General features: G+C 44.6%; 1 non-coding gene across 1 annotated transcript; it reads right to left on the bottom strand.

The window, feature by feature from the left end:
* Nucleotides 1-20,565: 20,565 nt before the first annotated feature.
* On the bottom strand, nucleotides 20,566-20,649 carry Trnas-gga. The gene is given in 2 exon segments: nucleotides 20,566-20,600; nucleotides 20,610-20,649. It is a non-coding gene; the product is annotated as a tRNA-Ser (tRNA).
* Nucleotides 20,650-72,089: the final 51,440 nt, after the last annotated feature.

Genomic DNA, 72,089 nt, shown 5'->3' on the forward strand with positions numbered 1-72,089 from the left:
CAGTACCCACTGCAACCTACCTCCTTCTGAATCTGCTTGGTGTATTCATCTCTTGGTCTCCCTCTACGATTTTTACTCTCCACGCTGCCCTCCAATACTAATTTGGTGATCCCTTGATGCCTCAGAACATGTCCTACCAACCGATCCCTTCTTCTAGTCGAGTTGTGCCACAAACTTCTCTTCTCCCCAATCCTATTCAACACCTCCTCATTAGTTATGTGATCTACCCATCCAATCTTCAGCATTCTTCTGTAGCACCACATTTCGAAAGCTTCTATTCTCTTCTTGTCTAAACTATTTATCGTCCATGTTTCACTTCCATACATGGCTACACTCCATACAAATACTTTCAGATACGACTTCCTGACACTTAAATCAATACTCGATGTTAACAAATTTCTCTTCTTCAGAAACGCTTTCCTTCCTACTGCCAGTCTACATTTTATATCATCTCTACTTCGACCCTCATCAGTTATTTTGCTCCCCAAATAGCAAAACTCCTTTACTACTTTAAGTGTCTCATTTCCTAATCTAATTCCCTCAGCATCGCCCGATTTTATTCGACTACATTCCATTATCCTTGTTTTGCTTTTGTTGATGTTCATCTTATATCCTTTCAAGACACTGTCCATTCCATTCAACTGCTCTTCCAAGTCCTTTGCTGTCTCTGACAGAATTACAATGTCATCGGCGAACCTCAAAGTTTTTATTTCTTCTCCATGGATTTTAATACCTACTTACAATATTTCTTTTGTTTCCTTCACTGCTTGCTCAATATACAGACTGAAAAACATCGGGGAGAGGCTACAACCCTGTCTTACTCCCTTCCCCCTTTCATGCCCCTGAACTCTTATAACTGCTATTTGGTTTCTATACAAATTGTAAATAGCCTTTCGCTCCCTATATTTTACCCCTGCCACCTTCAGAATTTGAAAGAGAGTATTCCAGTCAACATTGTCAAAAGCTTTCTCTAAGCCTACAAATGCTAGAAACGTACGTTTGCCTTTCCATAATCTATTTTCTAAGATAAGACGTAGGGTCAGTATTGCCTCCCGTGTTCCAATATTTCTACGGAATCCAAACTGATCTTCCCCTAGGTCGGTTTCTACTAGATTTTGCATTCGTCTGTAAAGAATTCGCGTTAGTATTTTGCAGCCGTGACTTATTAAGCTGATAGTTCGATAATTTTCACGTCTGTCAATACCTGCTTTCTTTGGGATTGGAATTATTATATTCTTTTTGAAGTCTGAGTGTATTTCGCCTATCTCATACATCTTGCTCACCAGCTGGTAGAGTTTTGTCAGGACTGGCTCTCCCAAGGCCGTCAGTAGTTCTAATGGAATGTTGTCTACTCCCGGGGCCTTGTTTCGACTCAGGTCTTTCAGTGATCTGTCAAACTCTTCACGCAGTATCATATCTCTCATTTCATCTTCATCTACCTCCTCTTCCATTTCCATAATACTGTCCTCAATTACATTGCCTTCAATAGACCCTCTATATACTCCTTACACCTTTCTGCTTTCTCTTCTTTGCTTAGAACTGGGTTACCATCTGAGCTCTTAATATTCATACAAGTGGTTCTCTTTTCTCCAAAGGTCTCTTTAATTTTCCTGTAGGTAGTATCTATCTTACCCCTAGTGAAATAAGCCTCTACATACTTACATTTATCCTCTAGCCATCCCTGCTTAGCCATTTTGCACTTCCTGTCGAACTCATTTTTGAGACGTTTGTATTCCTTTTTGCCTGCTTCATTTACTGCATTTTTATATTTTCTCCTTTCGTCAATTAAATTCAATATTTCTTCTGTTACCCAAGGACTTCTACTAGCCCTCGTCTTTTTACCTATTTGATCCTCTGCTTCCTTCACCATCCCTCAAAGTTACCCATTCTTCTTCTACTGTATTTCTTTCCCCCATCCCTGCCATTTGGTCCCTTACGCTCTCCCTGAAACTCTGTACGACCTCTGGCTTAGTCAGTTTATCCAGACCCCATCTCCTTAAATTCCCACCTTTTTGCAGTTTCTTCAGTTCTACAGTTCATAATCAATAGATTGTGATCAGAGTCCACATCTGCCCCTGGAAATGTCTTACAATTTAAAACCTGGTTCATAAATCTCTGTCTTACCATTATATAATCTATCTGAAATCTGTCAGTATCTCCAGGCTTCTTCCATGTATACAACCTTCTTTTATGATTCTTGAACCAAGTGTTAGCTATGATTGAATTGTGCTCTGTGCAAAATTCTACCAGGCGGCTTCCTCTTTCATTTCTTACTCCCAATCCATATTCACCTACTACGTTTCCTTCTCTCCCTTTTCCTACTACCGAATTCCAGTCACCCACGACTATTAAATTTTCGTCTCCCTTCACTATCTGAATAATTTCTTTTATTTCGTCATACAATTTCTTCGTCATCTGCAGAGCTAGATGGCATATAAACTTGTACTACTGTAGTAGGTGTGGGCTTCGTGTCTATCTTGGCCACAATAATGCGTTCACTATGCTGTTTGTAGTAGCTTACCCGCATTCCTATTTTTTTATTCATTATTAAACCTACTCCTGCATTACCCCTATTTGACTTTGTATTGATAACCCTGTATTCGCCTGACCAAAAGTCTGGTTCCTCCTGCCACCGAACTTCGCTAATTCCCACTACATCTAACTTTAACCTATCCACTTCACTTTTTAAATTTTCTAACCTACGTGCCCGATTAAAGGATCTGACATTCCACGCTCCGATCCGTAGAACGACAGTTTTCTTTCTCCTGATAACGACGTCCACTTGAGGAGTCCCCGCCGGAGCTCCGAATGGAGGACTATCTTACCTCCGGAATATTTCACCCAAGAGGACGCCATCATCATTAACCATACAGTGAAGCTGCATGCCCTCGGGAAAAATTACGGCTGTAGTTTCCCCTTGCTTTCAACCGTTCGCAGTGCCAGCACAGCAAGGCTGTTTTGGTTAGTGTTACAAGGCCAGATCAGTCAATCATCCAGACTGTTGCCCCTGCAACTACTGAATAGGCTGCTGCCCCTCTTCAGGAACCACACGTTTGTCTGGCCTCTCAACATATACCCCTCCGTTGTGGTTGCACCTACGGTACGGCTATCTGTATCGCTGGGGCACACAAGCCTCCCCACCAACGGCAAGGTCCATGGTTCATTGGGGGCATAGTTTTTAAGAAATACATTTTTAAATTTATTAACAAAATGTATCAAGCTTTTTCTGCAGAAAATATTTTTTTTTTGTGAACTTCCTAATGGAAGTATATTAATGAATGTAGTACCAGCGGTAGCTTTTTATATTATGCAGAATCTCTGAAAATTTCATTCATTTATCTATCATAGTTTCTTATATAATGGGACATATGTACTGAGAATTTTAGTTCGCGTGAAATTGACTTTAAAGAAAAAACTTTTTGAAATTTGTTACTTACAGTTAATTAAAAATGTCCTGCTGTATATAATGGCCCTTCTTTGGCCTCTAGCAGGTCTTCCAGCTTCTTTTTCACCTTCCTTGCTTTCTTGGTCACATTAGATGCAGACCTGTCTGCATCGGCTATCCTCATTTTATAGCATTGTTGCAGCCCAGTGATCATATATTCACCAGGATTAATGCCCAGCTTTTTCAGTGCCCAACACTTTCCAATATTACCACAATCGAATGTAATAACAGCATCTTGAACCCATAGTTTCATTGTATGCATGCCTACAAATACAGTTTTAGGAATGCGGTTCGAAATTATGCTGTCGAAACATTCATTTGGGTTCTGTATCTGCCCATGCAGACATTTCCATAGAAGGTCAGGACAAGCCAAGTCTCTGAAAATAGGTTTAATTGCTGTAAAAACAGCAGCAGGAAGAGAATGCTGGTGAGAATAAGATCATCCAGTTGCCTGAGCCCTATTGTATTTGCACCACGAATGTTGTTCTGATGGACACAATCCATTACATGGCTTATCATCGCCGGCCGTTGTGGCCGAGCGGTTCTAGGCGCTTCAGTGTGGTCGCAGGTTTGAATCCTGTCTCGGGTATGGATGTCTGTGATGTCGTTAGGTTAGTTAGGTTTAAGTAGTTCTAAGTTCTAGGGGATTGATGACCTCAGATGTTAAGTCCCATAGTGCTCAGAGCCATTTGCGCCATTTGGCTTATCATCAGTAGAGGACTTATGGAAGAATATGGCCGAAACATCTCTCTTCATTGCCTCCAGATTTTCTATATTTCTCCTAATTGCCTGCCCATAGTATGCCTGCAAGTTTTCTGTTTCAGTTTTAGTTAACCGATCCTGTCCTCTCAACAATTAACTATCTTCTAATTTTTTCCCTCTCATATCAACAGTTAGTTTTCTCAGCCTTGTTCCCAAAATCCCCAACGTACAGTGTAGGGGATATAAAAATGTAAAATATATGCAGAAAAGTGGGTGACAGAAAAGTGGGCGTGGCATATAAACACACGTGGTAGGAAAATGCTCTTTAAATGCTCGAAAAACTTTTTTTTTCGGCAAAATCCTTTTCAGAGTACTTAAATAAAACGTTAATCTATCGAAATATGATGAAAACCGAAAATCACTTTTTACGACCTGGACCACGGTGTGGTCCCGTTAAAATGCTTATGATGTGTGTTTTATTTAAAAAGCTGTATGAATTTTCACATAAAAATTGGGCGGTAATACTTTTCCGCTTGCGTTCGCATTGTTGGGAACCGAAAAAGTTATATGACGTGAACGTAAAATGTCTTCTGTAGCTCCATATCCACAAGCCTAGCACAGACTAACGTCAGCAATATGTGCCTATAAGTTCACCGAATGATCATAGAAGCTGTACGGAAACGGTAATGAAATGCGCTCTTTCTTTCCATTGCTTCATTTTTCCGGCAACAAGGAACTGCTGTTTAAAGATGGGGTTGAGCGTTTCAATAAGCACTCTTTGAGATACAACCCTCTCTCCTCCGTTGAGCGACATTAGTCGATTTTCTATTCGTTGAGCGTTTATAGGGTGCGTGGCCTCAATCCGGACAAATGAAACTTCTTTTAAAAATCAAATGTATTAAAACAAAATAGAAAAGAAAACGAAAATCCTGTTACATATAAGTAGTGGTATCTTTCAAGGTGTAACCCCCTTCAGGCGCAGTGGCTGCCTCCTGTCTTCTCCTGAAGCGATCGCAGGCACTCTGTAAAACAGCACTGTCCATATTCGCGAATGCTGCTTCAATAGCGGTGCGTAGAGGTGCAACATTAGGATGCCTCGTCTTATTAGTGACTCCTGCGACTACGCACCAAAAACAGTAGTCGAGGAGGTTCAAATCCAGGCAGGCTATTTGGGGACCAGAGCTCCTTTCATCAGAACATGTCGACGTTATCCGACAGTCAGTTTTGAACTAAACGGCTCGTACGAAGTCTTACTCTGCCATGCAACGCATTGTTCGCTCACTGACATTCAATACTGGCGCCAGTTTCATCATCGATTGTCCCAGGTCTTCCGAAATCAGCGCCTGAGCCTTTTCGATGACTGCCGCAGTTCGTGACACGCGTCTCCTAGAATGAGGTTTCCTCGCCGGCTTAGCGGAACCTTCCCCAGACTTCTTCGAAGCCATACTTGGCCACAATATCGTAAACATAAAGAAACTGACAGAACCTCTTTGCGCAAAGGAAACGAAACAATCACGTATTATGAATCTCGCCTATAAAGTGAAGGAGTAATACGCAGCAAGACCCCTACTAAAAACTACCTGCAGTTGGTCCAGGGAAATTGGGTTCAAAATCTTGACACAGAATGTCAATGAAACACATGGCTCAACCTTCCAGTTCTAAAATTTCAGTTAGGAAGGAACTTACATTACATAAATTATAGACTCCAACATTAAAATTGACTTAAATTAATAACTTCTATGGTAAAGGAAATTAACTCAGAAGATCAATCAATAGGATAATAGACAAAAACTCATCTGCGACGAGGATGAAGTGGACCAACAATACAAGTCTACAAAATAAAAATTAACTCTTTGAGTCATCAAATAATACCTTGCTCTTCATTTGAAAACTTGTTTTATGTTCGTATACTATCCAACCACTGTTCCTCCTCGTTATAAATCTGCACCGTACATAGTTCCAAAAATGCGTCCATGCATTACACTGTACACTCAACGAGAAATTCCCTTACTGCACACCGCAGCTGTTCACTGCTGGCTGTCAAAAGATTCTACGACTCCACAGGACTGCCATGGCAGACACAGATACTGTTGCCTAACGACTGTTTTTCTGACCACAATTCTTCAAATGTATCATTTACCTTCACAAATATTAACACCTCCAATGACATCATGAAATGATAGCCATCTTACATGGGTTCGATGGTCGGAATGACGACGACAAAAAATGTTTTATTCGAAGCGGCAGTTAATTTGCCCTTGATTATTACGACTCTCACATGAGTATTTCAGTAGACGTTTTAAGTACGGTATGCTACAAATTTGGATCTCGTACGACGATACCCGTTTTGCCGTCACTAATTGCACTTTTATATTTCACGCAGTCTTCGTATGATGCTGATTCATTTAGGCCCGTTAGTTGCGTACATCGCTGATGTCACGCACACCTACACAAAACAATTCTATTGCGTGCTGCCTCGATTACCACATGCGACTTTCAGACGGAGTTTGGTATAAACCAGAAGAGTGGACGTTTTTATAAATGAAAGTGTTTACCATTTTCACGGTAGTGAAATGTATGAGATGCCGTGTTTCCATAGCAGCTTTCATATTATCCCAATAGTTCTTTCCCGACCTCGATCATTTCCCAGTGGTGTTGTCGTTGACTACAAAGCCAACTTGGTTGGAACTGCTTAGTACTTATTCAAAAATTAATATTCTAAAAAATTGTTCAAATGGCTCTAAACACTATGGGACTTAACATCTGAGGTTATCAGTCCCCCAGACTTAGAACTACTTAAACCTAACTAACCTAAGGACATCACACACATCCATGCCCGAGGCAGGATTCGAGCCTGCGACCGTAGCAGCAGCGCGGTTCCGGACTGAAGCGCCTAGAACCGCTCGGCCACAGCGGCCGGCAGTGCGACATACATACATCCATTCATACACATAGGGCTATTCAAAAAGAAGGAAAAAATTTTAAACATTGCTTCCAAACTACAAAAGATAGAAACACAATTCCAACATTCCTGTAAGACAGAAGAAATGGCTCTGAGCACTATGGGACTTAACATCTATGATCATCAGTCCCCTAGAACTTAGAACTACTTAAACCTAACTAACCTAAGGACATCACACAACACCCAGTCATCACGAGGCAGACAGAAGAAATGTTTATGCACTCAATGTGGGCACCATGTGTTACACGACAAATATCAAAACAGTGGCTCATTTTCTGCCACACACGAAGCAGCTGGTCTCTTGTTATCGAATCTACAGCTTTAACAATGCAATGTCGCAGACTTTCAAGAGTGTCAGGCATGGGGGGGGGGGGGGGGGGGCGGGGGGGGGCTTTTAAATAAGGCCAGAGATAAAGGTCACAAGTTGTATCGTCTGGAGACCTGGAAGGCCACCGGCGATGATGCTTATCTTCTGCCCCTCCTCTTCCAATCCCAAGTCCCAGACCTCACACCTACTGACTTGCATCTGTGGGGTTACATAAAATATCACGTTTTTATCCACCTATACCTGACACTCTTGAAAGCTTGCGACTTCACATTGCTGAAGCTGTAAATTTGATAACGAGAGACCAGCTGTTTCGTGTGTGGAAAAAAATGAGCCACTGTTTTGATATTTGTCGTGTAACACATGGTGCCCACATTGAATGCATAAAATTTTGAACATTTCTCTTTCCAAGAATATTGGAACTGTGTTTCTATCTTTTGTATTTTGGAAGCAATAAATTTTTGAAATTGTTCCTTCTTTTTCGAATAACCCTGTATATACATATATCCGTTTTTATAATAATGTATAGATATCACTCGGACGACATGATACCACAGCATGGAATCTGTGGCAACAACTTGCACCTACAGCCACGAGTCGATGGAAAGGTTTCTACTGGTAGAGAGAACGCAAGGGTTGGAAAACTCACGTCCTTCTTCCGTGAAATTTCTTAAGTTTTTCATTCTTGTTTATTTCATTTATTTTCCAGTTTTTTTAGCCTCCTGTGCCTGTTTGCTTGGCCTAGGGATATCTGGCCACCACTCTGGAATGGCTTTGTACGTGAAAGGCAGTTCATTCATAGTGACTCCATTTTTGAAGTGTTTAGTGTTAATTTGCTACAACTTCAGTTCAATTTACGCGTCATCTTCTTCGTTTTGGCGCAGCGGTTTTTGTTTTGCAGGCTGCGTAGTGTGGAAGAGCGACGTGTGGCCGCCACAGGTGCGCAGTCGCCGGCTTCTGCGCATGCGCACAGGCGAGACCCCCGCGGCGGCTGCTGCCGTTCCGAACAATCGGGAGTGACGTCACAATGCACGCTGCTAGCGCCACACAAAGCCCGAATGGCGGGCGGCGACGCGCGTAATTAAAACTGAAAAGCCGGCAGCCAGCCACACGCAAAGCAGTTACTTGTCTAGCGCTGCAGTCTTTTTTATTGGCCCACGCCTTTTGTTTCTCATTCAAAGCGAGCCCATGCTACCGAGCACGGACGCGTCCCTAGTGGGTTAGTAGACCTGGCAGACCGTGTACAGAAAAAAACAAACAACAAAATAATAATGCACAGGCAAATCAGGAAGCAAATTTTTTCTCTCTTGTTGTTCGCTATAAATAAGTGCAGCTCGGAGCAGTTTAGGCTACTAGCTCATACTGGAAAACCGCTAAACAACTCCCACTACACAAGAGTGCGCTGTAGCAGGCAGGAACGGTAGAGGAGAACGCAGATTACAATATGTGTAACAAACAGTTAATGATGTTGAGTGTAATTACTACTTTAACAAGTGAGATGAAGTGGTATATTATTTACTTATTTATTTATTTATTTAGCCCATCTTATATCAAACCACTAGGTAAACGCACAGGTCACACCTGTGTACAAGAAGGGTAGTAAAAGTGGTCCACAAAACTACCGTCCAATATCCTTGACATCGATATGGTGGAGATTCTTAGAACATATTCTGATCTCAAAAATAATGAGATATCTTGAACAGAATGACCTCCTCAATGCCAACCAGCATTGTTTTCCTAAACATCGACCATGTGAAACTCAGTTCGCACTTTTCTCACATGACATACTGAAAGTTTGGATCAAGGCAACAAGTAGATGCAGTTTTTCTTGATTTTCGGAAAGCATTTTGCTCTGTACCGCACCTATGCTTATTGTCAAAAGTACGATCATATGGGGCATCAAGTAACATTTGTGACTGCATTGAGGACTTTTTGATAGGGAGGATACAGCATGTTGTCCTGGATGGACAGTTCATAGTCAAATGCAGAAGTAACTTCAGGTGTGCCGCAGTGAAGTGTGTTGGGGCCCTTGCTGTTCATGTTGTGTATTAATAACCTGGCAGTCAATGTGAATAGTAAAATTAGGATTTTTACAGATGATGCAGGTGTCCATAATGAAGAGAAGTTGCATAAATATACAATCAGATGTTGATCAGATTTCAATGTGGTGCAGAGACTGGTAGCTTCTCTAAATGTTAGAAGTGCGAAATTTTGAACTTCACAAAACGAAGAACCGTAGTATTCTATGGCTGTAGTATCAATGATGTACTGTTGGAAACGGCCAATTCTATAGATATGAAATGAAATGATCTGCAAGGTTCAGTTGTGGGTGAAGCAGGTGGCAGACTGAGGAAGTGCAATCAGCCTATAAACGACATTTCTCGCAAATTACTTGTACGACTAGTCCTAGAATACTGCTCAAGCCTGTAAGACCCGTACCAGATAAGACTAACACGGGATGCTGAACGTATACAGAGAAGGGCAGCACGAATGATCACAGATTTCTTTCATCCATAGTATAGTGTCACAGACTTACTGAAGAAACTGAAATGACAGGCTCTTGAAGATATACGTAAACTATCCCGACGAATGCAAAATTTTGTACATGGCTGCACGTTCAGAGACCGTGAATAGTTACAATTGAAAGAAAAACAGCCCTCGGTCACTATATTTAAACGAATTAACCGGGTTTCAACACTGCTAGGAGTGCCTTCCTCAGAATTTAAATCAAAGAATGGTCTATATTCTATAACGTGGCCACAGAATTATGAATAAAAATGTATGGTAGAGTATAAGTAAGGAATTATCGTATTTATATGTCATTTATAAAATAATAAATATGCCAAAAGGGCATTGCGTGATGCAGGTTGCAAAACGGAGTCTGTTTCCACCACGTAAGTAACGAGCAGCCCTTAGTGGTTTGCCATCACAGTTTTCTTTATCTTAAATATCTTTATGACTAATGCCCTTTTGGCATATTTATTATTTTATAAATGACATATAAGTACGATAATTCCTTACTTTACCGTACGATTTTAGTCATAATTCTGTGACCATGTTATAGAATACAGACCATTCTTTGATTTAAATTCTGAGGAAGACACTCCTAGCAGTGTTGAAACCCGGTTAATTCGTTTAAATATAGTGACCGGCGACTGTTTTTCTTTCGACCGTTATCCCGATGAAGCCTATTAACAAAGTTTCAAGAACCGGCTTTAAATGATTACTCCGGGTATATATTACAACTCCGTATGTATAGATCACACAGGGATCGTGAGAGTAAGATTAGAATAATTACTGCACGCACAGAGGCATTCAGACAGTCATTCTAGCCACGGTCCATACGTGAATGGAAAAGAAAGAAACCCTAATAACTGGTACAATGGGACGTACCCTCTGCGATGCACCTCACGATGGTTTTCAGAGTACAGATGTAAACCAGGGTTTCACACCTACAGCACTTTCGTTATGTCACACTTACCTCAGAAATAAAATGAGTAAGTGTATATAGTGGCAGTGTGAGAAGGTAATACTGACTACGAAGCAATGAAGTTAATACTGCCAGTCCTTGTACTACAGCTGCCAATAATTGTGATAATCGTAGGTACACAGTACATGTTGTTGTTGTTGTGGTCTTCAGTCCTGTGACTGGTTTGATGCAGCTCTCCATGCTACTCTATCCTGTGCAAGCTTCTTCATCTCCCAGTACCTACTGCAACCTACATCCTTCTGAATCTGCTTAGTGTATTCATCTCTTGGTCTCCCCCTACGATTTTTACCCTCCACGCTGCCCTCCAATACTAAATTGGTGATCCCTTGATGCCTCAGGATATGTCCTACCAACCGATCCCTTCTTCTAGTCAAGTTGTGCCACAAACTTCTCCCCAATCCTATTCAATACCTCCTCATTAGTTACGTGATCTACCCACCTTATCTTCAGCATTCTTCTGTAGCACCACATTTCGAAAGCTTCTATTCTCTTCTTGTCCAAACTAGTTATCGTCCATGTTTCACTTCCATACATGGCTACACTCCATACAAATACTTTCAGAAACGACTTCCTGACACTTAAATCTATATTCGATGTTAACAAATTTCTCCTCTTCAGAAACGATTTCCTTGCCATTGCCAGTCTACATTTTATATCCTCTCTACTTCGACCATCATCACTTATTTTACTCCCTAAATAGCAAAACTCCTTTACTACTTTAAGCGTCTCATTTCCTAATCTAATTCCCTCAGCATCACCCGATTTAATTTGACTACATTCCATTATCCTCGTTTTGCTTTTGTTGATGTTCATCTTATATCCTCCTTTCAAGACACTGTCCATTCCGTTCAACTGCTCTTCCAAGTCCTTTGCTGTCTCTGACAGAATTACAATGTCATCGGCGAACCTCAAAGTTTTTACTTCTTCTCCATGAATTTTAATACCTACTCCGAATTTTTCTTTTGCTTCCTTTACTGGTTGCTCAATATACAGATCGAATAACATCGGGGAGAGGCTACAACCCTGTCTCACTCCTTTCCCAACCACTGCTTCCCTTTCATGCCCCTCGACTTTTATAACTGCCATCTTATTTCTGTACAAATTGTAAATAGCCTTTCGTTCCCTGTATTTTTTTCCTGCCACCTTCAGAATTTGAAAGAGAGTATTCCAGTTAACATTGTCAAAAGCTTTCTCTAAGTCTACAAATGCTAGAAACGTAGGTTTGCCTTTTCTTAATCTTTCTTCTAAGATAAGTCGTAAGGTTAGTATTGCCTCACGTGTTCCAACATTTCTACGGAATCCAAACACACAGTACATAGCAAATGCAATTTCAACAGCCGGCCGGTGTGGCCGAGCGGTTCTAGGCGCTTCAGTCTAGAACCTCGAGACCGCTACGGTCGCCTGTTCGAATCCTGCCTCGAGCATCGATGTGCGTGATGTCTTTAGGTTCGTTAGGTTTAAGGGGACTGATGACCTCAGAAGTTAAGTCCCATAGTGCTCAGAGCCATTTTTTTGCAATTACAACAACTGTCCACTTCTAAGAGTTCACTAAACGACGTTCCTGTCCAGGAGGAGGAGGAAGAGATTAGTGTTTAACGTCCCGTCGACAACGAGGTCATTAGAGACGGAGCGCAAGCTCGGGTGAGGGAAGGATGGGGAAGGAAATCGGCCGTGCCCTTTCAAAGGAACCATCCCGGCTTTTGCCTGAAGCGATTTAGGGAAATCACGGAAAACCTACATCAGGATGGCCGGAGACGGGATTGAACCGTCGTCCTCCCGAATGCGAGTCCAGTGTGCTAACCACTGTGCCACCTCGCTCGGTCCTGTCCAGGACAGTGCTGATGTATAGCCCACTAAGCTAGAGCCGTTCTTGTATCTTGCGAGTAGGTTTCTGTCCGTTGTCGTCAGGTCATTGGCGGATTGTACACGGCTGGCAGCTGGCCGAGGCGAAGTCGGTATCTTCATGCTCAGCGCCGCCCGTGGCGCTGACGGAACTCGCGCAAGTGGCGAGTCTCTACGGCACCGGCACCTGCTCGCATCTTTGCGTCTTTGAAGCTTCTGCCGCGGCTGTGCCTTGTTCGGGCGACACAGCACTACGTTTCAGAAGTTCATTAGAAACTTTAACAACTCGCTGGTTCTCCACTGCGGTGTTGACTACTTCAAACTATGATTCTTGAGTTTCTCCCAGCGTATTTGATAATCAAAATATCCACGGGTGTGCTGCCGGTCTATAGTGTCCAACGGGCACAATATTTCGGCGATCATACACGTCGCCATCATCAGGTGAACTGACGGACTGAGCTCCTGTGAACGTGCCGGCACGGAGATCCGTATCTCTGACGCAGAGAGTCTACCCCAGGAATTGGAACATCTGAGAACTGTATTTCGAAAAAATGGGTACTCAGAGTGGCAGATTCAACGTGCTCTCCGCCCAACCACTGCAGCACAGCCTGTCGAGATGGATGAAGTCACGAGGGAGGAGGTAGGCACTGCATTTATTCCATACACAGGCGCACTCTCGGGGAAAATCGCCCGCATTCTGAAGAAACACCGGGTCGGAACTGTGTTTTGTCCTCCAAATAAAACTCGTGCACTGGTGGGGAGCACCAAAGATGACCTCGGTTTGAGGAACGCCGGCGTGTACCAGATTCCGTGTCAATGTGGCAAGTCGTATATTGGTCAGACGATGCGTACCGTCGAGGATCGATGCCGTGAACACCAGAGGCACACTCGCCTGATGTATCCGAGCAAGCCGGCGGTCGCTGAACATTGCTTGTCGGAAAATCACGCCATGGAGTATGACCGCACGAGGATTCTGGTACAGACGTCGAGATACTGGGACAGCGTTGTTAGAGAGGCCATCGAAATTCGCACCAATGACGACCTCATAAACCGTGACTGTGGCTATAATCTTAGCAAGGCTTGGGAACCAGCGATCGGGTTAATCAAGAGTAAATCGAGCAAACGTATAGTTGTGACGACCACGGCGGACCGAGCCATTACACCGACGTCATCTCAGACGCCGTCGCAATCTGTTCCACCGTGCGACCGTGGCGCGGGGCGCGGACGGCGGAGGGAGCGCGCCGCGGGTGGAGGGTATTTAAATCGGCCGCCGCCGCGACGGAACCCAGTTCCCTCTGAGCAGCCATAGCGTACGGATCTCCGTGCCGGCACGTTCACAGGAGCTCAGTCCGTCAGTTCACCTGATGATGGCGACATGTATGATCGCCGAAATATTGTGCCCGTTGGGCACTATATACCGGCAGCACACCCGTGGATATTTTGATTACTTCAAACTAGATCAAGAACTGGGCAACAGGTCTTGCAAATTCAGCTCTATATTGACCTCCTGGAAAGGGGGTGAGAGTAGAAGCGTGGTGTTCAGAAGAGCCTTCCATTCGTACGCGAGGACTGCAGCGAGACTTTGCTAACGTCTGTAGTATCGATAAGCGTTGCCGACTTTGATGTGGCACCACAATCTCTGAACTAAACGTCAGTAATAATAATAATAATAATAATAATAATAATAATAATAATGATAATAATCATAGTGACAAATATAAAAAGACTTTGAAACTTCCTGGCAGATTAAAACTGTGTGCCGGACCGAGACTCGAACTAGGGAGCATTGCCTTTCGCGGGCAAGTACTCTACCAACTGAGCTACCCATGCACGGCTTCCTGTAGCGTTCTCCACCAGACATCACGGCGCCTAGAGTATCAGCAACCAAACTGACAGCCTGCAACCGCGGGTTGCCCGCGGTGCAGGCACACCGAAGCACTACACAACCGACAGGCAATATTGATGAACGGCCACAGCAACAACCACAACAACAACACCGCAGCAAAGACACCAGCGGCCACCAGGGGCCACTACCGGCCCACATAAACATAAGGAAGAGGTCGCTGCAGATCCCGGAACTATTTTCACACATGAAACCACGTGATGGAAAATAGTTCCTAGGTACTCATCCGCCGAAGCGCTATAAAGGCCGGCGCTCGGCCGCACATCGGCAGTTCATCGACCGCCAGCAGACGTGGATAGCTTCCACCCCAGCAGCCCGACTTCGATCTTCTCGCTGATCTCTGGATTAGGCTTGATATATCGGAGAAGCGTCTGGCGGAGACCAGTAGGAAATTATTTCAGTTGTTTTCTATATTATTCTTTTATGTAGTTGTGATTCGAAGACGGATTGTTTCGTGTTGGTGTTATACTTGAAGAATTTGTTTTGGTTAAGCGAACAGTCCAATAAATTGTTTTCGGACTTTGATCGTTAGTTTCTTCTGCTTACGCAGACATATCACGACTGAGCTTTACTTCTGCCAGTACCTCGCCTCCTACCTTCCAAACTTTGCAGAAGCTCTCCTGCGAAACTTGGAAGGTAGGAGACGAGGTACTAGCAGAAGTAAAGCTGCGAGGACGGGGCATGAGTCGTGTTTGGGTAGCTCAGTTGGTAGAGAACTTGCCCGCGAAAGGCAAAGGTCCCGAGTTCGAGTCTCGGTCCGGCAAACAGTTTTAATCTGCCGGGAAGTTTCTCGCTGCAGAGTGAAAACTTAATTCTATAAAAAGACTTTATACGACTACAAAATAGATGTTTTCTGATATAGCCATTCCTCGGGAAAGGAAATCTAAGGAGACAGCATCAGCTAAGAAAACTGGGAAATGAGGTAGGCAGAGGAGAGGAAGTTGTTGTCGGCTGTTTTAAGCCAGGCAGAGAACTGATTAGGATAAAGTTCAGTGACACTATAGGAGTCACTACTGGATGGTAGTTTTCAAGCAAGTGATATATAATTTTTGAAATAAGGTGATCCAGTACGCATGTCAGATTAATGACCGTGTCTACTGGAGGGGGGCGTTGTAAACAAGTAACACACGAAACCGATGCAAGTAGCAGAAATATCGCTTTGTTCGTAAATATGTGAGCAATAACAGGAATAAGCCTCTCGTGACTCCACACGCAACAAGACGTGAGCGATTCACAGAACTGACGTGAGCGGTACAAACTAAAAAAGAACACAGAGGGAGTGAGTCAGCGCTGCTACGCGAGCAAATAATCGCAAACAAACTGTAGACGGCGCGGCGAAGACAGTGGCCGTGTGGTGCAGGCTCCCTACAGGCGGGCTCTAGTGGTCCGCCCGCGCTGGTACAGTTGGCGGTTCATTTAAGTACACACGCGCGGCGACACTACATTTGGCGCACTAACACTCACACGCATGGTGGCAGATCTCGTTTTCCAGTCCGAGAGTTTGGACAGCCCGCCAGAAGGCATGTACGTAGGGGGCAGCGGCTAGGTGGCACCGCAATAACCTGCGGGCGCTGCTGTGGGGCCACATCTACATCTACATTTATACTCTGCAAGCTACCCAAAGGCGTGAGGCGGAGAGCACTTTACGTGCCACTGCATTATCTCCCTTTCCTGTTCCAGTCGCGTATAGTTCGCGGGAAGAACGACTGCCGGAAAGCCTCTGTGCGCGCTCGAATCTCTCTAATTTTACATTCGTGATCTCCTCGGGAGGTATAAGTAGGGGGAGGCAATATATTAGATACCTCATCCAGAAACGTACCCTCTCGAAACCTGGACAGCAAGCTATACCGCGATGCAGAGCGCCTCTCTTGCAGAGACTGCCACTTCGCTAACCATCTCCGTAACGCTATCACACTTACCAAATAACCCTCTGACGAAACGCGCCGCTCTTCTTTGGACCTTCTGTATCTCTTCTGTCAGCCCGACCTGGTACGAAACCCACACTAATGAGCAATACTCAGGTATAGGTGGAACGAATGTTTTGTAAGCCACCTCCTTTGTTGATGGACTACATTTTCTACGGACTCTCCCAATGAATCTCAACCTGGCACGCGCCTTACCGACAGTTAATTTTACATGATCATTCCACTTCAAATCGTTCCATAGGCATACTCCCAGATATTTTACAGAAGTAATTGCTATCAGTGTTCGTTCTGCTATCATACAATCATACAATAAAGGATCCTTCTTTCTATGCATTCGCAATACATTACATTTGTCTATGGTAAGGGTCAGTTGCCACTCCCTGCACCAAGTGCCTATCCGCTGCAGATTTTCCTGAATTTTGGTGCAATTTACTAATGCTGCAACTTCTCTGTATACTACAGCATCATCTGCGAAACTCCGCATAGAACTTCCGACACTATCTACTAATTTACATGTATTCTGAAAAGCAATGGTCCCATAACACTCCCCTGTGGCACGCCAGAGGTTACTTTAACGTATGTGGACGTCTCTCCATTGAGAACAACATGCTGTGTCTTGCTTGCTGAAAACTCTTCAATCCAGCCACACAGCCGGTCTGATATTCCGTATGCTCTTACTTTGTTTATCAGGTGACAGTGCGGAACTGTATCGAACACCTTCCGGAAGTCAAGGAAAATGGCGTCTACCTGGGAGCGCTATGCGGGGGCCGACAGCGCAATGCGGGGGCTGGCAGCGCAGGGGCTCAGACCATTCACCTCCCACAGTCCTTCCTACGTCATCATTCATAACATCAATTCCTGTACATTTCACCCTACCGCAGGGCTGCGTCCTTTCCCCTCTTTTCTCCTGTACCTCCTGACCTGCCCAAACCTACCCCACCGCTCCATCTGCTTCAATATGCTGATGACACCGCACCGCCTTCCTTGCTCACTATTCCCCGTAGATAAGCAAGACAGAATGTCTGCCCCGTATGCTGTGCTGCAGGGCGGCAGAGTACCTCACATTGGGTGATTTGAAGAAAAGCAGTGGCCAACGTTTCAGCATCTCCACAGTACGATGAGGCACACCTTTCGTCATATTAAAACTATCAGACAACTATGGAGACAATGATGAAATTTCGCGACACCACGGGTGATGACTAAGGTTTCCTTTTTGCGGCTAAATGTAGTTGACTTGGGCCTTCTCCAACGTCTTTGTCATGAAAGGGATGGGGTGGTCAGATTTTCCATTTTTGTGAGGTAAAACTGCTTCTATTCCATGTGATGATACACTACTGGCCATTAAAATTGCTACACCAAGAAGAAATGCAGATGATAAACGGGTATTCATTGGACAAATATATCATACTAGAACTGACATGTGATTACATTTTCAAGCAATTTGGGTGCATAGAGCCTGAGAAATCAGTACCCAGAATAACCACCTCTGGCAGTAATAACAGCCTTGATACGCCTGGGCATTGAGTCAAACAGAGCTTGGATGGCGCGTACAGGTACAGCTGCCCATGCAGCTTCAACACAATACCACAGTTCATCAACAGTAGTGACTGGCGTATTGTGACGAGCCAGTTGCCCGGCCACCATAGACCAGACGTTTTCAATTGCTGAGAGATCTGGAGAATGTGATGGCCAGGGCAGCAGTCGAACATTTTCTGTATCCAGAAAGGCCCGTACAGGACCTGCAACATGCGGTCTTGCATTATCCTGCAGAAATGTAGGGTTTCGTAGGGATCGAATTAAGGGTAGGGCCACGGGTCGTAACACATCTGAAATGTAACGTCCACTGTTCAAAGTGCCGTCAATGCGAACAAGAGGTGACCGAGACGTGTAACATATGGCGCCCCATACCATCACGCCGGGTGATAAGCCAGTATGGCGATAACGAATACACGCTTCCAATGTGCGTTCAACGCGATGTCGCCAATCACGGATGCGACCATCATGATGATGTAAACACAACATGGATTCATCCGAAAAAATGACGTTTTGCCATTCGTGGACCCAGGTTCGTCGTTGAGTACACCACCATAGGCGCTCCTGTCTGTGATGCAGCGTCAAGGGTAACCGCAGCCATGGTCTCCGAGCTGATAGTCCATGCTGCTGCAAACGTCGTCGAACTGTTCGTGCAGATGGTTGTTGTCTTGTAAACGTCCCATCTGTTGACTCAGGGACAGAAACGTAGCTGCAACGATCCGTTACGGCCATGCGGATAAGATGCCTGTCATCTTGACTGCTAGTGATACGAGGCCGTTGGGATCCAGCACGGCGTTCCGTATTACCCTCCTGAACCCACCGATTCCATAGTCTGCTAACAGTCATTGTATCTCGAGGAACGCGAGCAGCAATGTCGCGATATGATAAACCGCAATCGCGATAGGCTGCAATCCGACCTTTATCAAAGTCGGGAACGTGCTGGTACGCATTTCTCGTCCTTACACGAGGTATCACAACAATGTTTCACCAGGCAACGCCGGTCAACTGCTGTTTGTGTATAAGAAATCGATTGGAAACTTTCCTCATGTCAGCATGTTGTAGGTGTCGCCAGCGGCGCGAACCTTGTGTGAATGCTTTGAAAAGCTAATCATTTTCATATCGCAGCACCTTCTTCCTGTCGGTTAAATTTCGCTTCTGTCTCACGTCATCTTCGTGGTGTAACAATTTTAATGGCCAGTAGTGTTCTTCAGTTGCAATCAGTAATGGTCTGTGCTAATCAAAATGAGTAAGACAAGGTGGACTAAGCAATGTATTTGTCAGCTCACATATTCCAGTCGATTTTAAAAGAATAATTTCTACCACGGAGGCGATGCGAAGGAGCAGAAATTTGGGATGTGATCGGCATAAATTAGAAACAGTTAATCAGTTTGGCCAGAACTGCCTGTAACTGCCGTACATTTTTAGGAGAAGGTAATATCCCAATTCTAAACGCTTAATTGAGGAACGAACAGTGTAGGCATGAGTGAGGTATCTGAAACATTCCATTTCAGTATTGAAAAATGAAAGCTTCTGTAATTTACACTTCATCCCTGCGTCGGTTAAAACTTGAAAAATAGGTTCCAAATTTCTGAGATGCTCTTCCAGTGCTTGCCCGGGCACAATCATGTCGTCCAAATAATTTGGACATGACTGAACTATCGACATCACTCGTTGAAGACAGCATAGAAACAAGGCAGGAGCAGCTGCGTTTCCAAAAGGAAAGCATTGGTATTGATACAAGCTGACGTGTGTACAGACCAACAAAATTTTTTTCGTTTTCTCACGCAGGGGCTGGACGTTAGCACACCTCCATACGTGGAAGCGGAAAAGAATCAAAAACCGTTTGAGCCTTAACAGCTGCTTTTAAGTCGTCCCCATGTCTGATCTACCCCATTCGATTTTTTTGCGATAACCAGAGGAGATGGCCATTCACTAGCAAAAACAGATTTCAATACATCAGCTTGCTCTAATCCTTTGAGTTCAGGAGCAATTTCATTGCCAATGGCGTAAGGTACCGGACGTTCGCGGTTAAACTTTGGTTGAGCATTATCTTCGAGTTTAAAGTGTCGTTGCAAGTTGTATGCATGTTGCAATGTGCCATCGAACAAATGTCCATATTTTTCACACACCTCATGAATGCTGTCATGGGAAACTTCCGTATCAATAGTATGGGCATTGTCCTGAACATAATCCAAACTAATCAGATGCATCCACGCCAAAAATATTGGGCCTAGGTCATGACTGAAATCTTGCGAAAAGCTCTGCTGGAGTCGTATTTCGATATCTCGCTTGCAATCTGCTCGCCCCAAGAAGAGACGTAGTGTCACTGTTATAAAAAATGGCTCTGAGCGCTATGGGACTTAAATTCTGAGATCATCAGTCTCCTAGAACTTAGAACTACTTTAACCTAACTAACCTAAGCACATCACACACATCCATGCCCGAGGCAGGATTCGAACCTGCGACCGTAGCTGTTGCGCGGTTCCAGACTGCAGCGCCTAGAACCACTCGGCCACCCAGGCCGGCGTCACTGTTATAGACTGTCGGATATAGACGTCATCTTTGGAACTGACTATGTCCCAGTTGCTTCTAAGTATGATTAATGTGACTGAAGCATCAGTATGTGACTAAAAAGTACGGACTGGTTGCAGATGTGTATGAGTATACACTGAAGAGCCAAAGAAACTGATACATGGAGATCTCTTCTGAACAGCACTTCGCAAGACATGCTCAATAATATTTATGTCCGGGAACTTGCTGGCCAGCGGAAGTGTTGAATCTCAGAAGAGTGTCCCTTGAGCCACTCTGCTAGTAATTCTCGACGTGTTGGGTGTCGCATTCTCCCGCTGGAATTGCGCAAGTCCGTCGCAATGTACAATCGACATGAACGGATGCAGCTGATCAGACAGGATGCTTACGTACGAGTCACCTATCAGAGTCGTATCTAGTCTAGACGTGTATCATTCCAGCTGCACACGGCGCACACCATTACTGAGCCTCCGCCAGCCTGAACAGTCCCCTGCTGACATCCAGCGCCCATGGATTCGTGAGATTGTCTCCACACCCGTACATGTCCAACCGCTCCATACAATTTTAACGAGGCTCGTCTGACCAGGCAACATGTTTCCAGTCATTGTCGCTGTTGACGGGCCCAGGTGAGGCGTAAAGCTTTGTGTCGTGCAGTCATCAAGGATACACGAGTGGGACTTCGCTCCGAAAGCCCATATCGATGATTTTTCGTTGAATGGTTCGCACGCTGACACTTGTTGATGGCCCAGTATTGAAATCTGCAGCAATCTGAGGAAGGGCTGCACTTCTGTCACGTTGAACGATTCTCTTCAGTGGTCTTTCGTTTTCGCAGGATCTTTTTCCGGCATCAACGATGTCGGAGATTTGATGTTTTCCCTGATTCCTGATATTCATCGTACAATCGTGCAAGGTTCCTACGGGAAAATCCCCACTTCATCACAACCTCGGAAATGCTGTATCCCACCGCTCGAGCACCGATTATAACAAAACTCACGTAAATCTTCATAACCCCCCATTGTAGCAGCAGTAACCGATCTAACAACTGCGCCAGACACCTACCTTACATAGGCGTTACCGACCGCAGCACCGTATTATGCCTGGTTACATATCTCTGTATTTGAATACACATGCCTGTACCAGTTTCTTTCGCGCTTCAGTATAGTTTGCAGTTTGTTCTCTGAATGTTTTTTGAGAAAGGCTCTGATGTAGTTCATCAAAACACTGTCTTTTTTTTTATCCATGACATTATGCTGTTCCCATGTACTGCAGATGAATTTCAACCGCCTATGGAAGGAGCGCTCACCCTGCCCCTGCTCCTTCGGGCACCAGCCAGTGAGAGGGGCAGAGTTTAACCGCTGAGGGCGCCCCAGCAGGCAAACACTAGGCCAACCGCAGGCCACGCCGCCTAATGCGAAACTAATTACCCGCACACAGGCCGTCTCAATCTGGCGCCCATCCCGCCGGAATGAGGTTCCCAACTCCTTAATTAAAACGCGGCGGGCTTAAGGCACAACACCTGCCTTCTCGTTGGCTCCTGACGGCCGCGCCAGCGGCGCCGTCTCCTGACGGCGGCTCAGTGTTTGTGACGTCACGTTTCCGGCATCCCAGGCATGAAGAGGGATTTAGTTCGGGTAGTGGACTTACTGACACTGAAGAGCCAAAACAATATGACGCTGCCGAGCTCGAGGCTGAATGACGTCTAGTGGTGTGGCAGACACGAGAGAGTAGGGGGGAGATGCATATGCAGAGCAGAGGCAAATGGGAAATCTGTGGACGATAAAACTATTTTAAACTTCCACCGGAGGCTGTTATACATGATCACCTTGACTGCATCATTGACCGGTATAACATAGCGCTTCTGGGCTGTTTTTGGCCTGTGGCCATTTTCAGATGTACCAGCTGCGTCAGTGATATGTGTGTCATAAAAGACAGAGTGTAACTAAACTTCCGTTACATACTTTCTGGCCCTGTAGTGGAGATCAAAATGGTTAAGTCTAGGTCTGTCACCTCGTGAGTGTGTGGGTTTTATTTTGTCAAGTTGCGCAATTGATTGATCCAACAAGTACCCTTTGGCTCCTGTAAGAAACAATTTCCACCTCACACTACTACAGAAGTCAGACAGACGCTCCTACTGTACCAACAAGAACTGCTTGAAAAACATTCTGCAACAGATATCTTCTGGAGTCGTCCGCTGTAAGGAAAAGACACAAAAATATTCTGTATTCTTACATAACTAGTGGAATACTTGGGTCCTGGAGTATTGCTAATTAGTGTAAGAAAAGCATTAAACGAACGAAAAATATTATTTATTCAAAACATTCTGAGAAATCAAGTGAAACTTTTTCTTATAAAATAATAAATTTCCGGTTCTTTTTTTTTTTAACAGTAGATTGCCCTTTATGGATAGGAATGCTATTATTTTACAAAGTATGGACAGGTTCTTTTCTCCCTTTTCTTTAAGAATGTTATTTACACAGCAGAATGGCTGAGCCGTGCCTACACAACTTGAATAACTTTTCTAGGTATGGTAAAGGCTGTCGCGTGAGGAATGTAATGGAGTGTACTGTTATGGAGGAAAGATGGGGCTCGCATATGCTGTAGCGCACAATACCGTGAGCTGCGATGACTGCTGCCTGCGTCGCTCGCTGCTGACAAATAACACAACTATCTCTTTCTGTCTGGATTGACCTTCGCCAATCAAACTCTCCCTATGCCTTCATCAAGTCAAGGACTCTTATCCGCCCCTAGTCTAACTATTGGCGTGGTACACCCGTCAGATAACTAGTCCACCGCGATGCCACTCAATACTCGCTCGCAGGGGTTTATTTAGTGCTCTGTCTGTGTTCACACCGCACAATAAGTGTGGTGGCCAATACAGTGAACAACACTTAAATCGCGAGCGACTCAATAACGGGTGTCACTCTGATTCGCTAACGGCAGAAGTGCTCTCCCAGTAAAGTACGGAGGAGAGACTTTGTTCCTCGCTCTTTGCATACACGTACGAGTGCACTCACTCTCGTTACATGTTCTCGCTCCAAGAGCGACAACAGAACGGCCCCTATCTCTGTAAAAATTGCAAGGGTATATCATTCGCTGTCTTCCCTCACTCTTCTGGCCTTTGTGTCAGAAATATTCCGATAATCGGCGTGGTTCTTTTAAACGAGAGAATGACGTTTCGTTTAAGTCGACCAATGCAGAAATATGTTGCATCTCCATTAGGTGTATATTGTCCTCCTGTGAGTGTAACTACGCAGTCGGTCCATCATAAAACGCGTCTTCTAGGTGCTCCCACACAGTGTAGCGGAATTTGCTTTCAAGTCGAACGCGGGGGTCGTTATCCCTTAGCTCCGGCAAAAGCTTTCCTCTCTCTGGGCGGTCACTCCAGCCGAAATAGGTGTGTGTTGACCACCACTCTGAAGGGACGGGCCTCCCAGCGGGCTGTTTGCCTCTTTAGAACGAAAATTCATGTGGCCGTCATGTTGTGTATGCCAGCTTCCACTTTTTCAACCTCGGTGTGCACTTGCAATTTACTTATTAGATTTGCTTATTGCTTGCATGAATTCATGCAAAATTGACTCTACCTTATCGAGTTTGGGTTCGAATGAAACGTCTTGATGTGCAGAATACGATTGTGAGGACACAATATGTAAGAAATGAAGGTCAGGAGACCACACGACCTTACAACCTGAGTCCAAGCGTCGGTGTACACCGCTGACATCAGTACAGATACAGTACCTCCATACAATGTTCCGGTATACACGGTCACCAAACCGTGGTTCTCCAGCATCCACTGCAGCCATACCGCACATCGGTACGTCTTCCTGGCATGCCATAGGTGTCCTGTAAATAAAGGTAGTAAGCCAAGAGAACATTCAGGTCAAGAATATGGACCACCACGACTTATCCAATGTTGCTCAAATCGTTAGTCCAAATGGCTTCAGACTGCATGTGGAAAATGAAGTGGTGCACCATCGTGCTGGAACCACATGTCTTGATGCATATCCAATGCCATATCTTCCAAGAGCCCACTCAGTACACCATCAAGGAAGCACCCATAAGATATGATGGAAGACAGAATGGCCCAGTCACAAGTCCATCAAAGAACCCTGCCCAAATTTTCAGACTCTGTCATCCCTGAAACCCACGTGGACACACAGCATGTAGGTTTTCATCAGCCTACACATGACTGTTGTGGGAATTGACAACACCTTCCCTGGTGAGCTTGGCTTCATCTATGAAAACGACACGCCACAGGAAGTTGGTCTCGACCACATATCGGTTCGAGAACCACCTGCAGAAGTGGGCTCGTGATGCAAAATCCTGTGGATGCGTTGCCTGTACTTTCTCGGCGGGTTGCAGAACACACCAGCCAGTCTACCGGCTATGTTCCTCGTTCTTGTCATCACATCCCCTTCCATTCCCACTGCAAACTCTTCAATGCAGTGTCTCCGAGGGGCACCCTGTTAGTGGTGAACGTACCTGTCTCTGAGGACCACTGGCACACTGTAAAGAAAAGGGAGTGTAAATATATCTATCAGTGTGAACAATGCTTTTCTTAAAACTGACAAGCAGCCCTGCCACCGCACAGAGCTTCGCCATACATTAAAATAAAACCATTATAGTCCGGAAATGTGGACTTCACCAAGGACAACAGGAACACACTAAAAATCAAATGTATACACAGCTTTTCTTCTCTACGCTATTGAATGCTTAGTAATGCACAGTAGTACAGACAAAAGACCAGAAACGCAACGGAGAGTACGAACCTTTCTGTGTGGCTACAGTAATCCAGTATGAACAAAGACCACAAGCACAATAGTAGGTACAAGCCTTTTTGGGCAGACCGCGAACTCTACAGCAGGTGACATGAGTTCCTATAATAAACGTAACAATCTTAGTCTGCATTACAAGTTCTCAATGTCTGTTACGGGAATTTAGTGCTAAATATCACCAACGCAACTACACTACTGGCCATTAAAATTGATACACCACGAAGATGACGTGCTACAGACGCGAAATTTAACCGACAGGAAGAAGATGCTGTGATATGCAAATGATTAGCTTTTCAGAGCATTCACACAAGGTTGGCACCGGTGGCGACACCTACAACGTGCTGACACGAGGAAAGTTTCCAGCTGATTTCTCGTACACAAACAGCAATTGACCGGCGATGCCTGGTGAAACGTTGTTGTGATGCCTCGTGTAAGGAGCAGAAATGCATACCATCACTTCCTGCCACCACCCCCATACCCCCCGGGACGAAATGCGCGTACCCCAGCTGTCTGCTTCTAGTGTAAATCGTGTGAAATTTTATGGGACTTACCTGCTAAGGTCATCAGTCCCTAAGCTTACACACTACTTAAGCTAAATTATCCTAAGGACAAACACACACACCCATGCCTAGGGAGGACTCGAACCTCCACCAGGACCAGCTGCACAGTCCTATAGCAGATGTCTGCGAGTCGTGTAACTGAGGCGGGACGTGGCGACCAGCCCGGTATTCACCTAGTAGGTTGTGGAAAACCGCCTAAAAACCACATCCAGGCTGGCTGGCACACCGGCCGTCGTAGTTAATCTGCCAGGCGGATTCGATCCGGGGCTGGCGCGCCTACCCGAGTCCAGGAAGCAGCGCGTTAGTGCTTTCGGCTATCCTGGCGGGTCCGAAAATTTTCATGTATGTTTCACATCAGATCAGCTTCTCTCCTCACATGACATCCTGAAAACCACGGATCGAGGCAGTCCGGTATAATCAGTGTATCTCGACGTCCGAAACGTATTTGAGTCAGTACAATAGCTACATCTATTATCGAAAACCGATCTTATAAGGTATCAAGCGAAATTGGTGACTGGAGTGAGAAGGATTTCTTGGATGCAGCAGGGTATCTTGCGTAGAACGTCGCCAGGTGTACAAGTACCATCAGGTGTGCCCTAGGGAAGTTTCTTGGGATTCTCGCTCATCATATTGTGTATTAATGACTTTGAGAACACTATCAATAGCAGTCTCAGATTTTCGCAGATGATGCTGTTATCTATAATGAAGTACTGCCAGAGAAAAGCTACGCATATATTCGATCGGATATTGATGAGAATTCAGTGGTGCTGAAATTTACTACTTGCTTTAAATGTTCACAAAACGAAATATTATAGTATGATTAAAATATCAGTGAGTCTCAACCTAGGATTAAAAAGCCAACCGGCTGCACAAAATCGTAACGTAAATTCACTTAGGCTTCGACACCTACTGCCCGCATCTCGTGGTCGTGCGGTAGCGTTCTCGCTTCCCACGCCCGGGTTCCCGGGTTCGATTCCCGGCGGGGTCAGGGATTTTCTCTGCCTCGTGATGGCTGGGTGTTGTGTGCTGTCCTTAGGTTAGTTAGGTTTAAGTAGTTCTAAGTTCTAGGGGACTGATGACCATAGCTGTTAAGTCCCATAGTGCTCAGAACCAACCAATCGACACCTACTAGGGGTGTCTTCATCAGCATGAGGTGTTGCTAAAGCATAAAATTACATTGATAAAAAGCTATAATCAGAATATGGAGCACCTATACTCACGACAAAAGTAAAACATTACGTTCTAGCCTTTGCCAAGTGTACCCACCTGGAATAATATCAAGTTGTTCCCAGCTGGGCACATGTGGCAAAGGTTAAAAAAATGGTTCAAATGGCTCTGAGCACTATGGGGCTTAACATATGAGGTCATCAGTCCCCTAGAACTTAGAACTACTTAAACCTAACTAACCTAAGGACATCACACACATCCATGCCCGAGGCAGGATTCGAACCTGATACCGTAGCGGTCGTGCGGTTCCAGACTGAAGCGCCTAGAACTGCTCGGCGACTCCGGCGGGCGGCAAAGGCTAAAACGTAATGTTTTACTTTTGATATGAGTGTAGTTGCTCCAGATTCCGACAATCGCTTTTTAGCAATGTAATTATATGGTTTAGCGACATCTCATTCAGATGAAGGCACCCCTATTAGGTGTCGAAACCTAGGGCAATGTACGTACCGTTTATGTGCAACTGGTTGGTTGTTTAATCCTAGATTGAAACTAGTATACGGTTGCTGAATAGCAGCCATGTTCAAAACTGTAATATCAATTAGTCTCAACAGAAACTTGGCAATTGCTACAAATAGTAAGATGTAACAGTTTATAGGCACTTGAGATGACACGATCGTATAAGCTCAGTCGTAGGTAAACTGTGTCGCAGACTTCGTCCAGTTGCCAGAATAATAGGAAAATGCAATCAGTCTACAAAGGGAATTGCTTCCAAAACGCTCATGTGACCCATCTTACAAAATCGCTCGAGTGTATGGAGCGCGTACCAGATAGACTAATGGGGATATTGAATGTATAAGAGGAAAGACATGACGAATGTTCACATGGGAGAATGTCACAGAGATGGTGTTGTGGACTGGCAAGACAGCCAATCCACAATGACGGGTAGCCGAAAGGCACGCGTTTAAGCTCACGCAGGATGGCGTGAGGTCTGGAACAGGTCAGGGATATGAGACTAGCAAAAATAGTACGTATGTGTTGGAATATTTAACTTTAATCCATAATTGGTGAACATAGGTCTGACGGTACATGCATCACAAGATAAATAGCAGTTGATAATGGCGCCTTGCTAGGTCGCAGCAAATGACGTAGCTGAAGGCTATGCTAACTATCGTCTCGGCAAATGAGAGCGTAATTTGTCAGTGAACCATCGCTAGCAAAGTCGGCTGTACAACTGGGGCGAGTGCTAGGACGTCTCTCTAGACCTGCCGTGTGGCGACGCTCGGTCTGCAATTACTGACAGTGGCGACACGCTGGTCCGACGTATACTAACGGACCGCGGCCGATTTAAAGGCTACCACCTAGCAAGTGTGGTGTCTGGCGGTGACACCACAGATGGCGCAGAAACTGAACTGGCAGATACTTGACGGTATCCGGAGAAAGCTAACTTACAAACTTTCAAGAATCAACGTTAATTGATGAGTTTGCGAATACACAAAACTAATTACAACACACTGAACAGTTGGATACCTCGTCTGCATGTGTGGCTGCGCAAGTCGACCCACGTACTATGCTTGGAGCTTCCAGGCAACAGCAGTCGAGAGTACGGCATATTGACGCTATTACGCTGCTTAAATCCACTGAAACGGCTAGCGCGCCCGGACCATCGCAGAACGGCGGCCAGAGATAACGCCGTTCCCTCGCTAGCCAAGAGTAGACTGCTCAGAATCCAACGTCATACGGCCCTCAACTCTCTGCTCACGAAAGCTGTACATAGAGTAGGTTCTGTTGCCAGCGCGACGGGAGATAATTGCTGCTAAATCCATGACAAAGCGGGAGAAAGCGTACGTATCTTTCCTGCTTTTCCATACAAAGCGAATTTTTAGAACGAACGCAACTGATTCACCCATGAGGGCAAGGTGCTACCGTGGCGTCTATTTTTGTTTTATGCCGTGCAGAAAAGGAGTGGTGCTCTCAGCAATTCCCTGGGGGACGTAGGACGGCCGTGGAGTACACTGGACCCCAGTATGCAGGTGCTAGCACAGGTTTCAGTAGCCGCAGACATGGCCGTTTTCAGGGTTATGCGAACTGCCTATTCTCCACAAAACTAATGATATCCAGCGGTGTTCTTTCTGTCGAAAAGAAGAAATGTCGTTTGGCTAGGGCCTCCCGCTCGCCGGGTGCAAGTCTTTCGGTTTGACGCCACTTGCGCATAGATGAGGATGAAATGATGATGATTAGGACAACACAACACCCATTCCATGAGCGGAGAAAATCTCCGACCCAGCCGGGAATCGAACCCGGGCCCCTAGGATTGACATTCTGTCGTGCTGACCACTCAGCTGCCGGGAGCGGACTGCCGAGAAGAGAAACATAAGGACGCTTCCGGCGGCCAACTACCCGCCATGGAGGGTGCAAGGCTGCTTTTTTTTTAAATACTGCTCAAACCCACTAAATAAGCGGGAAATAGGCACAGAAAATGAAATATCACATAGCGATATGCGAAAGTAAGGTCACAACATGTAGAGGCGTTTCAGTAATCAAATCCTAATAAACTGTTGGGGAAAGTGTCCTCTACCATGCGTTTCACAATGATTTTCAGGGTATGAATGTAGTTGCAGATGCTTGCATTGCAAAGCCCTTTTGAATTGGAAGAAGGTTTCGTGAATACACAAGTAGTTACAATGTTGAATGTTGCATAAGTATTGCTGTAAGCAATCAAAAATAGGCCACGTTTGTACAGCGAATCTCCTACAAAAGAGAGAAACAAGGCATTTTCGTAATGAATAAAGAACTGTCTACAAAATATCACATAAGGAAAGACGCGTCTTCGTAAAAGCAAATCATTGAAGCAATGTTTAATGTGTGTACGTGTGGTTTTTTTTCCCGCTACAAGACGTACCTCAAAAATCACAGTCGAGTGTTCGAAATTTTTGGATTCTCATTTCTCAAGACAAGTGCACTTCAATGCTACAGTATTCTCAGTAGTGTATTGCAGTGGCCGTCGATAGGATAGGCGAGCGGCTCTCTGCTATAGGAGGATGTTGGTGACTATGGCATACATTTTGGTGTTTATTTCCTGTCACAAACGAACGCAGAGCAGAGTGCCTGCGAGGGGCAAATGGCAAGCGGCAATTGTCGAGTCTCAGATCCAAGAGGACTGGTTCAGATGCACCTATACAAGCAACTCTCAAGGAGGTGAACGGTACCGTGCAACTTTCCCAATTCTGCCTGCACGGCTGAGTAGCTGAGTCGTCGGCGAGGCAGAACGCCATGCCAGGGGCTCGGGTTCGATTTGCGACCGGGTCGGAGGTTTTCTCAGCTCTGAGACTGGGTGTTGTCTTCATCACCATTTCACCCTCATCAACACGCAACTCGCCGAAGTGGCGAACAATGTTTCCCATGGGAGGCCCTAGCTACAGGCACATTTCGTTTCACCTCTGGATTTTGGTGGTCGGCTGCTGTGTTGTCAGCATGCCAGGGCAGCGACGCGACAATCGGTAGGTAGGATCAGGCATCCCAGACGAGCAGAAGATGGCAGAAGTTCCCAGTCTGATGGACGCGGCGGGTGGCATCAGAACCTCGTGGGACCTCACCTCGTGCCTTGGTCAGAGCACTGGCTTTCAGGAGCCTGTTCAGTCGGGCACCAGTTGGCTAAATGAGGCCATATGGCGATGGTGGTGGCTGTGTCGTCAGTTTGACGTTGACCATTACGGGCTGTACCTACAGTTTACTCGCATGGCCCAGGGGTTTAGACACTGCTGTTTGGAGCTGACCATGCAGAAGAAGTCGTGCCTCTGCGTTCCTATGTCCCGTGAAAGTTTCCCAAAGGAAGGTCTACTCCGCAGACACAGTCGTAGGATCGTGTGCGGTAGTGGCTGAGCAGCGGAGAGTGCTGCATCGGTAGGTCATCGACTGCAGCAATCAGTGGCGAATGACACCTAGTTGTCACTCTGAGTCCCTGACTAGGCTTGTGTCGCTGCAGTGTGTTTGAGTCAGAAATATAAGCGCTAAAAAACTAGTGGTGAAGCAGAGTCAAAGATGTTTGCTTTGCTCCAAGACACATGTCACTTAAAGTGATAGTTCTGCACTGCAACACCCACCACAGACAGGGTTGTGGTGACAGTTGATTCAGAAGTATTAGGTTGACCTCGTACTGGAGGGAAAAACCCCATTGTCCGCTGTGTGGAGGACAAGTGGATAAAAGAATAAAAGAGGAAGTAAGCTCTTTGGAGACACGTACTTGAAGAAAGTAAAGGCTGGTGGAAAATCGGCTCCAGCATCCGAGAATTATCTTGGCCCTGCAAGGAGCAGTAGTTAGAAAAAGTAGTTGTAATAGACAAGGTGTCGAGTATGCAAAACAGGCCTTATATCATTCTCAACGTGAAGATTAGCAGCAGATAAGAAAACAACATCAAACCAGTTCAAAGATCGCTTAAAAAGATGAAAAAAGACAGAAAGTGGAAGTTAGTTGATGACGTACAGTTACTGGCCGCAGTCTTGACGCCATTGTTCTGTGATAAATCCTATACATATCCTCAATGTCTGATAGGGTTCTGTCATGTGGCACTGATGATGAACTGTCCTTCAGACAGGCACGTTAAGTTCAGCATTTGATTTTACCCTCTCCCTTCGCCTTTATCAATGTCAAGAGCGCAAACACGATATTAAAACTGCACGTCCTATAGGCATAGTCAACACATACACTTAAGAGTCTATCCTCACTCGTTACGATGACAAGTTATTGTTGTGTACAAAGAATAAAACCTTTCCAATTAGCTACGCAAATTCATTGAGTTCTTTTGGCAACTAAGTTCACAAATGGTAGTCGTCTTCTTTCTATAACGCACATTAGTTCGTCAGTTTCTCCTGCCTCATTTGATGTGATATTTTTGTATGTCCATTCTTATGGTTGAGGGTCTGCAGACCTTTGGCCGGGGGAGGGGAAAGTAGGGCCTATGTAGACTCAAGCTCCGCCCACTAATTTGGTGGGAAATTCCTCAGATTTGCAGTACTCGGGGATACCTTGGTCGACAGGTTTGCACAAATTGGTTCATGCACCCACAACCAGGAAGCAGCCATTTGAGAGAGAGAGAGAGAGAGAGAGAGAGAGAGAGAGAGAGAGAGAGAGAGAGAGAGAGAGAGAGAGAGAGAGAGAGAGAGAGAGAGAGAGAGAGAGAGAGAGAGAGAGAGAGAGAGAGAGAGAGGTGGTTTGCCAGGTACCGGATATCAAAAAGACGCTGACATGTGCTCTAGGTTCGTTGGACTGTCCAAGTGATGACGCTCGAGTTTCTCCCTGGGTGGGTGAATAGTGAATTACTGCTCAGTATGCATTTGGCCATCTTCATGACAGCGTGGGTTAATGAGCAGCACTTGGAGGAGCGTGCTTGTGTTCTCAAATGTCTTTGCATACAAGAACCCCAATATATGGCAAGTGTTCTTGGAATTTAATTACTTGATTTGCTTTTGTCTGTCTGCACGTGAGGGGATGGACCACATCACTTTTTGTGATGTGATAACGAGTCAGTAATTCCCACTGATGTCACTTTGGGGCACTGGGATCATTCACTGTTTGTTTGCAGGTATGGACACAAGGCTTCTGGACACCATGAGAAGCAGACATGTTGTCACAATGGTCCCAGCAAAGCGTGGAAAGGGATTCATTTTCCTAGCACCATGCATGTACTCTGAGGTGTCGCATGTTTTATAGTCTCTTTGAGTATACGTGTTAGGCAGAGATTTTTTTGCAGTATGTTGCCAATCTGTAGCACTGTAATGGGAGTATGACATGAAGTCTGATGTTTGTGGCAGCAGAAAGCTAATGCTTCCTACCACCTCTTATCTGTCTGCACATCCACACAGAGAATTTCTGTCACCTGACAGTTTTCAGGGATTAACATGACTTCTAGCCTGTGCACCTGACTACCAACCTGCATGTATTGTAATATATGAGGTGACTGATGGTGTGGCAGCTGATGGCAGTCACAGGCCTGAGTGGGCGTTTGGAAGTACAAGAAATGGCCAGCACATATGCCCTGTGGTCGGCACAAATGCAGGATTGACAGATTTCTAACAATGTAATTATATGTGATGAGCTTTGTTGACATCTATTTTGCGTCAATATTCCTTGTGTGAAGAATTTTACAAGACCTGCATCTTCCCGAACAGCAGAGAATGATGAGCTTTCCTCACAAAACAGATCCAACCCCTGGAAATTGAATTTTGTAGATATACAGTACATCCTTTGCTATGTAATTCACATTGATTTGAATTTCCTGTCATGAGGTCCGTCTTCTCCAGCACAGACTGAGTCCTTTCCCACCAATTTCCAGGTGTGAGAGGGGAGTGGGAGTAGGGTGCAGTAGGAAAGGGCTGCGGAATTTCCCAGAAGGGGGAGGGCTTAATAAATTTATCGATTTAATTAATTAATCCATTAATCCGATATCAAAGGTGAACTTGTATCAGCAATAGGATTTCCCAGAGGGATCACGTAGGAGGAGGGGGAGGGGGAGTGGTAGGGGGTTCTCAGGAGGACAGATTGTCCACAGGGGTCCATAAATCAACCCCCAGAGGTCATAAATCAATTAACAGAACAATAGGTCAAGGGGAGGGGGAAGGGGTCATAAATCAATCAAGTCTGCCCCTGAACATATGTAACCCACACTAACAAATTGTCTTAGAACACAGTTTGCCCCACTACTCCCCATAACCTTCTGCTTTGTCACCAGCATTGCCTTCAGGAGACTGTCCACAGATGGCATGAAAGTTTTGGCTACATTTCTGATAAGTATCAGCCCTGCTGGTTTCTTTTAAGCAGACACAACACATGCCAGTACAAGGAGGATTTTTGGTAACAACAGAAATGGAAGGCTCTTCAATAACCATGCCTTCATTATAGTTTTGGCTTCCTCTTTCATAGATTGCACCCTCATCTTCTTCTTCTGCAGGGAGCTGTGCCTCTTGCAATGACTCTTCTCATCTTTCTTTCTGCTGTTGTGTTGTTTGCACGCTCTCTGTTATTTTTTCTAGCTTTTCCCCAGTCTCTACCTCTTGTAAAACGCCTGCACTGCAGCAGGACAGAGCTTTGTATGGTGACCTGCTATTCCCAGAGTGAATAACTGTTTTTTAATAATTTGGACAAACTGCAGTTCATCAGTACAGCAGCTAGCTTTTTCATCTTGCATCCAAGCACACAGCATACTTTCCATGTTCTGATTTGCCCTGACAAAGCTCGCCTACCTTTGTGAGTGGCGCAGCTTACAATGGACGATCTTCAACATGGTCTTGCGCTGCTTTAGGCTGCTTACAACATTATTTGAAAACTTCCTACTGTAATCAGATTGTAGAATAATTTGAGCACTAAGTAACAGAAAGTAATCGGTAGGCTAATTCTTCCCCTCTCTTTGATGTCAGAGCCCTGAGAACTACAACCTTAGTGAGATAACCTTGCTAGATCGTTATGAACTTGTACTCTCTTATCAGGATGGGACTGTAAATCAATGAGTCCAACTTCACAATGGGAACTGAATCCTCCCCCCCCCCCCCCAAAAAAAAACCATTGGCTTGACCATGACGCCTTTTTTAACGCCCTTTAGCATCTCCCGGCAACACTCACAAAAGTGATGTACAGCACAATGTCATATTCTTACACTTGGGTGAAAATTCTTTCAACATCCTGACCCACCCTCCACAAACAATAGCCAAATGGTTCTTTATGGAATATGTCAAATAAATGAGTGTATGACATAAAATTGAATAGCACTATAACCTTCTTTAAGAGGATAGGTCAACTTAGTCTTATTCTTGACCATCATTATTTTACAGTGTTTAGCAGCCGGTAGACTAGTGGTTCCTTCTTTTTGATCGTCTTAGTCTTTTTGACATTGTAGACTAATTTTGATACCTGGTTTCAGTTAGGAAACACAATTTTTAGCAGCACTGGCTGTTACATGAGATAATTCATCACAGATATGTCATTGCATGTCGGCATGGCGTGGTACCTGAATTGGCACTACACTCTCTCCCGACAAGGTGACAATGAGAATGGATGGCGTGAGGGCGTCTGTGGAACTTTGGCTGGATGCTACACACTGGATAACTATAATGGCGGTATCCATGGTGTGATAGTTCAATGTCATATAACAATATGCTGTCTTCATAATCACTAAACAATGACCCAAACACCACTGCAAACAGTGATCGTGGGGAAAAAATGGGAAGATTACACGTATTATATACTTTTCCAGCAGACAATCTAGCAAAATATAGAATGCCTAAGGAATGTATAAAATATCAGTCTTTTCATAATTTGACATTCGATTTTAGGCATTCTATACATTACATAGGAATTCTATGGAATGCCAGATTTCACATTACCTCAGTAAACATATATCAAATTAAGAACTTATATTCTCACATCAAGACCCAAATTATCATTTCATTTTTAACTAAGAACTTGTATATGTATATGTATATGTATATGTATATGTAGACTCAAAGTATCTTGGATAAGATACTCCATATAAAGCCACAGTAAGAAGAGATGTGTGCATAATGTAATCGCCTTGGTATATTGCACAGACCACAAAGCTAAATTATTCTCCAATTTTAGTTTAATTCGAAAGTTCTATGTAAAGTCTGTGCAGTTGTGACTATTGCTGATTGTATAGTCAGTGTTGCATAAGGCCATAAATAAATATAAAGCTATACATCCTCCCAGTAGCGGCCACCAGAGGCGCGGCAGTAGTGGGGACTTTCCCCACACTGCCAGGTACTTCCCCCGCGGTGTCCGGGACTTCCCCGCGCGCGGCCGGCGGCCTTTGTCCTGCGACAGCCTTTGGCGCGTCTTTCCGGCGCGCCGGCGGCGGCCATTCCGCTGATTACTTCGCCTTACACGCCTCGCCTCACATTGATTTCCTCGGAGACTGGTCGCGACCCTCGTGCCCGGCGGCTTAAACGGTGTTCCCAGAGCTCCCCAGATGTTTCTCGCACATTTATCTCGACGTATATCCCCCCAGCGTAACAAGCAACGCAGTTTGTAAATATATAGCTGTAAAGAATGTAGAATAGATCGGCGTTAAAAATGGAATGTACCGTTCCTGTAACACTGGAAATTTACACATATGAAAGTAATAATATTAAACTATATTTTACCAAACTCACTTCAAGTTGTTCTTTACTTCATAACTTACATTTTCACTTAATTCAGATATTTCCCAATGCTACCAGATGGGATGGAAATTGATACAGCTAGAATAATATGCTTCGACGAGATCACGTTAGTGGTGATGTAATATTTAGGTTAATGGGCAGGAGCTTTACATCCTCGTTGGTCCTCAGGTGAATACCGCTGGGTGCTTGAATTAGTTCTCGCTGTTCGTAGAACAAAAATACTTGTTCATTTTAAAAGAATTGTTTAAGGTAGTACAGCTACAACCCTTTCCCACATTTTGGGTAACAAATAGGTTCTGCGATAAAAAAATTCAGGTTCTTTTGAGGTGGCTACTCATAGAACCCATTTTGTAAAGCGCCAAAAGATATGAACTGAAAGGCCGTGCCGCATGGACAAAAAGAAATAGTGTCTGGTGAACGTGGCGGTTGAAATGAATAATTGCGAATCGTAGCCCTCTGTATTAACCGTTTGATATGGTTTGAGCAACTAATGGTACTCCATATTAACCAGGATGCATTTTGTTACTCACCTAAAAATCTTTACCTGTTGTTTCCTACAGAGCACGTTCTCTACACGATCCCTCTAGCACATTGCTTGAGGCGAAAACAGAAGGGTAACACTTCCCGCAAATGCCGTTTTGTAGGGACAGGTCCCGGCATGTTCAAGGCGCTAAATATTATTTTTCTTTTTACCCCTGTTAGACAATCATACACAGATCTAAAGCCTAAAGTTTCTACTGTTACACAGGTCTCTTGTTGCTGTCCACAGCGCTGCACTAGTACAATTGCTGCCCCCTCTTCATGAACAGTCAGAAATGATTCAAGTTCCCAATACCAACGTGAGTTTTCAGAGATGCAGTTGCTCTGCATTTTTCTTCATAGACGAAGCAGCCCATCTCAACTGAGCTGTCATGATGATTCATACTCATGACACGGTTGACCAACTCCTCATCTGACACCAACGTCCCTCCCAGCACTCTCCGTAGCTATTTCTCTGGAATGTCACTGAACGTCATCAGTCACTCTGGCTGCCTCCCAGATGGAATGTCAAGCATATGTGGCACATACTCAGTTGACTGTTCTGTGACGGTGGAATACCATATCCTGAATGAGATTTTCACTCTGCAGCGGAGTGTGCGCTGATATGAAACTTCCTGGCAGATTAAAACTGTGTGCCCGACCGAGACTCGAACTCGGGACCTTGGCCTTTCGCGGGCAAGTGCTCTACCAACTGAGCTACCGAAGCACGACTCACGCCCGGTACTCAGGAGAGCTTCTGTAAAGTTTGGAAGGTAGGAGACGAGGTACTGGCAGAAGTAAAGCTGTGAGTACCGGGCGTGAGTCGTGCTTCGGTAGCTCAGTTGGCAGTCGGCTTTCAGCCGTGTTACCGTGCGGACGGGCTCGGCGCGCCGGGCAGTGCTCCGCAGGTGTTGTTGTTTATCCGCTAGCGCGCGGTCGCGTCGTTGTCTTGCCGTATAGTACCTGTACCGACCCGACATGGCGTTCTCATATCGAAAAGCTACAATCAAACTAACGTTCAACGCATCGTACACGAGACCGAAGGCCCATGAAATTGAACGGTTTCTACGAGACATCATGCACATAGAACCACAAGAACTGATAGGAATTCATGTGTCTATTGTAACCAGCACAGTGTACCTCAAACTGATTGACGAAGCGGCCTGCGACAGATTACTCCAACGATCTGCAAACGGCTTTCGCTTCTGTCACGCAGACGGTAACGTGAGCGTGGTAGGAGTTGACCATGCTGGTCTGGGGGTGCGTACCGTGTGCATCTTTGAACTACCGTTCGAAGTCCCTGCCAACCTAGTCGTTGATGCGCTGCGGCCATACGGCACAGTTCTGAGCCACACAGAGGAGAAATGGAACACATTCGAAACGTACCCTGTCCTTAACGGGGTACGACAAGTGCGCATAGAACTTAAGAAGCACGTTCCATCGTATGTTTTCGTTGGTGGCTGCCGCGCAATTGTTATATATGATGGACAACCGAGGACCTGCTCGGGCTGCGGCCAGGAGGGCCATGTTAGAACTGAGTGTCTGCAGCGCCGCCTCGTTCAGGTGCCCCGCAATGAACTTCCCCAACGATCCACTATGACCTCTCTCCCGCTAACATATGTGGAGGCGGCACGACATGATGTGATGGATGATCAAAACCTGCTACCTCCTCAAGCCACTGCCAGCTCCGTTGGAGAGTCAGCGCCGTCGACGACGCCGCAGTCCAACGGTGCAGAGGTTCCTACAGCCTCCGCCCACCGCAGCGTCGTGGGCACCCAGCCACCGTCACTGTCGGGATCAGACACAGGGGTTCCTAGCGACCGAGACTGTGTCGAGCCCCGCCCTCCAGTGGATGTCGAATCTCGGACCCGAAAGCAAAAATCACCCAAGCGACACAAGAAGAGGCGATTGTCAGCTGACGAACAGGACAGGAATGTGAAGCCGGCGGAAGACATCGACTTCGTTGACTCGCCCACAATTGCAACGGACTCCAGTGGCATCATTCACCAGAAGGTGCCTGAAGACAAGGAACACTCTCCTAAATCTGGTGGCCCAGAAAACGAGGCGCACTGCGTCGACTCCCAAAATGTGGGCTCCTGTGAAAGCGTCCAGCCCCCAATGACATCACAATCGTCTCTTGGTGATTGGGCAGACGATATGGAGGCAGATGATGCACAGCAAACATCGATATCTCCACCAGAGCCCATGGCTGACAATGAGCCCGGAGGGCTCTGCCAGTCAGGGACTCCTACGGCACAGTAATGCACAGCATGCAGGTGGATGGCTGTGTGGTGTGTGGTGTGTGAAATCACTGTGGGATTGCACCGGCACACTGCCTCCGCCTCTTGATATGTCTCAGTCATACCGTGTGGGAACAGTCAACGTAAATGGTGTCCACTCCACTGTCAAGACCCGCATGTTACACGACATGATCAGAGCGGCAGACTTGGACATTGCCCTTCTCCAGGAGGTCCGTCCCGAGCTGTGTTTAGACCTATATGGCTACACCACGTACAGCCTACCCGTAGGTGATGGCGCAGGAGGAACGGCCATCCTTCTCCGAGATGGCATAGACGCGACGGACGCGACGTACTTGCCGAACGGGCGAGGCATCGCACTCACACTTGGCGCAGTGCGCCTCATTAACGTCTACGCTCCCTCCGGTAATTCGCACCGTGGTGACAGGCATGTCTTCTATTCGGAGGAGTTGGCCCCACTTTTGCAAGGAAATAAGGACCATTACATAGTGGGCGGCGATTTTAACAGTGTTCTGCGGCCCGAGGACCAGATACCGCATTACGTCCCATGCCCCGCTCTACAAGCATTGATACGTGACCTCGCGCTCCACGACACATGGCTCTTGCATCATGGGACCCAGAGTGGATATACGCACTTTACCAGCCATTCTGCCAGTCGTCTGGACCGGATATACGTCTCGCGTGCTCTCCGCACAGCAACCCGTGATGCAGAACTCTGGCCGACGGCCTTCACGGACCATCTCGCGTACATCTGCACTGTCACCTTGCCCCGACAACTCACAAGACGCAGCAGGGGCCCGTGGACGCTGAACGTCTCCCTCCTACGCGAGGAAGCGTGTCGGCGAGCAGTCACTGACACGTGGCGTCGATGTATCAGGCGCCTGCCTATGTATGCTTCCACGTTGCTGTGGTGGGTGGGATGTGTCAAACCTGCCCTCCGAAAGACCTTGATGGCCTACGGGCGTGACAGATCGAACTGGCAAAGGGCAACATCGGAATTTTACTATACAGCGTTACGTGAGCTGGCGACGCAACCGCCGTCTCCCGAACGTCAGATGTCCGTACAACGCATCAAAGCTCGTCTACTTCGCATCAGGACAGAGCAGCTAGACGGTGTCCGCATCCGCGCGCGAGTGCAAGACTGTATCCCCAACGAAACAGCGTCAGTGTATCACATTGTGCGCGAGAGACGCCACCGCAAACGTCAGCTCATTACGGCGGTAAACACGGAGGACGGCGGGCGCGCAGTGACACAAGCGGACATCGCGCACACGTTCGCCAGACACTATGGGACCTTGTACATGGAAGACCCGCGGAATGTACGTGATTATGACGGGCTGTTGCACGATTTTCCCGCCCCTCGGGACGTGGCACCCGATGATAGTCTGCTGTTGCCCATTACACCCGACGAGCTGACATCGGCCTTGGCACGTGGAGCACCGAACAAGTCGCCTGGACCGGACGGTTTACCCCCTGGAATTCTACCGCACTTATTATCACCTTATAGGTGACAAGTGGCTCCAAATGTTTCAAGACCTGATCCGCCCTGATTTCACTGTCCCCACAGAATTCACAGAAGGCATCTTGATCCCAGTTCCGAAACCGAATGGTGGTTGTAGGTGGCAGGATTTTCGCCCACTCACACTCCTCAACAACGACTACAAGATCTTCGCCCGTATCCTCCGCGCGCGTCTCCACACCGCTATCGGGAAAGCCATCCACACCGATCAGACATGTTTAGGTGGTGTCAGCAACATTCATACGGCGTTAGGAGCATACCGCGACGTAATTGCTTTGACGGCGGCCTGCAAAATACGAGGCGCCCTTGTCGCCGTAGATTTTGACCACGCATTCGACCGCGTCGATCACGGCTTCTTACGCGCAGTTTTGCATCGCATGGGCCTCTCTCCGGAGTCTGCAAAGGTGGTCCTTCGACTGGTCCACGGAGCGCGCTCCCGCGTGATGGTCAACGGTTATCAATCTGGTCATATTGTTATTGGACGGTCAGTGCGACAAGGGTGCCCCCTGTCGGGCATATTATTTGCTGCAGCACTTGAACCAGCATTACATGGTCTACGGCAGCGATTAACTGGTATCTCCTTGCGGGACGTGACCTTTTGTTGTGGTGCATTCGCCGATGACGTGGTGTTCCTGGCCAGATCAGAGGATGAAATGCATATGGCGCTACAGTGGCTACGCCAGTACGGGGCGGTCGCTGGGAGCGTCATCAACGTGAAGAAGACAAAATACATGGATGTCGGAGGGGGGATTTCCCACACAACGGCGGTGCCCTTTGACAAGGTGCCCGTACTCAAGTGTTTAGGAGTGCAATTCTATAGCAATGTCCGCCGCACGGCGGCGGCTACGTACCGCCGGCTCCTACACCAGACACGTGCTCTGCTGCAGGACAACAAACTGCGTCGCTTGGATATGTTCCTCAGAACACGTTATGTCAACACCTATCTTGTCTCAAAACTGAACTATTTTGCGCATATCCTTCCCTTGACAGCTACGATGGCCGACAGATTTCAAGCAGCATATGGACATTTCGTAAGCACCGGTCTGGTTTTTAAAGTCCGATACGCCACCCTGACACTGCCGCAGCGGGCGGGCGGCGTCGGTTTAATTCACGTATATAACCGTGCGCGATCGCTTTATCTCAACACTATGCGTCGCACGTGGACCTCTGCCCACGCCACTCTGACGGGCACCCTGATAGCGGAAGTGGCACCACACTCTCTGCATCCCCCGGTTTCTGTAGGACACATTTCACCGGCACTCACCCACATCAGAGACTTCTTTATTGACTTCAGCTACTTACGTTCAGAACTCCCGACGACACGGAAGCCCAGCACAAAAGACTATTATCGCCTCTATCAGCAGCGGCAACCTGTAAATACGGTCACCCACAGACACCCTGAAGTTGCCTGGAACACGGTGTGGCGAGCGGTACACACGCCTTTTCTACCTACGACGGTGCGTTCATTGTGGTACGTAGTTGTGAATGGGAAGTTCGCTACTCGTCAGAGGTTACATTCTATACATCTGACGGACGACCCCTTGTGTCCGACATGCTCAGTCGCTGACTCGGATGCACACCGTCTGACGTGTGCCGCGACCAGCGAGTGCTGGCTACTGACGCAGCGCATGCTGGCATTACTCTTGCGGCGATTGCCGGAGTCTATCTCCCCTGATGACGTATTGCGCCCCGACGTCGTATACTTTCCATCAACCAGAACGAACGCCGTTAACTGGCTAAAAGGCATGGCCGTTCACTACATATTTTGCGATGCTCCCAAAGGCACACTCGACTTTTGGTCCCTATTGATGACGACACATGCAGCTTTCAGCTGCCACCCGAAGTACAGAATTCGTTTCGCAAATTATTTAGGTTCATTATTTTCGGATCCTCCTGCTCACTGGGGCGTTCCGGGTATGAGACGCTGAAAATTAAGACGAATCCTGGAGCATATTGATCCTCTACGGACGGAATAGGGGGGAACCCCTCCCAACAGACGAGAAGACGACTCGGACGCTCGGCTACGGCAGTTGTAGGATCTTTCTTTGTAATGAAACAAAATAAATCTATAATACAAAAAAAAAATGTTGTAAAAATTAAAGAAATAAATAAATAAAAAGAACAACATCGACAAACCCACTCCATCCTCTTCCTGATCCTTCGATCCTCGAACTCGAACACGTTGCTTGGACGTGGCGGCGGGATGGCCAGGCTTCGGGTGTCGACCCCTGCCCTACCCGTCGTCCTGCTCCTGCAGCGGTTCATTAGGAAAAAAAAAAAAAAAAAAAAAAAAAAAAAAAAAAAAGGTTGGTAGAGCACTTGCCCGCGAAAGGCAAAGGTCCTGAGTTCGAGTCTCGGTCGGGCACACAGTTTTAATCTGCCAGGAAGTACCATATCCTGTTTTTCACTTTTTTGAAGCGGTATTTTCGGTTTCAAATTGCAACTTTTGAACAGCTTTGCTGATTAATACACACATCAAAAAAAGTTTTGCATCATCTCGGTTCCGAGAGTTCCGGAATCTATACAGAAAATTGGAATAGAGATCAACATAAACATTATTTCCGCCCGTTTTATTGCTCATGAAAACCACACATTGCACGTTGTACCACCATACAGCGAGACCTTCAGAGGTGGTGATCCATACTGCTGCAGACATGAGTACCTCTCTAATATCCAGTAGCACGTCCTCTGGCATTGATGCTTGCCTGCATTCGTTCGTTGTGGCATAGTATCCATGAGATCATCAAGGCCCTGTTGGTCCAAATTGTTCCAACTCTCAACGGTGATTCGGCATAGATCCCTCAGAGTGGTTAGTGGGTCACGTCGTTCATTAACAGCCCTTTTAGATCTATGCCATGCATTTTCGATAGGGTTCATGTCTGGAGAACATACTCGCCATTCTAGTCGAGCGATGTCGTTATCATGAAGGAAGTCATTCACAAGATGTGCACAGTGGGGGTGCGAATTGTCGCCCTTGCCAATATGCTGCCGATATGGTTGCACCATCGGTCGGAAGATGGCATTCACGTATCGTACAGCCGTTACGGCACCTTCCATGACCACTAACGGCGTACATCGGCCCCACATAACGCCATCCCAAAACAGCAGGGAACTTCCATCTTGCTGCACTGGACAGTGTGTCTAAGGCGTTCAGCCTGACCGGATTGCCTCCAAACACGCCTCCGGCGATTGTATGATTGAAAGCATATGCGACACTTATCGGTGTAGAGAACGAGATGCCAATCCTGAGCGGTCCATTCGGCATGGTTTTGGACCCATCTGTACCGTCCTGCATGGTGTCGTGGTTGCAAAGATTGACCTCGCCATGGACGTCGACAGTGAAGCTGCGTATCATGCGGCCTATTGCGCACAGTTTGAGTCCTAACACGACGTCTTGTGGCTGCACCAAGAGCATTATTCAACATGGTGGCGTTGCTGCCTGGGTTCCTCCGAGGCATAATCCGTAGGTAGCGGTTATCCACTGCAATAGTAGCCCTTGGGCGGCCTGAGCGAGGCATGTCATCGACAGTTCCTGTCTCTCTATATCTCCTCCATGTCTGAACAAGATCGCTTTAGTTCACTCGGAGACACCTGGACACTTACCTTGTTGAGAGCCCTTCCTGGCACAAAGTAACATCGCTGACACGATCGAACCGCGGTATTGACCGTCTAGGCATGGTTGAGCTACAGACAACACGAGATGTGTACCTCGTTGCTGTTGCATGGGGGAAGGCGTCGCTGACGAGTTGTATTGTGATTCAGATATATTGTATAAATTCTCCTCAGGTCATCGCGTTTTACAACCTTTGTAGCAACTTTAGCGCTTCTTAGACATAAAGAGCAAGGTGCGAAAATAAATCATGAAGATTATTAAAAGTAATGACCAGTTTTATCTACGGCAATTACATCTAAAAGCAAGTGCCGACAAAGCTGAGACTGCAAGCTCGGACACATTAACGACTCAGTTGCTGTTTCTCCAGCGTCAATAGAGCTTTTACAGACTAACTCCTTTACGCAGATCACTAATGATTGTTTAAATCTCAGTTAATTACACAGTAGAGGTGGAAAATTTTAAAGAAATATTTTTATTTGTTTAGAATATCATATTTTATAAAAATATAATGTAGCGTTTCTCTTTTCAACAGTCCAAGGAACTGAACCAAGATGTTGGTTGTTGTGATACTTACTGAACCAAAACTACAAATTAATGTCAAATACTCTCTGAACATGACTTTCTAGATTTTTTTTTTGCATTGTTGAAGTGTTACAAAAAATCTAGATATAATATTAGTATCCGCAGTTATGAGGATCAAGCGTGATTTAGAATTCCAATTTGACACGCAATGTACGTTTTTACTTGGATTTTATCCCAACTCAACAGTTTTGGCATAATCTAAAATACGTTGTGTTTACTCCATCCTCGAAGCTGTTCAACGAACATGAATTACCTCATGATAGTGGCTCATTAAAAAATTGTAAATTTTGAAACTAAGTGTTTCGCCAGTTTGTGTACGAATCTCTGGTCTGTAATAGTTTGATTAATGTTGCTTTTTTTCTTTCTTTTCGGAACAATAAGTGATCATTTTGTTAAAAATGCTAAAATTAGGCACACTTAAATTGCATCACAAGATATTACTTTTAGATGTGTGTACGTCGTAAACGTGACTGTAATTTTCCTTGAGAACACATATTCAGCAGTGTAAAATTATGTGAGTGAAGGTGCCAGGGGTAAAATACAGGGAGCGAAAGGCTATTTACAATTTGTACAGAAACCGGATGGCAGTTACCAGAGTCGAGTGGCACCAAAGGGAAGCAGTGAAACAGGGTTGTAGCCTCTCCCCAATGTTATTCAATCTGTATATTGAGCAAGCAGTAAAGGAAACAAAAGAAAGATTTGGAGTAGGAATTCAAATCCATGGACAAGAAATGAAAACTTTGAGGTTCGCCGATGACATTGTAATTCTGTCAGAGACAGCAAAGGACTTGGAAGAGCAGTTGAACTGAATGGAGAGTGTCTTGAGAGGAGGATATAAGATGAACATCAACAAAAGCAAAACAATGGAATGTAGTCGAATTAAGTCGGGTGATGCTGAGGGAATTAGATTAGGAAATGAGACACTTAAAGTAGTAAAGGAGTTTTCCTATTTGGGGAGCAAAATAACTGATGATGGTCGAAGTAGAGAGGATATAAAATGTAGCCTGGCAATGGCAAGGAAAGCGTTTCTGAAGAAGAGAAATTTATTAACATCGAGTATAGATTTCAGTGTCAGGACGTCGTTCCTGAAAGTATTTGTATGGAGTGTGGCCATGTATGGAGGTGAAACATGGACGATAAATAGTTTGGACAAGAAGAGAATATAAGCTTTCGAAATGTGGTGTTACAGAAGAATGCTGAAGATTAGATGGGTAGAAGAAGGGATCCGCTGGTAGCACGTGTTCTGAGGCATCAAGGGATCACCAATTTAGTATTGGAGGGCACCGTGGAGGGTAAAAATCGTAGAGGGAGACCAAGGGATGAATAAACAGATTCAGAAGGATGTAGGTTGCAGTAGGTACTGGGAGATGAAGAAGCTTGCACAGGATAGAGTAGCATGGAGAGCTGCATCAAACCAGTCTCAGGACTGAAGACCACAACAACAACAACAAATATCAAGAATTGTATCCTGATGTGTATTTAGTCGTCTTATTCGGTGACGTTTCGGCGCCGAAGCTTCTATTGTAATACCGGATACACGACATATTGTACTAACTGATACACGACCTGAGTATTATAGTACGCGGTACTCGGGGTAAAACATTATAAGACGCTGCGGAAGTGGAGGCTACGAGTTCTGCGCCTCGGTCGGTCTCCAGTCACGCACAGTGAATGCGCGCCCCCCCCGCGCTTCTTTGAGATCCGAGCGACGGGTCGTTAGGGCTGTGTGGAGGGCCCTTGACCCCGGGCCAGCACAGTCCGGCCCTGCCGTTACCTGTGCTTCCCTTCCCTCCACAACCTTCTACCCACCTACGCCCTCTCAGGAAAACCACTCGCGGTCAGACTCTGAAAGCACGCCGCGAGTGCCGGCGGAGAGGAAGTGGGGCAAGCGGAAAATTAAGGCGGGACTTAGTTAACAAGTGTGCCTGCTTTTCACACACACACACACACACATACACACACACACACAACGCAGTTTACGGACAATGGAAACGTTACAATATGCTATGTAACAATATGCTATTCCGTGATGAATGTGGAGCACCAAGATAAGATATATACATTTCTTTTGTTACTTCGTACATAAAGGGAGAGGAGGTAAATAAGATGAGGAATTCAGTGCTGTAAGAATTTCACATAACACTCAAAGACCTATGTCAAAAAGGCCACTGAATAGACTACATTCCCTCAGAAATACTGATCTCTTTGTTGTGTTTTTGGATGAGAAAAGAAATTTATTCTAGACACACAGCCAGTTTCACAGAATGCAGTCAACAGTTTTTACGTTATAGCACGTGTCCACGCTGCAGATTGTCTAATACCGCGGATATCAGAGCGAAATCTTCAGCGAACTACTCACGCTGGAGAGAGATTGAAAAGTTACACGTTCACGCTGGTACGGGCGCTACGTAGACTGTCCAGAGCTTTAAGGACAACACTGACAAACGCCCTGTTTTGCTTTTTGGAGTATGCCTCCTTGATATAATTATTTATTTCAAGTTTCTGCTACCAGTCACATTTTATTATATGCTTAATCTAACATAATGGAAAGCGTTTCGAACATGTTCTGTTCATCTTCAGGCGTTTATACATACATACATATAGAGAAATGTTACTTAAAAATAAACAGTCTTAAGCTAGATTAATCTAGAACTCTTTGTGCATTGTTTTTTACTGTAGCTGCTGGTGTGTCATTTGGGGGGAAGGAAGGGGACACTGTATGGCTAGAAATCGAAATCAGTCTTCTGCTGACTATCTTCCCTGTGTATGTATATCACAGCCAGTATAGGATGCAGATAGATTTCATCAGTTATGTGTTAATACAGACTGTGATATAGGCTGTGATATACATAGTCAACCACAAGGAAGAAAATCAGCAGAAGACGTCACTGATTTCGATTTCTAGCTATACACTGCCCAACTCCTTTTTAAGTAACATTTCTCTGTATGTATGAATGTGTATGTAAACGCCTGAACACCAACAGAATATGTTCGAAACGCTTTGCATTATGTTAGATTAAGCATAAAATAAAAAGTGACTGGTAGCAGAAACTTGAAATAAATAATTATCCTACACAGTCACGGTGCACAAACATAGCCATTATGGCTGAAAATAACTAGCTGACATAATTGTGAGACACGACGGCCGTTCAATAAGTAAAGTAAGACATTTTTTTTCTCTGCCAGATTCGGTTGAAAAAATGTGGAATTTGATGTGGGGTAGCGTGGAATATTCCCGCTTCAGTCCTCGCAGTTTCACGAAGTTCCGAAGGTGATGGTGCTATACGTAGCCTTCAAAATGGCGTCCGAAATGGAGGTACGTTCCGAGCAGAGCTCTCAGTGAGTTCTTCCAGCGGGAAACCAGACCGTCGCAGATAGGCGCTTGAAGAATGTCTTCGGAGACCTGGCAGTGAACAAAAGCAAGGTGAGTCGTTGGGCGAGGCGTCTCTCATCATCGCAAAAAGTCCGCGCACACCCGTCCAATCTCCCGCGTGCCGGCGGCCGCACGCAGCTGTGACTCCCGCAGTGTTGGAACTTGCGGACACTCTCATTCTAGGTGACTGACGGATGACAAACACCCTCCTCGCTGCACTACGTGACGTCTATGTTAATGCTGACTCACACACATCCATCAGTTCGGGTGCTCGAATGCGTGTGTCCGCTGAATTCCTCGCCGCCTAACAGAAGATAATAAAGAGCAACGAAATACCATTTGAGAAGAATTTCTTGCGCATTACGAGGCTGATCGCGATAGTTTTTGTCGAACATGGCGATGAAACATGGGTTCATCACTTCGGAACGGAAACAGAGAAGCAATTCATGAAATGCTGCCAAACTACAACTCCTCCGAAGAAAAAGTTCAAAGCCGAACTCTCAACCGGAAAGCTCATGGCGACGGTCTTCTGGAAGGGGTATTCCGTTCAGTGTCTGCCCTCATGGTGCAACCATCAACTCTGAAGTGTATTGTGCTATCCTCATGAAATCATTTCCGCGTTTTTCACGTTACAAAAACGTAAACGAACTTCTCTATGAGAACGAAGGCCTCACTCAGGTCTGTACACCCGAGAGGAGCTCACAGAAGTCCACTGCATTGTTCTTACGCATCCACTCTACAATCTCGAATTTCGTACGTTCCGATTTCCATCTGTTTGATCCAATGAAGGACGCAATCTGATGGAAGCTGTACGTGGATGACTGGGATGTTATTTTTGCAGCAAGACGCTGGGTCCGACGCAGTCCAGCAGAGTGGTACGTGGTCACTCCAAAAGAAATGCACACTATTTTTGTAAAAATACGGTTTTCATTCTGCATGTGTGAATGTTTTACAGTGTGTAGATACAACCTTCCCGCTTGTTTTCAAACTTAGTTCAACCTGTTCCCGTGAGTGGCGCCGCCAGAGCATGTCTTCAAGATGGCTGCTACAGTTGACGTTCGCCAGAAGCAATGTGCTGTCATAGAATTCCTGTGCTGTGAAAACAAGACAGTGGGAAACATCCACAAGAGGTTGAAAAAGGTGTATGGAGATGCTGCTGTCGATCGCATTACAGTTAGTCGGTGGGCAAGCAGGTTACGTGATGGAGACGGACACGGCAATATTGAGGATTGTCCTCGCAGCAACAGGCCTCGTACTGCACGCACTCCAGACAATGTGCAGAGAGTTGACGAATTGGTGACTGCTGACAGACGTATCACAGTGAATGAATTGTCACGCTGCGTTGGGATAGCGGAAGGAAGTGTTTGCAGAATACTGAAAGTGTTGGCGTTAAAAAAGTTTTGTGCCAGGTGGTTCCCAGGATGTTGACAGTGGCTTACACAGAAACAAGAAAAACGCTATGCAGTGAACTTTTGGAACAGTACGAGAATGGTGGAGATGAATTTCTTGGAAGAATTGTGACAGGTGATGAAACATGGCTCCATCATTTTTCACCAGAGACGAAGAGGCAATCAATGGAGTGGCATCATGCAATTCACCCAAGGACAAAAAATTCAAAACCACACCTTCTGCTGGAAAAGTTATGGCTACGGTGTTTTTCAATTCCGAAGGACTCTTGCTTGTGGACATCATGCCAAGTGGAACCACCATAAATTCTGATGCATGTGTGACGACACTGAAGAAACTTCAAGCTCGACTGAGGCGTGTTCGACCACATCGGCGGGGATGTTTTGCTGTTGCACGAAAATGCACAGCCACATGTCAGTCAAAAAACCATGGAAGCCATCACAAAACTCGGATGGACAACACTGAAACACCCGCCTTACAGTCCTCACCTGGCTCCATGTGACTATCATCTCTGTAGGAAACTGAAAGACTCTCTTCGTGGAACAAGGTTTGAAGATGATGACTCCCTTGTGCACGGTGCCAAACAGTCGCTCCAACAGGTTGGTCCAGAATTTTACGGTGCCGGTATACAGGCGCTGGTTCCAAGATGGCGTAAGGCAGTTGAGAGGGACGGAACTTATGTGGAGAAATGAAAATATTGTTCCTAAAGGATGTATCTACACACTGTAAAATCTTCAAACATGTAGAGTAAAAGATGGATTAAAAAAAAATAGTGTGCATTTCTTTTGGAGTGACCATCGTACTATGCAGGCACACAGGCCCAGCAAGGTGGCGTAAGGCCGTCACGTTGAACGGAGACTGTGTTGAAAAATAGAACTCTGTAGCCGAAACAGTGGAGAATAATATGGACTGTTGGAATCCTGAACAAAAACAGCCTGCTTTCATACAGAAAAAAGTGTTGCGTTACTCAGTGAACGCCCATCGTATACAGCTGTGTAGTACTAACTATGGTGACGCCGTCTAATACCGATTATGGTGACGTTACCCAACAGGGTCTATAAAATCACTCGTTATAGACCCACGGACAAAGGCAGCCTTAAATTATCGAAAATAATCGAGTAGCAACTTGAGTGGTTCGATCACACTAAATCGAGCAGCATATAGGCATTAGCTAATTCGTCGGGGAACATGTACTTCCACAACATTAATTAAGTTAGTTAAAGACGGGCCGGTTGGGGCTGACTGACCGCCGTGTCATCCTCTAACAGTGACGTCATTGGATGCGGTATGGTAGAGCGTGACGTCAGCACGCTGCTCTGCTTAGAACCGCTACTAATCAGTCGGGCAGCTTCCCAGTTGGCCTCAGGAAACTGCATGCGCCCAGTATTAGTTTCCCACCATAAAGAAACCCCAGGCAGTACCGGGAATCGAACCCGGATCCACCACACGGCCGCGAAGTCCTTCTTATCGGGGAGACTAGTTCTGCGCTTATGGCGCCAGACTTCTCTCATAGCGTAACGATGAATCTTTTTCAGAGTTTTAAACACAGAGGATGACCAGCTGTCCTGACTGAAGGCAGCGAACTACCACGCCGACACCATTTTCAACAGCTTCATATGGCAATCGGGTTTTGTATTATTGCAAGAGAAGTTTGATGCAACTCTCAAATTCTCCAAAAATCGACTTTGAAGTTTTGCGGTCGCCCTTAATATTCCGAAGCAAGGTCAGTTTCTCTCGACAAGTCGTGTGGTCCTGTGGTAGAATGCTCATCTACCACGTGTGTTACACGGGTTCGATTGATGTACCTGCCAATATTTCAAATAAAAATGCATGTTTCAATAACATTTCCATGAACCGTAAAATACATAAATACGAAAAATCATTTAATTTGTATATTTTTATTTCAACTATCTTTAATATAATACTAGTAATTAAAATAGATATTTGTAATGGAAACTAGACTTTTCTGTGCAATATATAATTATAAATAAGAACACGTGCATTTTTCATAAAAGTAGCAATTAGGTAGCTATGTTTGATGAATTATATCTTTAAATGACGTTGGTAATTGGATGAACGCAAAATAAACGAAAACAATACTGTGCGAAACAAAGCTCAAACCAGTCTCAAGGGCTGCTGACTTTTCCCAACATTTTCATGTATTTTAAACTCCACGGAATTGCTAGTAGGACAGGCACCTCTTTTAAAAATATGCACCACTCAGGTAACGATCCTAAATCCCCTAGACGGCAGATGAGCGTTCTACCACACAGCCAGAAGGTCTGTCGAGAAAAATCGACCTTGCTTTAGCATAATAAAGACTGTCAGGAAAATTCAAATTCTATTTTTCATCGAACAATTTTGGGGGATTGATATTAGAGTTTTGAACTTCTTATACCATAAACATAATAAAAACAAATATTTACTATCAAAAACAGTCTTGATCATAAATTATTTATTCCGGTGACAGGTTTCGACCACAACTGTGGCCATCTTCAGAGCAATGAGTAAGAATCTTCATCTGGTGGTAAATCACAACTAACCACCAGTGGTAGTGATTTAGCACCAGAAGGAGGTTCTCACTCATTGGTCTGAAGATGGCCACAGTTGTAGTGCAAACCGTTCATCGGAATAAGCAATTTGTGATCAAGACTGTTTTTCATAGTAAATATTTGTAACAACGTTGATCACTGTTCATCACCTTACATTTACATCATCCTAAAATTATTGTTCAACTTTCTAACGGCCTTCCTTTGTCACTTCGTTCTCAGTTACTTTTTTAGGCAGATTTGAAGTGCTAAACCCCACATTTGGTCTTACAAACATTGCCTCATGTGGCGACTGCTGATTTTCTTCATCAAAAGAATGGTTCTTTATGAATTGGATGAATCGAAGACTCTCAGCCCAATGTGGGTTGTCTGCATCCATGTCATTATCATATTCTGCACATCCTGGCTGGCCCATTCGATGGAACCCTGTCTTTGGCTATGTCTGGGTTTTCCATGTACCAATTCCAGTTCTGCCCACATGTTACGTAGCTCAGTTATAATTTGTTTCGAAAGCTCCTTGCCATTATCTGACTCCAGCACACTTGAAGCATCTATAGTGGTCGCAATAATATAAACTTGGTTAAGTGACCTTGTAATTGAATACGAACCCCCATTATTATAAAAGACAACATTTTGTTTTATACAATTAATCACAATCATAGACAGTATTAAAGTACGCACTAATCTTAATGTAGACTGTGATTTGAACTGATACGTGCCTATGCCCGGGATTCCCAGATCTGAAAGGAGTGCCGCACAAGTGTCAGATTTCGTTTGGTTCTCTCCGAGAGCGGCCGAATTCATGCGTGTCAGCCGAGAAGGAGTCCTGATAATCTGCCACTCACGAATGTATACTAGAGTGTTTAAAAAGAATTTGTACCAAAACGTTTGTGATATTTCCGTTAATTGACCTGCTGACAAGTAGAAACAAGCGTCCCAGAGAGACGTTAATGTTTTGCGAAAGGAAGCTAAGCTCAGGTTAACTGACAAGAATTCTCCTAGTCATCACATTAATTTAGAAATTGAGAAGGTACGTAACAATAAGGCTCGGAAGATGATACAAACAACGTTGTCTTTCATGTGAACAGTAAGGTTCATTTACATTAAGTCTAGTGGACTGATGACCTAAGATGTTAAGTCCCTTAGTGCTTCGAGACATCTCAACCATTCAGTGACATTAGCCTATTTCAGTAAAAGGTCAACGTTTTGCGATCAGTTAAAACATTTAGGTCTACTATTTTCAGAACCTTCTTGTCGGTCTGTCTGATAGTTACAGATACGAATTTTGGGGCCTGCTCAGGGTTGGTGAGTTTAAAGCAGATATTTTCAGGTCTTAAAATGTGTTTAATGTAATATGTTACTGTAGGAAACTGTATTAAAGTGTTTTTATTCAATATTAGAAACAAAAAGCTTTTCGATTTATGTGTATGTTCTAATATTTGTTAGTAGAGTGTTTTATACAGATTACAGTAGAGGAAGCACACGACTGAGTGAGGAATTACCGACGGTGGTATAGCTGCCTAATTTGTATTTACTTCCTATCCGAAACAGGAAGCTGAACTGACACTGTCTGCTGACGATACAAGCATCATTATTAATCCAGTAAAAGAAACTACAATTGAAAATGGTACAAATAAGGCCTTTGGAAAAGTCATTAATTGGTTTTCTGCAAATGGGCTCGCTCTAGACTTGGAAAAAACACAATACATCCGATTTTCTGCTGCAAAAAGTACAGTTCCTTCAATAAATATAACACATCAACAGAAGTCAGTAGACAGGGTACAGCATACAAAGTTTTTGGGTGTACATATAGAAGAGAATCTTAATTAGAAAATTCATGTTTTGGATCTTCTAAAGCGACTAGGTTCAGCAACTTTTGCAGTCAGAATAATTGCCATATTTTGAGGATATAGAAATTAGTAAGGTAACGTACTTTGCATACTTTCACTCTCTGATGTCATACGGAATAATATTTTGGGGTAACTTATCATTTAGACAAAGTATTCACTGCTCAAAAGAAAGTGGTTAGAATAATGTGTGGGGTTCATAAACGCACATCTTGTAGGCATCTTTTTAAAAGACTGGGGATTCTTACAACAGCCTTATAGTACATTTACTCATTAATTAAATTTGTTCTCAACAACATGGACCAGTTTAAAAACAACAGTGACGTTCATGATTATAAAACCAGAAAAAAGAAAGACTTACACTATCCTTTACTCAACCTATCTTTGGCACAGAAAGGGGTAAAATCTGTCGTCATACAAATTTTCTACAAATTACTAGATGAAATAAAATGTCTGACAGACAGCAGTAATAGATTCAAAAATAAATTGAAATCATATCTCCTTGACAACTCCTTCTATACCATAGATGAGTTCTTGAATAAGAATAAATAAATCTATAAATACAGTATATGGATTTTGTGTCATTTAAGGGAATGTGTTAAATAATAGAAATATTAATCTTTAACTCTGTATTATATATATTAAAAAACCTTCTTTGACATGTGCATTTCTTGTGCACTTGACACGTTCCACATCATAACGGCTACCGTACCATGTGATTGATCAATGGAACATGCAACCAACTATCTAACTAACTTATTTGAAGAAATTATTTTCAAAAAAATTGCGATCTTAGAGAGCCATTTGGCAGCTGTCAAAACAATCAATTTCATTCAAGTCGTTGTAATGAACGTCAAAATAATGTAGCCATCTTTTTCTCGTCCACTTTCACAGAATTATTGTAATACATGTAAGACAAGCTTTAAGTATGTTTAGTAAATATATTTTCTATTTAAAATGGGCACGGTAGACTTCAAGTGAGGGGGCGCGGGTCGCTACATCACATTTCACGAAACTTCACAAATGGGCGAAGTGGAAGTGAATAAAAAAAAAAAAGAAGCAGACAAACAAAAACTTGAGGCAATTAACAGACGTTCCCTTACCACATCTGAAACATGCACAAATATCCCAAACAAAATACCAGAAAACGTAACAGGACTCACAATTAATCCAATATGTCAGGGAGAAAAACAAAGGGGAGAGGCACGACCTTCTCCGAGAAGCAGCAGCTGCCACGTGCACGGCACGGTTAACACTGAAAGTGAGACGAGTGCTGCCAACCGCACACTGATGCCTCGTAACAGTGCGTAGTGTGATTTAGAAAGGAATTTCCCGACGTATGTGCAATTGTGCAATTACATAGCGTTTTGGCCAGGAACCTCCGGCCAAATCGAGAAACGACTGACAAGTCGGATATACGCCGAGTCTTTCAAGCTATCGGACTTTGGTGAATACTCTTGGCCAATGTGCCAAATGGCCGGCCAATTCCGATGTGGCCGGTCTTCGGGTTTTTGCCATAACAAATACATACTTCATTATAAAATCATTGTTTGGAATATCACTGCATAGGTCTAGTTATTCTCCCCCATCTGACCGTTTAAAAATGGTTTACCACTACGCATTACCACATTGCACCGTATGGTATCCAACAGTTTGAATATTGTTGCCTGCTTACTGTTTGTTGCCGTGCTTTCGAGAAATCTGTAACACTGTTGTCAAGACGCGAGGTAAGTGAAAATTTAAATTAGGCCAGTAATTGATTTAGAGTAGATATAAAGACAAGTTGTCTTCGGACCAGTTACAGTTCAATTGAAATTAGCTTCTGTTTACTCAAAGGATAGCATACTAGTTTAAGTTTGATAACACTTTGTAGGTACATAGTTTTGATAATACACAGATTTGATAATACACAGATTTTTGTGGAGTGAGAGGTAATTCTGGGCTAAATTTCATACATAAACGTATAGCGGGGAGAAAATTTACGTACGCGCCAATGGTGTGTATGTGTACAAAATGGGATTGATATCCGACTATGTATTCCGTGTGCTTCATTCTTTTTGTCGGGCAGTGTAAATTGCTTAAGTGAGCCTCTTTTATCTGTATCTGAGGGTTTAATTCGAAATATGTGTTTCTTCGAGTCTGTCTACGACTGTTGTTTACATAACTTTGTAGTCATTCACCTTATCATTTAATCTGCGTTAGTAGGTTGATAGTGTTCACACTGAGTAAGCTAGAGTCCAAAGTCAATGACGCCAGCAAGTACCAGAGGAAGCTGTTGCCTGGATAAGGGCGAGGATACGGAGTTGTAGGGCGGGTACCCATTTCATCAGGAGGCCGACGTTACTAAAGGAGCTTCTAAGGCTGTTCCGTTTGAAGACTGGTGTAGGTTCCACAAGCAGTTATTGCCACGAAGCATATCAGGAGGCATAAGCATGCAAACCTGAAACTGGGGACGGGTGGGAATCACCAACAAACTAAACTTTGTAGGTTGGTCAATTTGTGCGTACATCGAGAAACTACGCCACGAATTAGATCAGAGGTGAAGCCGCAGCAGTCCTGGGAAAGGCTATGGGTGGAACAAGGCAGGTTAACTGAATGGGGGGAAGCCGGCAGACGACAAACCCCTCCTCGCACTTAGGTAATCTCGCGAGTAAAGGAAAGTTTAATTCAATTACTACATTTTAATGCAGCCAGTTAGAACGAGATTTCTCTGAAAGTTGGCGAGTAATCCTCTTAGAGGGCACAAAGGGCCTTAATTTTAGCGAACGCGGAAGGAAGCTCAGAAAGGAACAGAAATTTCGAGACAGGTGCAGGCAGAACAGAGGCAGCTACAAGCGTTATTAGGGATTCCCAGTGACGTCAGCGGCACGGGGGGGGGGGGAGGGGGGGGGGTTCGTCTCGGGGCACGAGAGCAAAATGACGCCATCCAACCGTCTCCTAATGTCGCGTCTTTGGGTATTAAAATTCATATGTGATAGATACCGTGTAAGCCGTACTGCAGAATCAGAGTTTTCCCTTGTAGAAATTTTTCTCACAATTTTAAACCATTGCTGTAGACAACTCACTTATCAGAATTCTTCTAACATTTCATGCTTCAGAAATCGTGCAGTCAACCGTACTATTCGCAGCTGAGAAGAATGTGAGCGATGTGGATCTAGCAGCGAGACGCACGTGCCCCAGAGGGAATAACACTCCTTTTGATTTCCCCGTCTCTCTAAAGAGTCGGAATAGCTCCACATCAGTTGTGGCTGTGCTAGTGGCTGGGTACCCTCCCTGAGGCCTCCAATGCCTCCGTTAAGGGACTTCCCGACCTGCGTCCAGTGTATAAAAAGTGATGGGACGCCCTCTAACACCGTGTCGACCTCCTTTTGCCCTCTGTAGTGCAGCAACTCGACGTGGCATGGACTCAACAGGTCGTTGGAAGCTCTTCGCAGATATATTGAGCCGTACTACTTCTCAAGCCGTCCATAATTGAGGGTGTTGCCAGTGCCATATTCTCTATTATGTCCCATAAATGTTCGATGGGATTTATATGAGGCCCTCTGGGTGGTCAAATTATTTGTTCGATTTGTCCAGAATGTTCTTCAAACCACTCACTAAGAACTGTGCGTCCATGACACAGCGCAATGTCATCTATAAATATTCCATGTTTCTTTGGGAACATGAAGTCAATGAATGGACGCAAATGGTCTTCAAGTAGCTGAACATAACCATTTTCAGTCAATGATCGGTTCATTTGGATCACAGAACCGGTTTCATTGCATGTAAACTTATTCCACACCATTACGAAGCCGCAACCAGCTTACACAGTTGACTACTTGGATCAATGGCTTCGTGGGGTGTGCGCCACACTCGAAACCTACCATCAGCTCTTACCAGCTGAAATCGGAACCCGTCTGACCCGGTCTCGGTTTTCCGGTTCTCTAGGGGTCAATCGACACTGTGACAAGACCAGGAGAGCAGCTGCAGATGATGTCGTGCTATTAACACAGGCACTCAAGTTGGTCGTCTGCTCTCATAGCCCATTAACGCCAACTTTCGCCGCACTGACCTAACGCGTACTTTCGTCGTATGTCCCACAGTGATTAATGCGTTTGTTTCATGCAGTGTTGCTTGTCTGTTAGCACTGACAACTCTACGCAAATGTCACTATTTTAATTGTGTCGTTGTTATTGGTTTCTTTTACTCGCCAAAGATGCTAAGCAACAACCTATATTGCAATGACGTCTGCAAGTAAACGATTATTGGGATTCCTCATACCTAAAATCTCAACAAATGGTTCGTGTGATTGCTGAAATGATTTCTGTCCAAAGCGTATCGTTTAATTTTGTCGAGGGTGTAGGCTTTCGCAGAGTAATGAATGCTGCTCTTCTGAAGTATAAGTTAAAAGGTCGTGATTTTTTTACTTCCTATTTGTGCGATAGATTGTACAATAAGCTGGCAAGAAAAATAAAAAATTTACTTGACGAATCTGAAAAAATAATTTTCACAACTGTCGTTTCGTCTGATCTCCATTCTGGAACTTCATTACTTAGTTTAACTTCTCATGGTATTTTAAAGGATTTTCACTAGATGTCTGTAATTTTGAAATGTGAACTCATGACTGAGCTTCATACAGGTGAAGTAATATCAGCAAAATTTGAAATGATACTTCATGATGGGGACATAAATCACCAAACAGTGCATTGTATTGCTCATGGTCGTGATTCTAGCATGATTAAAACATTGTAGCTGTCTGGGTTTGATGATGTGCGTTGTGCAATAAATCAGATACAACTTTGTATTCGGGTTGCTGTGGAATCACAGGATTGGCTCCTGCAACTTACTGCTAAATTGAAAAAGAAATCAGACATTTCAGTCATTGCTTGGTCGCACAAACAGAGGCAAAATTCAATGGGAACGCTTTGTCTGTCATTCACGATTGCCCAACATGGTAAATATTATGAAATATATATAAATGAATTTTAATTTTATGGTATATCTTTACAGAAGGTAGTGTGTTTTGTTTTTATGACAATCCTGTCAGTTAATTTAATTTCTTCTACTTCCAACTGAAATAGCATGTTCTGTATGATGGAACAGTTTTCAAAGTTGAAGGATTCGCTAATTTCATACCTATATTAAAATCCAGTCATGATGATCTCCACTGAAGACTGGATAAATGTTTAAGCAATGAAACCATTCGAAAAAAAAACTGCCAGAAACTTAAGCAGTTCTCAAGCGAGCGCTTCATCAGTCATACTATAGCGGTAGTATGGCGATGTAAGTGCTGTTCTGTCACCTTCTAAAGGCCGCTTACAACACCCATGGTGTCTACTCTTGCAATTACGTTTAGTACTTCAGATGTTATTCTATCTTCGGTAATTGAAGCACTTAAACACAACTACCTTCTCAACTGCTAATGACCTTATATGCCGCGTAATGGATGAAGCTCGGTTAAATGTGAAGTTATCGTATAGTCTTCGTTGCAGCTTTTCTATTCCGTCAAACTCCTTCTTGAGAGTGATGATAATACTGGAAAACATGATTGACGTTATTGAGCAAATTCACCGGATTTGGTCTTGACTATATTTTGGTTCTATTAGAACTTTTTCTTCATATTTTCTATCACTGTAGGAACAGGCTAACGCATGTAGATAGTTGAATAATGACTGATTTCAGAATATGGCACACGCACACACTTAGAAAGTTTTGGTCCTTGAAAACAACGCCAAAACGACAGTAATATCTACTTACATTTCTGAAGATGGGATCAGTAACACTGCCCCTGAAAACACGTATTATACACAAGAAATATTTTACGATACTTTTGTAAGTAATGAAATGATTGCAAGAGGTTTTAAGCTTGGTTTTTCTCAGTTTTATTGAATAAGTTACTTAACTTAATGTTTTGGACAGAAGATCCCAAGTTCACACACTAGGTAGAACTGTTATTTACTTTATGCACTTTCAATGCAATCTACAATTCTCCACATTTACTTTAATTGCTGCACTTGTGTGATAATTCAAATTTAGTTTGAAAGAAAACACTGAGAATGCGCAATAATGTTTCACACCAATGGATTCTCGGTTTCTTTCTCTTGAGTATAGGAAAGGATCACTACATGGAACACTTTATGTTTAATGAGTCGTTTTGGTTAAAAAAAAACAATTAAATGATTGTTGAATGAAACACACAAAAACTTGGCAACACAGGTCATATACAGAACTATGGACGGTTAATTTCAGTACTGTAGTCGTGATCACAGTTGTTGGAGATTCAGGTGCTTAGAAGGCACGTACCGTTTTGCAGCGACGGAGATTATTACTTGCCTTCGTGGCATCGAATTATGCGACTTATACCGGCGCAATTGTGAGTTGGGCTTTCATGGGGATCTGCGTCGGTCTAAGTAATGGATGCCTTAGACCTTTCGCATCCAGGAACCAACACTTGTTCCAGACGTAATTTTATATCTCCTCTAAAGCGTTGCAGACATGTACCTTAGCTCTTCGCCTTCGCTCACGTCTATTAAGCAGCTAAAATTTGCCTTTGTTTGAAACAATACTGTAGCGCAGCCAGTGAACAGTTATTCAATGGAGCTGGCCCCATATATAAATAGTTTGCATGGTGAAAAAGAGGCAAAATTGCTTTTTGTTAAATACAGTCTGCCATTCATGAACATTGAATGGAGGTATCAAAAAGAATCATCCGATCAGGCACATTTATATTTCTAAAACTAATAAACATATACAATGAACTTTGTTTTTTGACGAATGGGAAACTCAAAAAGTTTTTTCATACCTTAGCATAGGTGTTCAGTATGTCTTCCTTGAGATGCACGGAATATGTCAATGCGGTATTCAGATTGTTCCCACACTGTAGCGAGAGAGGCTTGAGTTTCAGCTACCACAGCTGCTATTATGTGATGCCTCAGTTCATTTATTATTGTTGGTAACGGAGACACATAAACAGAGCCTTTTATAAACCGCCACAAGAAATAATTATATGCAGTCAGGTCCGGTGACCTTGGAGCCCCGTAATGTAAGGCCGAATCATTTGATCCAGTGCGACCGACCCATCGTTCAGTAATCCTTTGATTTAAATATTCCCGCACTTCCAGACGCCCGTGTGGCGGTCTCCCGTCCTATTGGTAAATGAAGACGTTCGAATCAGTCTCCAACTGTCAAAAAAGAAAGTTCTCAAGCATATCGAGATACGTGCTTCCTGTCTCGGCAAAGAAAAATCGATCATATACCTTTTCCCATGAAACTGCACATAGCACATTAAATTTTTGAGAGTCCCTCTCACGTTGTACAACTTCATGTGGTTGTTCGGTAACACATATTCTCACATTATGACGGTTCAGCTTTCCATTTAAATGGAATTTTCCTTGTGACTAAACACTAAGCGCGGTAGAAAATTACCATCCTCCATCTTGCCAAAAGAAATTACAGCACTCTACACGTTACTGTTTGCAATGTTCAGAAAGAGCTTGCAGCAGCTGAATTTTTTATGGTTCCATGTGTAAACGTCGACACAACACACGCCAGACGGACACCGGGGGCTTGAGCTAACGAGCTGCACGGCGAAAGTATTTCTGCGGACTGCATGTGAAACTATGGCGGATGAGTTCGACGTCTGTGTCATACACTCTGGGACGGCTCGGCGATTTGCCTTTAGAAAAAAAAAAAAAAAACATATTTCTTGGAATTGTTCATGCCATCGTCTAATGCTCTGCACTGTAGGAGGATCCACACCTTACCTAGTATGAAAGTCACGCTCAACAGTTACTACTGACCCGCAATGCGCATATCGTAGTACACAAAACGCTTTCTGTTATCCCGACACCATTTTTCCTAGACCTGAAGTGGGCGCTCATTGCTGCTTCCTAGCGGGAACAAAGTAAAACTCGAGAATTTCCTCTTTCCAACAGTACGTTTTTCATGGACGTGTCTCAAGTAAAATAATAGTTATACACTACTGGCCATTAAAATTGCTATACCACGAAGATGTGCTACAGCCGAGAAATTTAACCGACAGGAAGAAGATGCTGTGATATACAAATGATTAGATTTTCAGAGCATTCACGCAAGGTGGCGACACCTACGTGCTGACATGAGGAAAGTTTCCAACCGATTTCTCATACACAAACAGCAGTTGACCGGCGTTGCATGGTGAAACGTTGTTGTGAGGCCTCGTGTAAGGAAGAGAAATGCGTACCATCACGTTTCCGACTTTGATAAAGGTCGGATTGTAGCCTATCGCGATTGCGGTTTATCGTATCGCGACAATGCTGCTCGCCTTGGTCGAGATCCAATGATTGTTAGCAGAATTTGGAATCGGTGGGTTCAGGAAGGTAATACGGAACGCCGTGCTGGATCCCAACGACCTCGTACCACTAGCAGTCGAGATGACAGGCATGTTATCCGCATGTCTGTAACGGATCGTACAGCCACGTCTCGATCCCTGGGTCAACAGACGGGGACTTTTGCAAGGCAACAACCATCTGCACGAACAGTTCGACGACGTTTGCAGCAGCATGGACTATCAGCTCGGAGACCATGGCTGCGGTTACCCTTGACGCTGCATCAGACAGGAGCGCCTGCCATGGTGTACTCAACGACGAACATGGGTGCACGAATGGCAAAACGTCATTTTTTCGGATGAATCAAGGTTCTGTTTACAGCATCATGATGGTCGCTTCCGTGTTTGGCGACATCGCGGTGAACGCACATCGGAAGCGTGTATTCGTCATCGCCATCACCCGACGAGATGGTATGGATGCCATTGGTTACACGTCTCGGTCACCTCTTGTTCACATTGACGGCACTTTGAACAGTGGACGCTACATTTCATACGTGTTACGACCCGTGGCTCTACCCGTCATTCGATCCCTGCGAAACCCTACATTTCAGCAGGATAATGCATGACTGCATGTTGCAGGTCCCGTACGGGCCTTCTGGATACAGAAAATGTTCGACTGCTGCCCTGGCCAGCACATTCTCCAGATCTCTCACCAGTGGTGGCCGAGCAACTGGCTCGTCACAATACGCCAGTCACTACGCTTGATGAACTGTGGCACCGTGTTGAAGCTGTACTCGCCATCCAAGCTCTGTTTGACTCAATGCCCAGGCGTATCAAGGCCGATATTGCGGCCAGAGGTGGTGGTTCTGGGTAATGATTTCTCAGGATCTATGCACCCAAATTGTGTGAAAATGTAATCACATGTCAGTTCTAGTATAATATATTTTTCCGGTGAATACCCGTTTATCATCTGCATTTCTTCTTGGTGTAGCAGTTTTAATGGCCAGTAGTGCATATTTTTGATTAATCCTGCATAATATTAATAGTGTTTGATAGACAACTGTTACTTTTTTCTTAATATATACAATTCCCCTCCCTTGTCCGCATCCGTTTCCGCTCCCACTACCATTGACTTTCACTCGATTATGGAACACGGTCTTCATTCATTTGTGGGCCGTTATCCCTTCCATAATAACGAGCATGCCGGTGTACTGTGGTTTAAACGAATGATGAAAGAAACCGCTATTGTATGCTGTGCCGACTTCCGCTATATGCTTCCTCGATCTATTATTGTGAAGTTGCCCACAATGCGTACCCCAATTGTAGCGGAATCAAATTCCACGTAGCAGTCTCCAACAATAGCTAAACACAGCTCTTCGTGAAGCATTGTTTCGTTACAAACAACGGCACGAACGGGAACCTGCGTACTGCGCTACGCCTTAATGATTGCTTTCACAGCTGCTTTCTCGTCTTCCTCGCGAGAAGACATCAAAGAGTACGTTTCGACATTTTTTTAATTTATCATCTTTCGGAACGTTCCCACACAGCCAACTCAAACTGGAAATGTTATTCTACAGTTTGCTCAGATAATTCAACGTGTGTATTACTTTAAGCGGTATAACAGGACGGAATTACGTAGGCTTAACAAAGGAAATATTTCGACATAAAACAAATTTTGCATACACAGTGTAGTGAATGAGCAAACAAGACGGAGATGGAACAAAGGATACACAGAGGTTGTATGCTTCTAAACCCCAACTGGTAACACAATAAGAAATGATAAATCGCCGTTAGTACACATTTGGGATCCTCTTCATGTGACCACTTCATAATGCTGGAAGGAAGTGTAGCCTGGTTAATGGAGCTTGGTGAGTTAGTTTAGTGCATTACGTTTATTAACAACATGGGACATTCCGAACATTCAGACTCGAAATTAGGCTAATCGCCGGCCGTAGTGGCCAAGCGGTTCTAGGCGCTTCAGTCGGGAACCGCGTGACCGCTACGGTCGCAGGTTAGAATCCTGCCTCGGGCATGGATGTGTGTGATGTCCTTAGGTTAGTTGGGTTTAAGTAGTTGTAAGTTCTAGGGGACTGATGACCTCAGATGTTAAGTCCCATACTGCTCAGAGCCATTTGAACCTTTTTTTTTTAGGCTAATCCCGTGGATTTCGGTAGACTAAGACCGGAAACAACGAGTACTCAGATTTTTCAGCGGTGGCGCGTAGCAGCGACTGATGTTTTAAGTAGTAAGCAGTTCCTCACAAGTCGTCAGCTGAAGCCATTTCTAAGTAGTTCTGACTTGGAGGAGAAGGATGTACACCTCTGTCACGGAAAGACGGCAAAACTGTCAGCTTTACACAATCTGGATAGCTCTCCAGCAGTCTTTTTTCGTTCTGTTCCGACACACATCTTCCGATACTCAAGATGTGGGGTCGAGGGACGATGGCATTGTAGACAGGTACTACTATTGTAAGTTATGCTTCTCAGGATTTCCCAAATAACAATAAAGGTTAGGTTCACTCTTTAATTTTCTTCTCGTTTCTGACAACTAGATGTGCGCTGAATGGGTACCAGTATTTGTGTTACCGAAACAGCTCACAATAAATTTTTATACTGTGACATATACACTTCATAATTTACTGCTCGGTCAAGCTAAGTATTTCCTGAACCACACGACGAAAGCTGAAATTGTAAACAGAAGTAGAAAGCTTTATATTCAAAGGCACAGGTTATTTCAAGCAGTTTTATGTCGCGTCCGAAAATTTCTGTTACGCTACATTGGGAATCTATTCTCATTACGTCAGATTTTAGGTTCTGATTTTGTAAAATCGATAGAAGAATCGCATTTGATCTTGAACCACAGTGTGTATAAAATAAAGGCAAGAGGAGGCCGCCAGTGGCAAAGAATGAAACACAAAAAGGTTGACAGTGATGGCTTGGTGAGGCAACATTGTTTTGGACGGTCAGTAACACGGACAATGCTCAGCAGAGATGCCCGCCTCACCCCTCGTAGGCGTTCTCAGAAGCTGCCTACACTGCAGGAAAGTTGTCTCACGATTACTGCATCGCACCACGTGGTATTGTTGTCATGATGGTTGTTTGAGTAGCAATCAGAATCAAAGAAGAGTAAGCATACAATAACAGCACGATCCATCACTGTGTAAAGGGATTCGCTGTGTTATGCACCCTTCTTTTTTGTATGCGACGACAAAAAAGTCACAGCCGTTTTCCACGATGTTGAAAACGGTGCAATGCACGTAAGATAAGCAGCTTGTGACATCTCCATTATAGAAATTACCCATTTGCTTTGCTTTATTTTATTTGGTAATTTTACCAGAAAGTTTTATAAATATTTGAGACAAAATCTGTTAATTGCCTGCTACTTACTTCTACTGATACGACTACTTGCCAGGGAGGAACAGAAATGTGGCGGCGAAATACGATATAATAAATAACATTTATTAATAGTTATTATCAAAATTGTACTTTGGTAACAGTGTTACGTGAGCCACTTGATGTTTTGTGCATTAATGCAGTGAAATCTAAATAACTTTGCTCTCTCTCTCGGCATTCTGTGATATTATCACTATGAGTGAAAGTAACATCCATACACTCGTGGTTTACTGTGTTCATTGCTCCGCAAATAGCGACTGCTTGTCTGAAGTGTAGTCTTCTGAACAGAAGTTTGTGGAAATGTACTTCGTAACGTACTTACGGGAAGTGCTGGCACTGTAGGAACGGCTGAACTGCAGCGGCAGGATCTGTGACGCTGCAGGTACTGGCAGAGTGTAGGCGGTCCGTCGTCTGTTCGCAGGTGCATCCCCATCTGCGTCAGCAGCAGGTGGAAGCGAAGTAGTCCGCCACTGAGAGCGCTCTCCTCGGCGGCTGGCAGCACTATCGGTGGACGAATACGTCGCGCTGAAGGACGTGGGAGAGAATCAGAAAGATAGCCCTGCTTGACGAGTGCCATCTAGAGGCTGCTGCTCGAAACAGAGCAGCTGTACACACAGCAATCTCTTTTCATTTTCTGTATTGTCATTTGATACCCCCTAGCCCTGGCTGCTGTGGGCTGACAGGGGCTCAATTCGCCGCATTTCACATAAGAGGTTATATAAAATATCGCAGGAAAACGGTACATACATAAAATATGGGGATAAAAGATGAAGTTTACACATGAAAAGGGGAAACAATTGGAGTTAAAATATACAAAAAGGCGTAGTTCGAAGAGGCACGTTGACATAAAATTCACAAATAATTAAAATGACACTCGACAGAGACGTAGCACATAAATACTGGCGGCACGAATAACACAATTAAAAACGACGTTGAGAGTATGTGACGACGACACTGAACACACACTGCACTTATGAACACACACACGGCAGGCACACCCTTGACAGTGAGTAAATGGATAACAATTGGTAGGTCTTGCCAAGGGTGGGGAGGTGAGAGAGGAGGGAGAGAGGAAAGAGAGAAGGGGGATTAGCGGAAGAGGGGGAGCAGGAAGGGGCGCAAAGGGAGGGAAGCCGGTAACACACCAAGGTGCAGGAGATGGGGAGGGTAAGGAGGGAGCAACCCAGAATGGAGAGCAAGGACTGAGAAAGAAGAAGTGAGAGGGACAGGGTGGTTGGAGGGAAGAGCCAGCAGAGGGGGTGAGGAACGACAGGGAGCCCTAGAGAGAACAGGAGAGGAAAAGGAGGGTCAGAGTTGGATGGAAGCACATCATCCGTGATGGGGAGACACCAGAAGTTTATTTGGGAGGCAAGGTGGAGGGAGTGGAGATCGAGAAATGGTGGGACACAAAGGTAGAGGCGCAGCAGCAAGTGTGGAGTGGAGAGGAAAGGCGACACCAGAGGTGAGGGGGATTAAGGTGTCGGTTGGTGCAGAGGATACATACATAGTCAAGTAAAGTAAAGAGATATGGGAAAGAGATGTCATAGAGGATCATTGTGGGGAATGGGAATCAGATGGAAAAAGGAGGAGCACATGGTGTACAAGGATTTCGAGTGCTTTGTAGAATTTAGGAGGGGCAGGGATCCATTCAGAACTGGCATAACAAAGGATGGGACATTTCAAAGATTTGTGGGTATGAAGGATGTTCGAATGATGCAATACCCATATCCTGCTGGACAGCAGTTTCAGGAGGCGGAGTCTATTGTGGGCTTTCTGTTGGACTGCATGGAGGTGAGGAGTCCAGGTGAGGTGACAGTCAAGGGCGAGGCCAAGGCATTTCAAGGTGGGAGTAAGTCGGATACGATAGTCATGGACGGTGAAGTAGAAATCACGAAGGTGGGAGGAGGGGGTGGTACATCCTATAATGATTGCCTGGGTTTTGGAAGGTTTGATCTGAAGGAGTCACTAGTTGCACCAAGTGGTAAACTGATCTAGATGAGTTTGGAGGGAGCGCTGGAACCGTTGAAGGGTGGGATAGAGGGCAAGGAAGGCGGTGTCATCAGCATATTGAAGGAGATGGGCAGATGTGGTGGTTTGGGCATTTCAGCAGTGTACAAGAGATAAAGGAGAGGATAATGTATGGAGCTCTGGGGTACAATTGCGGTAGTGTAGAAGGCACAGAAATTGATATTATGGATAGCGAGGAATCTCTTCCCTGTCGTAGGGTTAAGTAATATGGAAGTTGAGGGTTGGTGCCAAAAATATTTTGTTGACAGACCCATATTAATTTCTTTTGCTAGGTTCCTTCTTTTCTTACATTTCTTACATTTCTCACTTCTCTTCCCATACACATCCAAGTGGGCTGGCCAAACTGTTATAGATCCTGGCCCATTCAAGAGCTTTGACCTTACAGCCAGATCAAAGTGGCCCCGGATTTCGACAAGTGTTCCCAGTTGCATCTGGAAGGAGGTCCCCAATTACAGCATTACCTAACGAACAAAAGAGACCCGCCTCTAATCCTGACATTCTAAACGCGCAGCTGTCACGAACTCGCGACAGCCACTGGTGATGCTGCTACATATGGCTTACCAGCAGAAGGGAATAAATTACCACTTCACATATTGAAAACATGTGTCAATACTGAAGAGAACTGAAATATGTTTTTTATTAAAACTGTCTTGGTAGCACTAAATACAGTCACTAAACTGACTGTTTTCAACAGCTAAGGAGTCATCACCAGAACTACGTCCAGATTGTTAGAAGATTACGTGTCGCCACCTTGTGACAGACACGTGGACACCATGGCCGTGAAACCTTCTGACAAGTTGGTTGTACCGTATTGTGTACGGTACTGGGACTCAAACCTGGGACCTACGCCTTTCCTAGGCAACTGCTCTAACATCTGAGCTATCCAGAAACGACGCATTACCCGCCCCGACTGTTTTACATCTGCCAGTACCTCGTCTCCTACCTTCCAAACTTCACACTCCTCCTTCTTACCTTGTGTCATGAGGACACCTGAAGAAAGGATACTGAGGAGTAAGGGCTAGTGCACTGGCAAGGGGATTGTTCCCAGCAGCGGAATAGCACTGATTCAAAGCTTTCCGGAAAATAACACAGTTTTAATTTGCCAGTAAGTTACAAATCAGTGCAGACACAGCTGCAGAGTAAAGATTCATTCTGGAAGCTGGATGAAGTTCTAATCGTGACTCGTGAACAGCCGAAACCGGTGAGCATTGCAATTATATTTAGTACGAGCAAGACGTTTTTAATGAAAACATATTTGGGTATGCCAGATACAGTACTCTAGCTGACAATGTCAAAGTTCTGGAGATAATTAGCATATCTGGTATAAAGTTACTGACCTGTTAGTTTACCTCATAAGTCTCGTGGATGTTCACCTTCAAAAATCTTCTTTGGGTAATTAATACGTCCGTTCTATTTAAGTGACACAGTCAATTTACGTTTCATTCATTTGCATTTATTGCTGTAAACCTACGATGATCAGCTTGAATTTAGTAATTGTAAGAATTAATACCTCTCACTACAGCACTGCACATAATGTACGAATAACAGAGTTTTTCAAATGGTAACACTGGTAATGAATATAATAGCTACAGACTATAAATAACGAACACTGACTGAGTAATAATATAAGGACTCTGCTGATGCACTAGCGGAAGCTCACTAACTCACATGTATGCTCACATTCTCACAAACTCACTGAAAACTGTGTGATGGAAAACCTAACTGACTTACTACCCTTTCATTATGTCAGCTGAACACTGACTGCCTTAAAGTCTGTCCGTGACGCCTGTTTATGGACGAGCCTACAGAGAGCTGCAAATAGATAAAATACAAAGCTATAGCCGGCCGCGGTGGCAGAGTGGTTCTAGGCGCTTCAGTTCGGAACTGCGCGACTGCTACGGTCGCAGGTTCGAATCCTGCCTCGGACATGGATGTGTGTGATGTCCTTAGGTTAGTTAGGTTTAAGTAGTTCTAAGTTTAGGGGACTGATGACCTCAGATGTTAAGTCCCATAGTGCTCAGAGCCATTTGAACCAACCACGCTATACCTTTTTAAATATTAACGAAGAAGATGCAATAAGGTATAAAACTAATTTGGATAAACTACCGGATGTATAATTAGAAAACGGTAAAATTAAGGACAGTATTTTGTGGGAGAGCAATTTGATGTGTACGGTGATTCACAAAGGGCACGATAAAGTTTCAAAAAGTGAAATCTTCTAATTAGAGTAATTAACAAAGTAACAGGTCTTTTCAGTAAATTTATATCTTTTTGGAAACAGGAAAATCGTGATTACAATACAATGATACTGGGTTATGAAAGGAATTATATTTTAAGATTTGAACATTCTGGAAAGCGAAAATTTCCACTATGAATAACTTTTGAAACAAAAACTTTTTGGAAAAAGTAAGGCGTTTGTTGAAAAGACGAGAATGAGGGCTTTTAAATGCGATATGTCAATCTTAAAACAAACAATTTTTAGTATAGCTGAATTTTTACGTTCAAATGATGTATGGGTAAAGTATGTCACAAATACTTCTTTAAATAAAATGTTTTACTCTGGACTTAATCCACTGTTCTCATCGGCAAACAATAAATTAATCAATGAATTATGCATTTTAGTTATATACTGCATGAAAAAGAAAGTACTTATTTCCTGTGATCGTCGTGAATAATGTGCTATTAACAAAAGAGATCACAAAAGGAAAAATAATAATATTGACAGGTGGAGCCATATAACAGTGGGTAGGAAAAGTTAACCTTTCCTTGTTACACTGAGGAAAACGAACCTTAGGAGCGCTGTAATACGAGCAACTTAATCAAACGTTTCGTTGCAATTTTTTTTTTAATTCTTAATAAAAGGTGTTAAATGCAGCGTTCCGAGCACCTAATTTGCTGTGAAACTTGGAAACTTAGTATATGGAAATAATAATGGATTCATTCAGTCACAGACGAAAGATATACGATCAGCGTGGGAATAAAAGTTGTTCCGATTTATGTCTATTATCATTTGTAGTAGCCATTGTACGTTTCCAATTTCTGCATTTAGCTAATGTTACAACACCGAAGAGCATTTTGTAACAAGGTACTTCACAGATAGCACTCAGTGCACATCAGTGTGATGCGAGGGAAGAACGTGTGTAAACAGAAAAATGGCCAGCATTTGGAGACGGACAGTACAGCGGTGTGGCCTTGTACGCGACTTCCAATTGGTGTAGAAGCGCCGCTAAAGACGACCGCGGCTGTGGCGGCGCTATTTCTGTGATGGTGGCAGCGGCCACCAGGAATCCCGTTGCCGCCTTTGAAGCAGCTCGTTTCGCGGCTGGCTGCCTCGAGCTCCAGCTCCAGACAGACGCTCTGCCCCTGGAATCCTAATCGGGAAGATGAGACACCAAACCACACCTCCCCCTCCCGGCTGCGTGACGGCGTCCGCTCTCAAAGAAACCCCCACCCCCGCCCTATATCGGCCGTCCTGGAGCACTCAGCGCAGCAAAAATGATTGTCTTCAGCGACGCCGTTACGTGATTCGCTTAGTTATAGTACGTTTCTTAAAACCTGTAAGATATTAGGTTGGTACCGTGTGGCTTTGATTTACGCGACGAAGCGTGTGTATGACAGAAAGTGTCGACAAAAGCTGTTTGTACTAATTATCTTTTATTTATTCAAACATTCTTGACTGTTTCAGGTTTTAGCGCCCATCACCTGCAGATAGAGCGTATATAATCAATGGGTACTAAAATGTCTCATTCATGTAGCCGGCCACTATAATCTCTAACGCACAGCTTGTTGTATGGTGGAATAGCAAACAACCTGCTTCACCGTTCGATCACTATCACGTTCCTCTTACAAAAAATGGTTCAAATGGCTCTGAGCACTATGGGACTCAAGTGCTGTGGTCATCAGTCCCCTAGAACTTAGAACTACTTAAACCTAACTAAACTAAGGACATCACACACACCCATGCCCGAGGCAGGATTCGAACCTGCGACCGTAGCAGCAGCGCGGCTCCGGACTGGAGCGCCTAGAACCGCACGGCCACCGCGGCCGGCGTTCCTCTTACAACACCATATAACTTGTGTTGTGACTTGGCAAGACAGCCAAGTCACAATGAGAGGAAGCCGAAAGGCACGCGTTAAGCTCCCGCAGATTGGCGTGAGGTCTGGAACAGTTAAAGGAATTAATAGTAGCAAATAAAGTACGTAGTTGATGTAACACTTAACTTTAATCCACAATTGTAGAACATCTCTCTTGACGGTACATGTTATAACCACAATATAAAATAATATCAAATGCTATGGCGCCTTGCTAGGTCGTAGCAAATGACGTAGCTGAAGGCTATGCTAACTATCGTCTCGGCAAATGAGAGCGTAGTTATCAGTGATCCATCTCTGGCTA

Source organism: Schistocerca americana, chromosome 4 (genome assembly GCF_021461395.2).
Source record: "Schistocerca americana isolate TAMUIC-IGC-003095 chromosome 4, iqSchAmer2.1, whole genome shotgun sequence".
In the NCBI taxonomy this organism is placed as follows: domain Eukaryota; kingdom Metazoa; phylum Arthropoda; class Insecta; order Orthoptera; family Acrididae; genus Schistocerca; species Schistocerca americana.